Source organism: Coregonus clupeaformis, unplaced genomic scaffold (genome assembly GCF_020615455.1).
Source record: "Coregonus clupeaformis isolate EN_2021a unplaced genomic scaffold, ASM2061545v1 scaf0530, whole genome shotgun sequence".
NCBI classification, from domain to species: Eukaryota; Metazoa; Chordata; class Actinopteri; order Salmoniformes; family Salmonidae; genus Coregonus; species Coregonus clupeaformis.
The window spans coordinates 106,548-178,636 of record NW_025533985.1 but is presented as its reverse complement, the minus strand read 5'-3'; the positions used below and the strand labels follow the sequence as shown (position 1 = coordinate 178,636).

The following is a 72,089-nucleotide window of genomic DNA, read 5'->3' as shown; positions in this document are numbered from 1 at the left end:
ATAGTACAGATAGATAGCAATAAAAACTGGACCAAAGAGGCTCAGGATAAGTTAGAGGAAAAACAAAAAGAAATGGAGGAACTTACTCAAGAAAGATCCAGTGTAATATATTATTAAAATAAAATGAACTGGATGGAATATGGGGAAAAATGCATCAAATTATTTTGCCATCGTCAACATAGAAATGCTACCAAAAAGGATTGACTGAAACTTGTTACAAATGATGGAGTCACCCATGATTCACCAAACGATATTTTGAAAGAGGAAGCAAAGTACTTTAAGCATATGTTTTCGTTTCAGTCTCCTCCATCTGCACTAACCAAAGCTAATTGTATGGATTTCTTTTCTATTAATAATGTAAAATTAACAGCCACACAGAAAGACTCATGTGAAGCCAAATTACAGAGGAGGAACTTCTGGATGCAATTAAAGCCTTTAAGTCCGGGAAAACTCCTGGGCTGGATGGCATACCAGTGGAGGTATACCAAACCTTTTTTGATATACTCAGAGGACCGTTATTAGCATGTTTTAACCACTCCTATATAAATGGTAGATTATCGGACACTCAACAAGAAGGTCTGATTTCATTATTACTGAAACAGGACACAAATAGTAAATATAAAGGTCCATTAAAAAAATTGGAGGCCTTTTACACTTCAGTGTTGTGATGCAAAAAATTCTAGCAAAATGCTTAGCGCATAGAATTAAAAAGGTATTGTCGGCTATTATTCATCCTAATCAGACAGGTTTTTTACATGGACGATACATTGGAGATAATATAAGACAAGTACTGGAAACAATAGAAGACTCTGAAAAATCAGGGAAACCAGCCCTGGTATTCATAGCTGACTTTGAAAAGGCCTTTGATAAAGTACGACTGGAGTTTATATATAAATGCCCGGAATATTTCAATTTTGGAGAATCTCTTATAAAATGGGTTAAAGTTATGTATAGTAACCCTAGGTGTAAAATAGTCAATAATGTTTACTTCTCAGAAAGTATTAAACTGTCAAGAGGAGTAAAACAAGGTTGTCCATTATCGGCATATCTATTTATTATGCCCATTGAAATGTTAGCTGTTAAAATCAGATCCAACAATAATATTAAGGGATTAGAAATCCAGGGCTTAAAAACAAAGGTGTCATTGTACGCTGATGATTTTAATGTTTTCTTTAAAATCCACAAATTAGGATAAATCCACAGCCTCATAGAGGATCTAGACATTTTTTCTAACCAAATTATGATAAGTGACTATATTACGTATTGGATCACTAAAAAATACAACTTTTACATTACCTTGTAGTTTACCAATAAAATGGTAAAAAATTATATGAGCAAAAAATATTCAATTTTATTTGGAATGGCAAGACAGACAAAATTAAAAAGGGCCTATTTATATAATGAATTTGAATTCAGAGGGCAGAAATGATTAAATAATAAATCATTAGACCTCTCACTAAAGGCGTCAGTCATACAAAATGTATTCTTAAATCCGAACTGGTTCTCTAGCAGTTTAGTAAGAATGTCTCACCCTATGTTCAATAATGGCCTTTTTCCCTTTATTCAGAAAAAGGCCATTATTTGAAAAACGAAATCATCTCCAAAATATAGTTATTTTTAAAACAAGCCATAGAAAGTTGGTTGCAATTTCAGTTTAATCTACCAGAAAAGACTGAACAAATAATACAACAAATATTGTGGTAAAACTCAAATATACTAATTGATAAAAAAACTGTATTTTTCGATAAAAATTTAAAAAAGGTATAATCTTTGTAAATTACATCATAAATAGGACTGGTGGAGTTACAGTGAGTGAAAAAAGTATTTGATCCCCTGCTGATTTTGTACGTTTGCCCGCTGACAAAGACATGATCAGTCTATAATTTTAATGGTAGGTTTATTTGAACAGTGAGAGACAGAATAACAACAACAAAAATCCAGAAGAACGCATGTCAAAAATGTTATAGATTGATTTGCATTTTAATGAGGGAAATAAGTATTTGACCCCTCTGCAAAACATGACTTAGTACTTGGTGGCAAAACCCATGTTGGCAATCACAGAGGTCAGACGTTTCTTGTAGTTGGACACCAAGTTTGCACACATCTCAGGAGTGATTTTGTTCCACTACTCTTTGCAGATCTTCTCCAAGTCATTAAGGTTTCGAGGCTGACGTTTGGCAACTCAAACCTTCAGCTCCCTCCACAGATTTTCTATGGGATTAAGGTCTGGAGACTGACTAGGCCACTCCAGGACCTTAATGTGCTTCTTCTTGAGCCACTCCTTTGTTGCCTTGGCCGTGTGTTTTGGGTCATTGTCATGCTGGAATACCCATCCACGACCCATTTTCAATGCCCTGGCTGAGGGAAGGAGGTTCTCACCCAAGATTTGACGGTACATGGCCCCGTCCATCGTCCCTTTGATGCGGTGAAGTTGTCCTGTCCCCTTAGTAGAAAAACACCCCCAAAGCATAATGTTTCCACCTCCATGTTTGACGGTGGGGATGGTGTTCTTGGGGTCATAGGCAGCATTCCTCCTCCTCCAAACACGGCGAGTTGAGTTGATGCCAAAGAGCTCGATTTTGGTCTCATCTGACCACAACACTTTCACCCAGTTCTCCTCTGAATCATTCAGATGTTCATTGGCAAACTTCAGACCGCCCTGTATATGTGCTTTCTTGAGCAGGGGGACCTTGCGGGCGCTGCAGGATTTCAGTCCTTCACGGCGTAGTGTGTTACCAATTGTTTTCTTGGTGACTATGGTCCCAGCTGCCTTGAGATCATTGACAAGATCCTCCCATGTAGTTCTGGGCTGATTCCTCACTGTTCTCATGATCATTGCAACTCCACGAGGTGAGATCTTGCATGGAGCCCCAGGCCGAGGGAGATTGACAGTTATTTTGTGTTTCTTCCATTTGCGAATAATCGCACCAACTGTTGTCACCTTCTCACCAAGCTGCTTGGCGATGGTCTTGTAGCCCATTCCAGCCTTGTGTAGGTCTCCAATCTTGTCCCTGACATCCTTGGAGAGCTCTTTGGTCTTAGCCATGGTGGATAGTTTGGAATCTGATTGATTGATTGCTTCTGTGGACAGGTGTCTTTTATACAGGTAACAAACTGAGATTAGGAGCACTCCCTTTAAGAGTGTGCTTCTAATCTCAGCTCCTTACCTGTATAAAAGACACCTGGGAGCTAGAAATCTTTCTGATTGAGAGGGGGTCAAATACTTCTTTCCCTCATTAAAATGCAAATCAATTTATAACATTTTTGACATCCGTTTTTCTGGATTTTTTTGTTGTTATTCTGTGTCTCACTGTTTCAAATAAGCCTACCATTAAAATTATAGACTGATCATTTCTTTGTCAGTGGGCAAACGTACAAAATCAGTAGGGGATCAAATACATTTTTTCCCTCACTGTATGTCACACATGCAGCTAACAAAAATATATGGAAATGTCTGCTCTACCCACAATTACAACCAACTAATTGCAGCATTACCGCAAAAATGGAAGGGGATAAAGTTAGGAACTTGTCTGTCGGCCCTGCATTAAAGACCAAAATTGGTTAAAGTAATGTTGATTAAAAAAAATTGACCGGTTTCAAGGACATAACAATTGACAGCTGTGCTGTATAGATTGCAAAATAGTTGGGAAGACATTTTCGATTCCATGGCACATGATGTATGAACTGACATGCAAAACGACACCGGATTCAAAACGTAGAATTGTTCAATTTAAATTATTATATCTTGCAACCAATAGAATGTTATATATATGGGGGATACAACCTTCCCAGCTCTGCAGATTTTGCTGCGACGTGGCAGAGTCATTAGATCATTTATTTCGGTACTGTCCATATGTAGCTAGTATTGCAACATTTACCTGGAGCTAACCCTGCAGATAGCAATACTAGGTGATTTGAAGTCATAGTCAATCGATCAATAATATAATAATACTTTTAGCAAAAATGTTTCTTTAATTTACAATCTGTAGAAACTATGAGAATAGAAAGGTTCAGAGCTTTTTGTGAAACATCACAGCACAGTTGAAAAATATATGGCAAATAGAAATCCAGTAGTGATGGTGTTAAGAGATAGATGGGGGGTGTTGAATGGAGCTGAAAGGTGGGACTAATAACAACAAGATAACTCATGTAAAATACACTGTGTCTGTAAAATGTATATCGGTTCAGAGCTTTTGTGAGACAGTGCTGTAAAAAATATAATGCAAATAGAAATCAATTTTTTGAGAAGATCAGGACTTCTGCAATGAAAAGGTTTATTTATCTGGAGCTTGGTTGTTGTTGTGGACACTCGGAACCAGGTTTCAGCTGCTGTGCAATGTTGACGTCCTTCCTCCCAGAGAGGTGAAAGCAACCCGGCAAACATATATTTTAGGAGATCAGGACTTTTGAAATGAAAAAGGCCATGGACATTAAATGTCCAGCCCCAAAGGGGTTAATTTGTTCAACCAAAAGTTCCTCAGAGGATCTGATGATATAGGCCCTAGGTCTAGATATTGGTTTTGTCTTTGGGTTTTAGGTTTTCCCTAATTGTAATCTACTACCTTTAGTACTTGAAGTTAATAAAATATTTAATAGCAACAGTAGACAATGTAATACTGTTAATGGTTTGCCTAATCAGGTAACCTGGTGAGATAATGTTCAGAGAATCCATTTTCGCAATTTGGTGAAAGTATTCCTTTTCTAAATATATGTAACTACATGAGACTGAAAAGGGACGGTGGGTCACATATTTGGTTGTGATAGTTGCAAAATATGTATTTTGGATGCAGCACTTGTTAGCTTGAATGCTAAAGCTCATTAACAGGCTGGTAGCAAATAAAGTATAAAGCAGTTGATTTGAGACGATGGCACAAACATTATATTAAGCAGGACATTCAAACGAGCCTTACAATTATAATCCAAAAGTAGTGTGAAATGCACTCTGTAAATGGAGGCTATTTTTGCTGGCAGCCTCTGAGAACTCCTTGAGTTTACCCCACGGTGGTGAAATTGTGAATACCGACACAGATCTTAATGCTGCAATTCTTGCAATCACAGAAATGGGCCTATATTGGTGATCAAAAGTCATCTGGCAAAGTGCTTAGGGTTTCAGAAACTTTAATAACTCATTTCTAGCCTATCATCAGAATCATTCACTATACCAGTGAAAAAATAAAACAGAATATGGCTGTTGTTGCTCACTTGATGTCTTATTAAGACAATTGTCAAATAAGTTTGTAAAAGCATTTAAAAATGAATTACAGACGTAAATTGATGTACAGCATCATGGACATCACCTTTTAGCTCAAATAAACAGTGGATTTCTGCTGTTGTGGGACATTAACCATCTGTCTGACTTTGTTGTTCACACAGGAGAGAGACGTGACTATTGTGGATCCTCTGGGGAGCCTCAACAACATCATGAAGCTGACAAGGCAGAGAAGAGTCTTTCCACATCAGAACATCTCAAGAAACACCAGCGGAAACCCACGGGGAAGAAATCTCACCACTGCTCTGACTGTGGGAAGAGTTACTCAAGCTCAGATTCACTAAAAGTACACACGAGAATTCACACTGGAGAGAAACCTTATAGCTGTGATCAATGTGGGAAGAGTTTTACTACATCTAGCCAGCTGACTATACACCAGAGAACACACACAGGAGAGAAACCTTACCACTGCTCTGACTGTGGGAAGAGATGCAGCTCTTTAGCAACCCTTAAAATACATCAGAGAATCCATACAGGAGAGAAATCTTACCACTGCTCTGACTGTGGGAAGAGTTTTTGTTCATCAGGACAGTTAAAATCACACCACATAACACACACAGGAGAGAAACCTTACAGCTGTTATCAATGTGGGAAGAGTTTTAGTCACTCAAGCAGCCTGGTAGTACATCAGAGAATCCATACAGGAGCGAAGCCTTATAGCTGTGATCAATGTGAGAAGAGTTTTAGTCACTCAAGCAGCCTGGTAGTACATCAGAGAATCCATACAGGAGAGAAACCTTACAGCTGTGATCAATGTGGGAAGAGTTTTTTTACAACTAGCTGTCTTACTATACACAAGAGAACACACACAGGAGAGAAACCTTACCACTGCTCTTACTGTGGAAAGAGTTTTATTTCCTCAGGATATTTAAAATCACACCAGAGAATTCACACTGGAGAGAAGCCTTATAGCTGTAATCAATGTGGGAAGCGTTTTGTTACATTTAGCCAGCTGACTATACACCAGAGAACACACACAGGAGAGAAACCTTATAGCTGTAACCAATGTGGGAATAGTTTTGTTACATCTGGAAGCCTGAAAACACACCAGAGAACACACACAGGAGAGAAACCTTTTAGCTGTAATCAATGTGGGAATAGTTTTGTTGCATCTAGCCAGCTGACTGTACACCAGAGAACACACACTGGAGAGAAGCCTTATAGCTGTAATCAATGTGGGAAGCGTTTTGTTACATTTAGCCAGCTGACTATACACCAGAGAACACACACAGGAGAGAAACCTTATAGCTGTAATCAATGTGGGAAGCGTTTTGTTGCAGCTACCTGTTGTACTATACACCAGAGAACACACACACAATCTCATAGCTGTGATCAATGTGACAAGAGATACTCTGATAAAAGATGTCTGATTAAACATCAGACAATTCATACATGAAGGAGGTGTTCCATGATATCAATGAAATAATGTCACAATGTAGAATGTTTTAACATTGTAGAAGGAGTATTTTAATGAATAATGTCACGATTTAGAATGTGTGCAACACTTCAAAATGTAGCTAGATGTTTTCTACAAATGTTCCTCTACACATTATTCCCAGATTCCGTGTGGTTTTTTGAGCTGTTAGTTTTAACAGGACCAGCAACCTCATCTCCCCACTCCCCAATTGATTTTGTGATATCGATATGAGTGATGACAAATAAGTATTGAATTTGTCTTTGTTTTGGGGACCCCTGAATTTAAATGCATCACTTAAAATGTAGCTGACTGTATTCTGCAGGTTGTCCTCCAACCAGTGAGGTAAAATATATCTCCCATTTCCATGTGACTTTTTAGTTAGTTTCAACAGCACGTACAACCTGATTTAATCGATATCAGTGATTTATTGCCACAAAACAACATTGTTGTTTTAAGATGCTCGTTTAAAAAAATACAAGTAATATGATTATTGAACACAATAAAACTGTGTTTTGAAATTGGGCTACCCCACCTAGCAAAATGTTGTTGAAAAGATGTTGAAAAGAAGACTATACCCGACATCCAATCTGCATTTGGTTGAAAGTGAAAGTTGAACATATGTATTTTTCTTGCAGCCTTGGCATTCAGGCCATAGAGTCTTGGTCACCTCCTGACCAAGGCCCTTCTCCCCGATTGCTCTAGTTTGGCCGGGCGGCCATCTCTAGGAAGCGTCTTGGTGGTTCCAAACTTCTTCCATTTAAGAATGATGGAGGCCACTGTGTTCTTGGGGACCTTCAATGCTGCAGACATTTTTTTGGTACCCTTCCCCAGATCTGTGCCTCGACACAATCCTGTCCGACAATTCCTTCGACCTCATGGCTTGGTGTATTTCTGTTTATTTTATTTTATAAATTTTCTAACATTTCTAAAAACCTTTTTTCGCTTTGTCATTATGGGGTATTGTGTGTAGATTGATGAGGGGGAAAACAATGTACTCCTTTTATTTAATCCATTTTAGAATAAGGCTGAAACGTAACAAAATGTGGAAAAGGAAAGGGGTCTGAATACTTTCCGAATGCACTGTAACTCATAAACTAAGGACTTATTAACCTACTCTGTTGTTTATGATTTTGTTGTCATGGAGGACTGATTCGCTCATTGCTTCTAGTTGAAAAAAATGCTGCTCTCGGAAAGGCATGCTTTGAGCCTATGAAAGGGATATTTGCAGGGCTGCAACTTTCACTGGAGACAGGGGGGTCGTCCACCCACATTCAGAAATTGCACTTTTGTCCCCCAGTTTTATCATTGCAATATGATAAAAAGTGGCAACTGTGTGTGCTTTAGGACCTTGCGGACGGCACAGAGCGGTCGGGTAGGCTGTGTGAAAGGGAAAGCTTCTGGAAGGCTGGCTGGACACAACATAGCAGGCGGCACGGGAGAGTTGAACAGAGGAGTCTGTGTGTTGCTCTTTTTCCCAGTTGTAAAAGCAAGCAGAGCAGAAACTGGCTACTCTTTAGTTGATTGATGTAGCTGGCAAGGTAACTGCTGTTTTAACTTAACAGAAAAAAACTAAAGTAGTGTTTATTCCCGGTGCTGAGCTGTTAGCTAGTGTAACTGACATGTAACGACATGCAATGGGGAGAATTATATTGTCCCCGTCAGGAGCCCAGGCTCTTGCCATAGGTAGTAGAGTTCTCTTCTCTGGACCACACAAGCTTTAGATTTGATTCTGCTAAGGCACTTGTCTCTCTACATCGGTCAGCTACATTGGTGACCAGGGTGGCATCTTTTCCATACACCTTTGGGGACTGGGCACACAAATGCTCCTAGAGAGAAGGGGGAATACTGAAGCATATGTTTGACAGTTCTACAGCCTCCATCAGATGCCCAGACTTTGGCATAGAGGGTAAAGCTCTCTTTTCTGGACTGCAACATTGTAAGATTGTGCCCTCCATGGCACTTGATATACATTGATTGGTAGGTTGCACTATATTTAGATACTTCACATACTGCCTGAGACACCTTTGCTATTTCTCTCCGTACTCAATAAAAGTGGTGAAACACTATTTGTGATGGTGTTCGTATGTATATGCATGAAACGTACATTCTGGAAAACATGTCTCACACTCAGTCATAGTTAGTAGAATAATGAATGCATTGGCAAGATTTTGGCACCGTCAACTTTTAGAAGGTTAGCAGGAAAGTTAATAATTTAAACCACCTAAATATACTCCCATTCACTGAACATTTAGTATTTGAAAGTCAAACATTCATTTCCCAACAGTTTTTTATATAATCCTACAGGCTCTTTATCAGTTTCCATACCTTATATTCCAATGCATCCAACATGATGCCCACCATGGTATTGGTCAGCTGCTATTTGAGAACTCATCTGGTTTAGAAATCAAACTCTGGGTATCTTATTGCACAGCACATTGTACAACTGTTTTTAGAGTAGATTGTACTGCAAGGTATGCTATATGTGTAGGCTATGCTATATGTACTGGTTAATATGCTGCTGTCGTTTTTAAACCTCCATTCTAGCAGACATGACACACACACTTCTTTCTATATACATGCTTTTATTTGGGTTTCTGTGCAAAGTATATGATTGGAATGTTTCTTTAAGCCTGCAGCTAGTTACTTGAAATGAGAAATATTTTTACGCTAAAACATGATTGAAAATGTCAATTAACTGAGAGAGAGCACTAGATAATGAAACACACATTGACATTTACAGTAGCTGGCTAGGCTATTCAAACTGTAACATTGACTAGCTTTCAATACATTTGATAAAAGGTCCATGGAGTTACCTCTTCATTCTATCAAGACAATTCGTATTGCATGGTGAATATTTCAAGTACACTCGAAACATTATATTTATCTTATTTCAGTCTTCGGGAGCTAGATATATCTGTTTCTCTTCATCAAACAGCAGTTTTCACAAGAGGCTGTCGTTACATCGTAGATAGAAGCAGGCCATTGGCTGCCTTCATCACGAGGGATATGTACGGGACCTCTGATTGGTTCCGAGTTTAGGAGTTCGGAAAATACATACTTTTTAAGGAAATGTGCAAGAATTGAAGGTGACAACAAATGTTATAGTCATCATAATATTTTACTGTGATATTTTACCCACTCCAGTCAGCAGATGGCGATGTGGGACTTTAAGGCTATGCTGCTAGTGTGACGTATAATCTAGTGGACGGGACGCTTCTTTCAACAGCAGCAACAGTTAGTCAGACACCTCGGTAGCTTGCTAGACAAAATAGCCCAACCAATAAAGCTCTTTAGACGCTTTCGTGTATATTAGCCACTGTGTTTTAAACCCACTCCTGTCGTCTAGTTAGTTATCCCATTTAATTTCATATTTACGGTGTTGTTGTTATTGGTCAGCTAGCTGGCTGGTTAAGTTAGCACTAGCCTAGCTAGCTAACATCCCCGACCATGAGCTCACTAAGCTACTCTCCTCCTGCTAAAGAAGAGGAGGTCTGCTGGACGGAGAAAGAAGCTCTAGTGAAAGAGGAGGAGGAAGAGGAGGATGTTACAATACAAAAACAAATAGAGGGTGAGGTTGTTACCGTGAAAGAAGAAGAGAAAGACGTTACAGTGAAAGAAGAGGAAGACGCGTTCAGAGTGAAAGAGGAGGAGGATTTTACAGTGAAAGAAGAGGAAGACGCGTTCAGAGTGAAAGAGGAGGAGGATGTTACAGTGAAAGAAGAGGAGGCTCCGTTTTTGAAGTGAAAGAGGAGGGGGAGATGACTGTCACATCGAAAAAGAGGAGGAAACTGGATATCTGGTTCCGGTTTCCCAAAGGCATCTTAAGGCATCCAATGGTTCTAATGATGAACTTAGCAGTACAGATCACTTTTGAGAAACCGAGCCCTGATTAACACTAGTAAGTACTGTCTTAAAAACAGAGGCACAAACTCTGCAGTTGTTGATCTGATGTGTGGTGTCCTAAAGGGGGAATCTGCAGTTTATATATAGCCATTGATTCTTGAAGAATACAACACATGCCTCATGAGCTTAGTTCAACTGTCGTACCCCATCAGATCCTACAATAAGCTTTTTTTACTCCAATGTTTAGAAACAATGTAAATGTAAACCAACACTGTATCGCCTCAACATGCTTAAAACTATAATGTTGATATCATGGATGGTCAGTCCTTGCATCCATAGGTCTGTCTATGATTTTGAGAGTAGTTACATTTCTCCAGTCCCATCCATCATCTTATTACCAAAACAGAGGCGGAATGACAGCTTTGTTATTGTTTGAACTGCAGATTGGTTGATTGATTGATGTGGCTTTTTTAAAAGGACAACCTAGGATTTAAACAGCAACAAAATGGCTGCCCTTAGACTTGGTTTGGTAAACAGCGGAGGGAATGGGGGCTGGAGAAATGTAACCACTCTCAAATTCATAGAGAAACGCTATTGTAGCAACCTTAACCCAAAACCTAGCGACCTCATCAACAAGTTCAGACATCTTGGTACAACAGTTATAAGGTGTTGGCTTGACAGTCTCTGGACCCAGGTTTGAGTCCAGCTCAGGGCTACCCCCTGGAATTCACTACACTATGAATACAAGGACTGGCCGTCCATAAGGTCAAAATCACAGTTTTAACCAAATTGAGGCTATACAGTGTTTGTTTACAAACAGTGGCGTTATATGAGCTTATGTTTTGGTTTCTGATGGGGTAAGACAGTTGAAACATTTGAGGCATTTAAAAGTTATATTCTTAAAGAATCAATGACTATCCAGTTTATGGGTCTTTCTATATCTGCCAGTGAGGCTTTCCTGTGGGGGTCAAATTGTTGGAGCTGTTGATAAGTCATTGTATAATATTCTGCAAATGTATTTTCATTTTTTTTAGGGCTGACTCTAGTCGACTGGTCGATTGTTTGGTCGATAGGCTGTTTTGTCGACAGAGATGCTAGGAGCAACAACGGCTGAAGCGCCGAGTGGTAGGCCACACAAGCTCACAGAACGGGTCCGCCGAGTGCTGAAGCGTGTTCCAAACTGCCTCTGGAAGCAACGTCAGCAGAATAACTGTTAGTCGGGAGCTTCATGAAATGGGTTTCCATTTCCGATAAATCTACAATAATCGAGAATTTCAACAAGCATTTTGCTACGGCTGGCCATGCTTTCCACCTGGCTACCTCTACCCTGGCCACCAGCTCTGCACCCTCCGCTGCAACTTGCCCATGCCCCCCGCTTCTCCTTCACACAAATCCAGACAGCTGATGTTCTAAAAGAGCTGCAAAATCTGGACCCCTACAAATCAGCTGGGCTAGACAATCTGGACCCTTTCTTTCTAAAACTAGCTGCTGAAATTGTCGCAACCCCCTATTACTAGCCTGTTCAACCTCTCTTCGTAACGTCTGAGATCCCCAGAGATTGAAAGCTGCCGCGGTCATCCCCCCTTTTCAAAGGGGGTGACACTCTAGATCCAAACTGTTACAGACCCATATCCATCCTGCCCTGCCTTTCAAAAGTTTTTGAAAGCCAAGTCAACAAACAGATCACCGACCATTTCGAATCCCACCGTACCTTCTCCGCTATGCAATCCGGTTTCCGAGCTGGTCATGGGTGCACTTCAGCCACGCTCAAGGTCCTAAACGATATTATAACCGCAAACGATAATAGACAGTACTGTGCAGCCGTTTTCATTGACCTGGCCAAGGCTTTCGACTCTGTCAACCACCGCATTCTTATTGGCAGACTAAATAGCCTTGGTTTCTCAAATGACTGCCTCGCCTGGTTCACCAACTACTTCTCAGATAGAGTTCAATGTGTCAAATCGGAGGGCTTGTTGTCTGGACCTATGACAGTCTCTATGGGGGTGCCACAGGGTTCAATTCTTGGGCTGACTCTTTTCTCTGTGTATATCAATGACGTCGCTCTCTGCTGCTGGTGACTCTCAGATCCACCTCTACGCAGACAACACCATTTTGTATACATCTGGCCCTTCATTGGACACTGTGTTAACAAACCTCCAAACGAGCTTCAATTCCATACAACACTCCTTCAGTAGCCTCCAACTGCTCTTAAACACTAGTAAAACTAAATGCATGCTCTTCAACCGAACGCTGCTTGCACCCGCACACCCGACTAAAAATCACTACTCTACGGGTCTGACCTAGAGTATGTGGACAACTACAAATATCTAGGTGTCTGGTTAGACTGTAAACTCTCCTTCCAGACTCACATTAAGAATCTCCAATCCAAAGTTAAATCTAGAATCGGTTTCCTATTTCGCAACAAAGCCTCCTTCACTCATGCTGCCAAACATGCCCTCGTAAAACTGACTATCCTACCGATCCTTGACTTCGGTGATGTCATTTACAAAATTGCCTCCAACACTCTACTCAGCAAATTGGATGTAGTCTATCACAGTGCCATCCGTTTTGTCTCCAAAGCCCCATATACTACCCACCACTGTGACCTGTACGCTCTTGTTGGCTGGTCCTCACTACATATTCGTCGCCTAACCCACTGGCTCCAGGCCATCTATAAATCACTGCTAGGCAAATCCCCGCCTTATCTTAGCTCATTGGTCACCATAGCAACACCCACCCGTAGTCTGCGCTCCAGCGGGTATATCTCACTGGTCATCCCCAAAGCCAACACCTCCTTTGGCCGCAATTCCTTCCAGTTCTCTGCTGCCAATGACTGGAACAAATTGCAAAAATCTCTGAAGCTGGAGACACTTATCTCCCTCACTAACTTTAAGCATCAGTTGTCAGAGCACCTTACCGATCACTGCACCTGTACACAGCCCATCTGAAATTAGCCCGCCCAACTACCTCATTCCTATATTGTTATTTATTTTGCTCTTTGCACCCCAGTATCTCTATTTGCACATCATCTCTTGCACATCTATCAGTCCAATGTTAATACTAATTGTAATTTTTTTTTGCACTATAGCCTATTTTATTTCCTTACCTCCATAACTTGCTAAATTTGCACACACTGTATATTATATGTATTTCTGTTGTATTTTTTGACTTTGTTTGTTTTGCCCCATATGTAACTCTGTATTCTTGTTTTTATCGCACTGCTTTGCTTTATCTTGGCCAGGTCGCAGTTGTAAATGAGAACTTGTTCTCAACTGGTTTACCTGGTTAAATAAAGGTGAAATAAAATAAAATAAAATGGCCGAGCAGCCGCACACAAGCCCCAGATCACCATGCGCAATGCCAAGGGAAATCTTAACGCTACAGCATACAGTGACATTCTAGACGATTCTGTGCTTCCAACTTTTTGGCAACAGCTTGGGGAAGGCCCTTTCCTGTTTCAGCATGACAATGCCCCTGTGCGTAAAGCAAAGTCCAAACAGAAATGGTTTGTCAAGATCGGTGTGGAAGAACTTGACTTGCCTGCACAGAGCTCTGACCTCAACCCCATCGAACACCTTTGGGATGAATTGGAAGGTCGACTGCGAGCCAGGCCTAATCGCCCAACGTCAGTGCCCGACCTCATTAAAGCTCTTGTGGCTGAATGGAAGCAAGTCCCCGCAGCAATGTTCCAACATCTAGTGGAAAGCCTTCCTAGAAGAGAGGAGGCTGTTATAGCAGCAAAGGGGGACCAACTCCATATTAATGGCTCTGCTTGAAACATGTAGGTATTACAGACGCGGTCAGGGAGACGTTTAAAAATGTCAGTGAAGACTTGCCAGCTGGTCAGTGCATGCTCTGAGTACGCGTCCTGGTAATCTGTCTGTGAAGATTAACCTGTTTAACCCCTTGGAGTCAATTGACGCAAATTTGCTTCAATCTAAGTAATTGAAGTAATCCATAGTACGACCATCTTAAAACAATTCCATATGTCCGTTTAGCCCCCCTCCCCCAACGGCTTAGATTTACAGGGGTTAAAGGTCTTACTCACATCGGCTAAGGAGAGAGTGATCATACAGTCGTCCGGAACAGCTGGTGCACAAGACTTTGTGGAGGCCACGGAGATGGCACAGTCCATCGCTCTAAGACATGTGATACATAAATTGTATATGGTTATATTATGTTAAAAAAATAATGATGCAACACTAATAAATCTAATATTATTTTATAACAAATGTACTTTCTCCCGCTTTGGATACTGTCGCTGTCCGCGGTTCTGAATGTAATTATATGCACAAGCACAAAACACCACATCTGTAATTTTAGTCCCGTCTGAATCTGCCATGTCAGTCATTTTTACATGGCAGGAGAGGAACAATTCAAGCCAGAATAACCTACTGTTTTTTGGCGAACTCCAAGGTCCTCTGGTAATACTAGTCCCGTGGGAATCGACATCCCTGTGTTTTGAGAGAAATGAGTTTGACAGGTGTTGCTCACGGTTTGATCAAGAAAACAATAACTGATTTGATCAATTTAACGAAGTGCTGCTCATAGCCTACATATGAAGGGCCTGCAAGTATCAACTTTCACAGTGGATGATTTTGTTCATATGTTTTGTGTGTATTCATATTTCTGGCCTACAATCATCGATGTTACTACTAATGTGAAAACAAGACAAGATATTACTATTATTGCTCACTTGACTGTCTTAAGACAATTGTCAAATAATTTAACAGATGTCAATTGTTGTACAGCTTCATGGGTACGCTCTGGGCATCACCTTTTACCACAAATAAACAGTATTTCTGCTGTTGTGGGCCTTTAACCATCTGTCTGACTTTGTCGTTCACACAGAAGAGAGACGTGACTATCGTGGATCCTCTGGGGAGCCTCAACAACATCATGAAGCTGAGGAGGCAGAGAAGGGTCCCTCCAGATCAGATTATCTCAAGAAACACCAGCGGAAACCCACAGGGAAGAAATGACACTGCTGCTCTGACTGTGGGAAGATATTCAACTCTTCAACAGCCCTTAAAAGACATATGAGAATCCATACAGGAGAGAAACCGTATAGCTGTAATCAATGTGGGAAGAGTTTTACTTACGCAAGCTGCCTGAAGGTACATTTGAGAACACACACAGGAGAGAAACCGTATAGCTGTGATCAATGTGGGAAGAATTTTACTTCATCTACCAGTCTGACTATCCACCAGAGAACACACACAGGAGAGAAACCTTATAGCTGTGATCAATGTGGGAAGAGTTTTAGTCGATCAAGCACCCTGATGGCACATTTGAGAACGCACACTAGAGAGAAACCTTATAGCTGTGATCAATGTGGGAAGAGTTTTACTAAATCAAGCACCCTGATGGCACATTTGAGAACGCACACTAGAGAGAAACCTTATAGCTGTGATCAATGTGGGAAGAGTTTTAGTCGATCAAGCAACCTGATGGCACATTTGAGAACACACACTAGAGAGAAACCTTATAGCTGTGATCAATGTGGGAAGAGTTTTAGTGATTCAAGCAACCTGAAGGTACATTTGAGAACACACACTGGAGAGAAACCTTTTAGCTGTGATCAATGTGGCAAGAGATACGCTGGTAAAAGAACTCTGATTAACCATCAGAAAGTACATACATGAAGGAGTTGTTTCATGATATCAATTAAATAATGTCACAATGTTTTAACATTGTTGTATAAGTATTTTAATGAATTTTACAATGTAGAACCATTTACATTTTACATTTTTAGTCATTTAGCAGACGCTCTTATCCAGAGCAACTTACAGTTAGTGAGTGCATACATTATTTTTTTTCTTTTTCATACTGGCCCCCCGTGGGAATCGAACCCACAACCCTGGCGTTGCAAACGCCATGCTCTACCAACTGAGCTACATCCCTGCTGGCCATTCCCTCCCCTACCCTGGACGACGCTGGGCCAATTGTGCGCCGCCCAACCGTTTTCCCCCTGTTCTATTGATTTCAGCGTGATATGGATATTAGCCTCATCAGGGGGAAAATCCAGGCTCTGAAATGAGTTGTGTTACACTTACCACGTTGGCGACCCACTTGAATCAAAATGCAACACTTCTAAATGTAGCTAGCTGTTTTCTACAAATTGTCCTCTGACCAGTGATGTACACATTATTCCCAGATTCCGTGTGGTTTTTGAGCTGTTAGTTTTAACAGGACGTGCAACCTCATCTCCCCCTCGCGCAATTGATTTCAACGTGATATCAATATGAGTGATGACAAATAAGTGTTGCGTTTCTCTTCGTTTTGGGGACCCATACATTTAAATGCATCACTCCAAAATGTAGCTGACTGTCTTCTGCAGGTTGTCCCTCTAACCAGTGAAGTAAAAGATATCGCCCGTTTCCATGTGTATTTTTTTGTTGTGTTAGTTTCAACAGCACGTACAATCTGATTTTCCCCCTAATCGATATTAGTGATTTATTGCCACTTGTCAAAACAACAGTGTTTTTGGTGCTTGTGCAGTTAATAAGGTGGTTGTTTAAATAAATACAAGTATTATGATTACTATTGTGGAAGATGTTTGTGTCGATAGTACATGTTATGTTTAGGTCTTCCATTTATCACAAACTATTTCTGCATATTGGTTATTGATTTGGACACGTTAAAACTGTGTTTTGACATTGGGCAGTATCCCACCTTGCAAAATGTTGTTGAAAAGACGTTGAAAAGAAGACTATGCTCGAGGTCCAATCTACGTTTGGTTTTGGTTGAAAGTTAAAGTTAAAAATATGTATTTTTTAGGTCGTTGTTTCAACGACTTGAAAACAACTTAATTTCAATTTACTTGCAGCCTATAAACATTGACGCAGGATAACAAATGCGTCTATGAACTGTTTTATTAACAATCTTACATCACTCCAGTATTTCTTTACAACATTCAAGTGCTAATTGTCTTTATTCCACTACTGAAGAAGCATGACTCAAATCACCTACTCATACAGTGGGGAAAAAAAGTATTTAGTCAGCCACCAATTGTGCAAGTTCTCCCACTTAAAAAAGATGAGAGAGGCCTGTAATTTTCATCATAGGTAAACGTCAACAATGACAGACAAAATGAGGGAAAAAAATCCAGAAAATCACATTGTAGGATTTTTAATGAATTTATTTGCAAATTATGGTGGAAAATAAGTATTTGGTCAATAACAAAAGTTTCTCAATACTTTGTTATCTACCCTTTGTTGGCAATGACACAGGTCAAACGTTTTCTGTAAGTCTTCACAAGGTTTTCACACACTGTTGCTGGTATTTTGGCCCATTCCTCCATGCAGATCTCCTCTAGAGCAGTGATGTTTTGGGGCTGTCGCTGGGCAACATGGACTTTCAACTCCCCTCCAAAGATTTTTATGGGGGTTGAGATCTGGAGACTGGCTAGGCCACTCCAGGATCTTGAAATGCTTCTTACGAAGCCATTCCTTCGTTGCCCGGGCGGTGTGTTTGGGATCATTGTCATGCTGAAAGACCCAGCCACGTTTCATCTTCAATGCCCTTGCTGATGGAAGGAGGTTTTAATTCAAAATCTCACGAAACATGGCCCCATTCATTCTTTCCTTTACACGGATCAGTCGTCCTGGTCCCTTTGCAGAAAAACAGCCCCAAAGCATGATGTTTCCACCCCCATGCTTCACAGTAGGTATGGTGTTCTTTGGATGAAACTCAGCATTCTTTGTCCTCCAAACACAACGAGTTGAGTTTTTACCAAAAAGTTATATTTTGGTTTCATTTGACCATATGACATTCTCCCAATCCTCTTCTGGATCATCCAAATGCACTCTAGCAAACTTCAGACGGGCCTGGACATGTACTGGCTTAAGCAGGGGACACGTCTGGCACTGCAGGATTTTCAGTCCCTGGCGGCATAGTGTGTTACTGATGGTAGGCTTTGTTACTTTGGTCCCAGCTCTCTGCAGGTCATTCACTAGGTCCCCCCCGTGTGGTTCTGGGATTTTGCTCACCGTTCTTGTGATCATTTTGACCCCACGGGGTGAGATCTTGCGTGGAGCCCCAGATCGAGGGAGATTATCAGTGGTCTTGTATGTCTTCCATTTCCTAATAATTGCTCCCACAGTTGATTTCTTCAAAACAAGCTGCTTACCTATTGCAGATTCAGTCTTCCCAGCCTGGTGCAGGTCTACAATTTTGTTTCTAGTGTCCTTTGACAGCTCTTTGGTCTTGGCCATAGTGGAGTTTGGAGTGTGACTGTTTGAGGTTGTGGACAGGTGTCTTTTATACTGATAACAAGTTCAAACAGGTGCCATTAATACAGGTAACGAGTGGAGGACAGAGTAGCCTCTTAAAGAAGAAGTTACAGGTCTGTAAGAGCCAGAAATCTTGCTTGTTTGTAGGTGACCAAATACTTATTTTCCACCATAATTTGCAAATAAATTCATTAAAAATCCTACAATGTGATTTTCTGGATATTTTTTTCTCAATTTGTCTGTCATAGTTGACGTGTACATATGATGAAAATTACAGGCCTCTCTCATCTTTTTAAGTGGGAGAACTTGCCCAATTGGTGGCTGACTAAATACTTTTTTCCCCACTGTATTTCAAACATCCAGCCTGACGAAATATACATGTTTAATTATTCCATGCCTTTGATGTTAAAACGTTCATAGATGACCAGCAGGGTCAAATAATAATCCCAGTGGTTGTAGAGGGTGCAACAGGTCAGTACCTCAGGAGTATATGAAGAATTATGACTTTGATAAGGTTTTAAGTGGAACCTGAGAGGATGTTTATTTAGCAGAAAGGGAGCCATTTTGTAGTGACACCCCTGTTCGTTGGACACAGGTGATTGGACAGTAGAGGGAGCCACCCATATTTTTGTATATCTTATAAGGCTAGAGACAAAAACGTTAGAGCAGACATTGTAATTTGGAGGACACTGCTCTCTGGGTGATCATAACATCTGTAAACTTATGCTGAAATCTTGTGATATGAATAAAACTTATGATCAAAGTTCAGTATGGGCGGACTCCTTTGTTTAACAGCAATAATTAGCAACATTGACTCGACACTACATTGGCTTTTCATAGCTGAGCATTCTGAGGTCAACAACAGCAGGTGCGGTGGAGAGAGGGTTGAAATCAGCAGGTCCGGGGACAAAGGATCACGTCTGGTGAACAGGTCAGGGTTCCATAGCCGCAGGCAGAAGAGTTGAAACTGGAGCGGCAGCACGACCAGGTGGACTGGGGACAGCAAGGAGTCATCAGGCCAGGTAGTCCTGAGGCATGGTCCTAGGGCTCAGGTCCTCCGAAAGAGAGAGAGAGAGAGAGGAGAATTAGAGGGATTATACTTAAATTCACACAGGACACCAGATAATACCCCTCTCTGACTGTAGAAGTGTTCTTCCTAACCAGTCCCTCAACACCTCTCTGGCTGTAGAAGTGTTCTTCCTAACCAGCCCCTCAACACCTCTCTGGCTGTAGAAGTGTTCTTCCTAACCAGTCCCTCAACAGCTCTCTGGCTGTAGAAGTGTTCTTCCTAACCAGCCCCTCAACACCTCTCTGGCTGTAGAAGTGTTCTTCCTAACCAGTCCCTCAACAGCTCTCTGGCTGTAGAAGTGTTCTTCCTAACCAGTCCCTCAACAGCTCTCTGACTGTAGAAGTGTTCTTGCTATCTTTTACCTATCCAGCTCTGAGTCTGGTTTGATTATGTTTATCTCTTACCTATCCAGCTCTGAGTCTGGTTTGATTATGTTCCTGCTATCTCTTACCTATCCAGCGCTGAGTCTGGTTTGATTATGTTCCTGCTATCTCTTACCTATCCAGCTCTGAGTCTGGTTTGATTATGTTCCTGCTATCTCTTACCTATCCAGCGCTGAGTCTGGTTTGATTATGTTCCTGCTATCTCTTACCTATCCAGCGCTGAGTCTGGTTTGATTATGTTCCTGCTATCTCTTACCTATCCAGCTCTGAGTCTGGTTTGATTATGTTCCTGCTATCTCTTACCTATCCAGCTCTGAGTCTGGTTTGATTATGTTCCTGCTATCTCTTACCTATCCAGCGCTGAGTCTGGTTTGATTATGTTCCTGCTATCTCTTACCTATCCAGCGCTGAGTCTGGTTTGATTATGTTCCTGCTATCTCTTACCTATCCAGCTCTGAGTCTGGTTTGATTATGTTCCTGCTATCTCTTACCTATCCAGCTCTGAGTCTGGTTTGATTATGTTCCTGCTATCTCTTACCTATCCAGCTCTGAGTCTGGTTTGATTATGTTCCTGCTATCTCTTACCTATCCAGCGCTGAGTCTGGTTTGATTATGTTCCTGCTATCTCTTACCTATCCATCTCTGAGTCTGGTTTGATTATGTTCCTGCTATCTCTTACCTATCCAGCTCTGAGTCTGGTTTGATTATGTTCCTGCTATCTCTTACCTATCCAGCGCTGAGTCTGGTTTGATTATGTTCCTGCTATCTCTTACCTATCCATCTCTGAGTCTGGTTTGATTATGTTCCTGCTATCTCTTACTTATCCAGCGCTGAGTCTGGTTTGATTATGTTCCTGCTATCTCTTACCTATCCAGCTCTGAGTCTGGTTTGATTATGTTCCTGCTATCTCTTACCTATCCAGTGCTGAGTCTGGTTTGATTATGTTCCTGCTATCTCTTACTTATCCAGCGCTGAGTCTGGTTTGATTATGTTCCTGCTATCTCTTACCTATCCAGCTCTGAGTCTGGTTTGATTATGTTCCTGCTATCTCTTACCTATCCAGCGCTGAGTCTGGTTTGATTATGTTCCTGCTATCTCTTACCTATCCATCTCTGAGTCTGGTTTGATTATGTTCCTGCTATCTCTTACCTATCCAGCTCTGAGTCTGGTTTGATTATGTTCCTGCTATCTCTTACCTATCCAGCTCTGAGTCTGGTTTGATTATGTTCCTGCTATCTCTCTCTATCCAAGAGGTCAACTCCTGATTTCTGGGTCACTGAAGCAGCCTGGGATGGTGCAGTCTGCCCTTTGACCTCTTGAGGAAGATCCAATCTGTCAACAAGCGGCTCTGTTTCTTCACCAGACAGTGGAGTCATCAGTGACAGCAGCTCCATGGTCTCCTCATCCTGAGGGAGAGTAACACTGAACACACCCTTCCCTGTGTCCTACACAGGACTCATAACAAGTTAGTCTACTGTAGGGGGGCATCTCAATAGTCTACAGTGGCTTCCTCTATCTCCTTTTCTTTCATTGTCATTGATCTCAACAGCAGACAGGTGAAAGCGTTATGGTTTCTGTTTTCACCCGTCCGGTTCTTTCAGATCAGTATGAGCAGAGAACAGAAAACAGTGACAGTGAGTCACTTCAGACTATTGAGATGCAACCATAACATTGGGTTCAGACTATTGAGATGTATCCATAACCTTGGGTTCAGACTATTGAGATGCACCCATAACCTTGGGTTCAGACTATTGAGATGCACCCATAACCTTGGGTTCAGACTATTGAGATGCACCCATAACCTTGGGTTCAGACTATTGAGATGCATCCATAACCTTGGGTTCAGACTATTGAGATGCACCCATAACCTTGGGTTCAGACTATTGAGATGCACCCATAACCTTGGGTTTAGACTATTGAGATGCACCCATAACCTTGGGTTCAGACTATTGAGATGCATCCATAACCTTGGGTTCAGACTATTGAGATGCACCCATAACCTTGGGTTCAGACTATTGAGATGCACCCATAACCTTGGGTTCAGACTATTGAGATGCATCCATAACCTTGGGTTCAGACTATTGAGATGCATCCATAACCTTGGGTTCAGACTATTGAGATGCATCCATAACCTTGGGTTCAGACTATTGAGATGCACCCATAACCTTGGGTTCAGACTATTGAGATGCACCCATAACCTTGGGTTCAGACTATTGAGATGCATCCATAACCTTGGGTTCAGACTATTGAGATGCATCCATAACCTTGGGTTTAGACTATTGAGATGCATCCATAACCTTGGGTTCAGGCTATTGAGATGCATCCATAACCTTGGGTTCAGACTATTGAGATGCATCCATAACCTTGGGTTCAGACTATTGAGATGCATCCATAACCTTGTGTAAGCTTCTGTACTGTACCTTGAATTTGAGCTTGGCTCTGAGGAGCCCTATGGGTTCTGGGAGAGGTATGGTCCAGAGGAGCCTATGGGTCCTGGGAGGGGTATGTTCCAGAGGAGCCTATGGGTCCTGGGAGGGGTATGTTCCAGAGGAGCCTATGGGTTCTGGGAGAGGTACGGTCCAGAGGAGCCTATGGGTTCTGGGAGAGGTATGGTCCAGAGGAGCCTATGGGTTCTGGGAGAGGTACGGTCCAGAGGAGCCTATGGGTTCTGGGAGAGGTACGGTCCAGAGGAGCCTATGGGTTCTGGGAGAGGTATGGTCCAGAGGAGCCTATGGGTTCTGGGAGAGGTACGGTCCAGAGGAGCCTATGGGTTCTGGGAGGGGTACGGTCCAGAGGAGCCTATGGGTTCTGGGAGGGGTACGGTCCAGAGGAGCCTATGGGTTCTGGGAGGGTTTACGGTCCAGAGGAGCCTATGGGTTCTGGGAGAGGTACGGTCCAGAGGAGCCTATGGGTTCTGGGAGAGGTACGGTCCAGAGGATCCTATGGGTTCTGGGAGGGTTTACGGTCCAGAGGAGCCTATGGGTTCTGGGAGAGGTACGGTCCAGAGGAGCCTATGGGGTTCTGGGAGAGGTACGGTCCAGAGGATCCTATGGGTTCTGGGAGGGTTTACGGTCCAGAGGAGCCTATGGGTTCTGGGAGAGGTACGGTCCAGAGGAGCCTATGGGTTCTGGGAGAGGTACGGTCCAGAGGAGCCTATGGGTTCTGGGAGAGGTATGGTCCAGAGGAGCCTATGGGTTCTGGGAGAGGTATGGTCCAGAGGAGCCTATGGGTTCTGGGAGAGGTATGGTCCAGAGGAGCCTATGGGTTCTGGGAGAGGTATGGTCCAGAGGAGCCTATGTGGATCTTGGCACCCAAATGCTCCTAGAGAGAAGGGAGAATACTGAAGCATGTTGATGACAGTTCTACAGCCTCCACCAGAGGCCCAGGCTTTTGGCAGAGATGGTAAATCTCTCTTTTCTGGACTGCAACATTGTAATATTGTGCCCTCCATGGCACTTCATATACAGTGCAGTCGGAAAGTATTCAGACCCCTTCACTTTTCCACATTGTTACGTTACAGCCTTGTTCTAAAATGGATTAAATCGTTTTTTATCCCTCATCAATAAACACACACACACACACACACACACACACAATACCCCATAAACGACAAAGCAAAAACTGGTTTTTAGAATTTTTGGCAAATGTATAAAAAAATACAAACTGAAATATGAAATGTACATAAGCATTCAGACCCTTTACTCAGTACTTTGTTGAAGCACCTTTGGCAGCGATTACAGCCTCAACTCTTCTTGGGTATGACGCTACAAGCTTGGAACACCTGCATTTGGGGAGTTTCTCCCATTCTTCTATGCAGATCCTCTCAAGCTCTGTTAGGTTGGATGGGGAGCGTCGCTGCACAGCTATTTTCAGGTCTCTCCAGAGATGTTTGATCGGATTCAAGTCCGGACTCTGGCTGGGCTACTCAAGGACATTCAGAGACTTGTCCCGAAGCCGCTCCTGCGTTGTCTTGGCTGTGTGCTTAGGGTCGTTGTCCGGTTGGAAGGTGAACCTTCGCCCTCCAGTCTGAGGTCCTGAGTGCTCTGGAGCAGGTTTTCATCAAGGATCTCTCTGTACTTTGCTCCGTTCATCTTTCCTTCGATCCTGACTAGTCTCCCAGTCCCTGTCGCTGAAAAATATCCCCACAGCATGATGCTGCCACCACCATGCATCACTGTAGGGATGGTGCCTTGTTTCCCCCAGACGTGTCATTTCGCATTCAGGCCAAAGAGTTCAATCTTGGTTTCATCAGACCAGATAATCTTGTTTCTCGTGGTCTGAGAGTCCTTTAGGTGCCATTTGGCAAACTCCAAGTGGGCTGTCATGTGCCTTTTACTGAGGAGTGGCTTCCGTCTGGCCACTCTACCATAAAGGCCTGATTGGTGGAGTACTGCAGAGATGGTTGTCCTTCTGGAAGGTTCTCCCATCTCCACAGAGGAACTCTGGAGCTCTCTCAGAGTGACCATTGTTTTCTTGGTCACCTCCCTGACCAAGGCCCTTCTCCCCGACTTCGTTTAACACTTTTTGGTTACTACATTATTCCATATGTGTTATTTCATAGTTTTGACATCTTCACTATTATTCTACAATGTAAATAAAATAGTAAAAATAAAGGAAAACCCTTGAATGAATAGGTGTCCAAACTTTAGACTGGTACTGTACATTCTGGAAAACATGTCTCACACTCAGTCATAGTTAGTAGAATAATGAATGCATTGGCAAGATTTTGGCACCGTCAACTTTTAGAAGGTTAGCAGGAAAGTTAATGATTTAAACCACCTAAATATACTCACATTCACTGTATCACGTTTCAGGAGAAGACCCAGATGTTGACAGTGTCGAAGTAACAAAAGGTTATTACAAAATCAGGGGCAGGTAAACAACAGGTCAAGGGGCAGGCAGAGATCAGTAATCCAGATCAGAGTCCAAAAAGTACAGAACGGCAGGCTGTCTCAGGGCAGGCAGAGATCAGTAATCCAGATCAGAGTCCAAAAAGTACAGAACGGCAGGCTGTCTCAGGGCAGGCAGAGATCAGTAATCCAGATCAGAGTCCAAAACGACAGAACGGCAGGCTGTCTCAGGGGCAGGCAGAGATCAGTAATCCAGATCAGAGTCCAAAAAGTACAGAAAGGCAGGCAGTGTTAGGGCAGGCAGAGGTCAATAATCCAGATCAGAGTCCAAAAAGTACAGAACGGCAGGCAATTCGCCCTTTTTTTTTTTTTTTACAGTGGCTAAGGGTAAAGTCTACAAAACCTAGACCACTGTGTTTATTATAGATTCAGGTTTTGGAAACATAAAACTGTATTGAGATTAAATGTTTAATCGAGGAGAAAATGTGCAGAATGTCTCACTCGATCTCCATCTTCTCCCGCCACTGGGCTTCCTCTCATCACCATATTTGGTAGTGAGTGGAAACGTCAACCGGATGCTTCACATTTATACATCAGGTGAAATATCTGGCTCATTGTTCTATCTGTGGTGTGGTTGTGTTATTAGGTGGTGGGCAGAAGCTGAAAATAGTGAAGTTAATCGAGGAGGAGCAGATTTGTTTGTATTATGACAGCAAAATACTCTTATGATGACTATAACATTTGTTGGCACCTTCAATTCTTGCACATTTTCTCATAAAAAGTATACTGAACAAAAATATAAATGCAACATGCAACAATTTCAAAGATTTTACTGAGTTACAGTTCATATATATATATAAGGAAATCAGTCAATGGAAATAAATGAATAAGGCCCTAATCTATGGATTTCACATGACTGGGGAGGGGTGCAGCTATGGGTGGGCCTGGGAGGGCATAGGTCCACCCACTGGGGAGGGGTGCAGCTATGGGTGGGCCTGGGAGGGCATAGGTCCACCCACTGGGGAGGGGGTGCAGCTATGGGTGGGCCTGGGAGGGCATAGGTCCACCCACTGGGGGAGTCAGGTCCAGCCAATCAGAATGAGTTTTTTCCACACAAAAGGACTTTATTACAGACAGAAATACTCCTCAGTTTCATCAGCTGTTCGGGCGGCTGATCTCAGACGATCCCTTAAGTGAACAAGCCGGATGTGGATGTCCTGGGCTGGTGTGGTTACACGTGGTCTGTGGGATCGGCTTATGGTAGAGAAATTGACATTAAATTCTCTGGCAACAGCTCTGGTGGACATTCCTGCAGTCAGCATGCCAATTGCACACTCCCTCAAGTAAGTACTGTTTCCTTCTCCTCTTCCAACATGACAGATATCTCTCCCTCCTCCTTCACTCCAAGAACGGCATCCTCCTCTCTCTCTTCTTCTTCTTCTTTCACTGTAACTTCCTCATCTTCTTTCTTTACTGTGACATCCTCCTCTTCCTTCTCCTCTTTCACAACAATGTTCAGCCACAGACCCTCTTTCTCCATCCAGCAGACCTCCTCTTCTTTAGCAGGAGGAGAGTAGCTTAGTGAGCTCATGGTCGGGATGTTAGCTAGCTAGTTAGCATTAGCCTAGTGTTACTTAGCCAGATAGGAGGATGTTTGCTAGCTTGTTAGCATTAGCCTAGTGTTACTTAGCCAGATAGGAGGATGTTAGCTAGCTAGTTAGCATTAGCCTAGTGTTACTTAGCCAGATAGGAGGATGTTTGCTAGCTTGTTAGCATTAGCCTAGTGTTACTTAGCCAGATAGGAGGATGTTAGTGTGGTATTATTTTATGTATCATGAAGGCAAATGTAGGGAAAGGTCAAAGGTAAAATAATAATATTAGTAATAAGCATGGATATGTTGTAAAATTGAAAATCTATATGCCTTGGAGTGTTTATGGATTGAGAGCCAGTTGAATATAGAGCAGAGATAATTATGTGTTTTTCATAAAAACTCCCTGCAGCTGGGTTGGGAATGTCAATGACGTGATGGCTGTGTGGAGATTGAAGTAACAATGGAACTAGTGTTAGCATTTCTTTATGCTTATGACCTTATGACCTGACACATGGCCACATTCACATCATCTCAGGAGCTGGGGAGGATGATGAATGATAAATGTTTTATAATGTGTTATGAAATGATAATGGTGGAAACAGAATGAACATGTTTGATATTTTATAATCCAGATATATGTTTAAATAATGAATATAGACATTAAGTATATGATGTGTTCTTTCACAGGGGGCTTTTAAACTGTGGCCATGGGGTTGTTATAGACATCTGGTTTGCATTTACATTAGTTTTTTTAAGAAGGGGCTTTTGAGAAGGGGCCTAGGCACGCAGCCAATAGAATGATCGAATGAGAGGGGTGGTACCGAACTAAAAAAGTTAGGAATGTACGAATGTTTTTTCATGTGGCTATATAATTGAGCTCTTGGCCAAAAAGGGACAGTCTTTGTCTCTTTGGAGAAAGGCTCGGCTTTGTTTGTTAATAAAGTCTAAATTCTTAAATTCACAGGCTCTGATGTCTTGAGAGATATTTTTGAGTTGATTATCTAGTCAAATGTTTCTACAACATAATCTAGCTTGTTAGCATTAGCCTAGTGTTACTTAGCCAGATATGAGGATGTTCGCTAGCATTAGCCTAGTGTTACTTAGCCAGATAGGGAGGATGTTAGCTAGCTTGCTAGCATTAGCCTAGTGTTACTTAGCCAGATAGGAGGATGTTAGCTAGCTTGTTAGCATTAGCCTAGTGTTACTTAGCCAGATAGGAGGATGTTAGCTAGCTTGTTAGCATTAGCCTAGTGTTACTTAGCCAGATAGGAGGATGTTAGCTAGCTTGTTAGCATTAGCCTAGTGTTACTTAGCCAGATAGGAGGATGTTAGCTAGCTTGTTAGCGTTAGCCTAGTGTTACTTAGCCAGATAGGAGGATGTTAGCTAGCTTGTTAGCGTTAGCCTAGTGTTACTTAGCCAGATAGGAGGATGTTAGCTAGCTTGTTAGCATTAGCCTAGTGTTACTTAGCCAGATAGGAGGATGTTAGCTAGTTAAGATGAGCTACTAGCCTAGTGGTAGGCTATTCTAGCTATTCAGCCAGCTGATTAGTAACTTACATATGAAATAAATGGGGTAACTATCTATACAACATATATTTTCTTAAACACAGTGAGTAATATACACCGAAATAATCCCAAGAGCTATAATGTTTTGGCTATGTTGTCTAGCAAGCTTCCAAAGTCAAAAACATAAATCAGAACACAGCCTCTCTATTCTCTCATGGGATTTCAGGTCCTCTGACTGGGAAAATGTCTTTCCACAATGAGAGCAGTGGTATGTCTTCTCCTCCTGTGTTTTAGTATGTTGGTAGGGCTTTTCTCCTGTGTGTGTTCTCTCATGCATTTTCAGGCCCCATGATCGGGTAAAACTCTTTTCACACTGGGAACATTGGTAGGGCTTTTCTCCTGTGTGTATTCTTCCATGCACCTTCAGGCTCCCTAAATGAGTAAAACTCTTTCCACAGTGGGAACAGTGATAAGGCTTTTCTCCTGTGTGTGTTCTCTCATGCATTTTCAGGCACCATGATCGGGTAAAACTTTTTCCACAGTTGGAGCACGGATGTCGTCTCTCTGGTTTGGGCGTCTCTGGGTCTGGTTCCCCTGAAGGACTCTTCCCGCTGTCAGAGTGAGAGTCTGGTCTCTCTCCTGCCAAAGACAGACATATAATTTAGCTAAACAGCGACCTGAATGAAACCTCCACATGATAAAACCGTCTTCCTATGAGGTTTAATCCAGACTATATCCCACAATAGCCTGAGGTCAGTCTTCACAACACAATAAAAAATAAACTTGAGATGTAGAGCTTCAAATCTAATCTTGCTCTCATGGAATGTCATGTTTTAGGCTGATCAGAGCTCTATAATAATAGATAATGTCATGTTTATAGGCTGATCAGAGCTCTATAATAATAGATAATGTAATGTTTATAGGCTGAGCAGAGCTCTTTAATAATAGATAATGTCATGTTTATAGGCTGATCAGAGCTCTATAATAATAGATAATGTCATGTTTATAGGCTGATCAGAGCTCTATAATAATAGATAATGTAATGTTTATAGGCTGATCAGAGCTCTATAATAATAGATAATGTTTATAGGCTGAGCAGAGCTCTTTAATAATAGATAATGTCATGTTTATAGGCTGAGCAGAGCTCTTTAATAATAGATAATGTCATGTTTATAGGCTGATCAGAGCTCTATAATAATAGATCATGTCATGTTTATAGGCTGATCAGAGCTCTATAATAATAGATCATGTTTATAGGCTGAGCAGAGCTCTATAATAATAGATAATGTCATGTTTATAGGCTGATCAGAGCTCTTTAATAATAGATCACGTCATGTTTATAGGCTGATTAGAGCTCTATAATAATAGATAATGTCATGTTTATAGGCTGATCAGAGCTCTATAATAATAGATCATGTTTATAGGCTGATCAGAGCTCTATAATAATAGATAATGTCATGTTTATAGGCTGAGCAGAGCTCTATAATAATAGATAATGTCATGTTTATAGGCTGATCAGAGCTCTATAATAATAGATAATGCCATGTTTTAGGCTGATCAGAGCTCTAAAATAATAGATCATGTTTATAGGCTGATCAGAGCTCTATAATAATAGATAATGTTTATAGGCTGAGCAGAGCTCTAATAATAGATAATGTCATGTTTATAGGCTGATCAGAGCTCTATAATAATAGATCATGTTTATAGGCTGATCAGAGCTCTATAATAATAGATAATGTCATGTTTATAGGCTGATCAGAGCTCTATAATAATAGATAATGTCATGTTTATAGGCTGATCAGAGCTCTATAATAATAGATCATGTTTATAGGCTGATCAGAGCTCTATAATAATAGATAATGTCATGTTTATAGGCTGATTAGAGCTCTATAATAATAGATAATGTCATGTTTATAGGCTGATCAGAGCTCTATAATAATATATCATGTTTATAGGCTGATCAGAGCTCTATAATAATAGATAATGTCATGTTTATAGGCTGAGCAGAGCTCTATAATAATAGATAATGTCATGTTTATAAGCTGATCAGAGCTCTATAATAATAGATAATGCCATGTTTTAGGCTGATCAGAGCTCTATAATAATAGATAATGTTTATAGGCTGAGCAGAGCTTTATAATAATAGATAATGTCATGTTTATAGGCTGATCAGAGCTCTATAATAATAGATCATGTTTATAGGCTGATCAGAGCTCTATAATAATAGATCATGTCATGTTTATAGGCTGATCAGAGCTCTATAATAATAGATAATGTCATGTTTATAGGCTGATCAGAGCTCTATAATAATAGATCATGTCATGTTTATAGGCTGAGCAGAGCTCTATAATAATAGATCATGTTTATAGGCTGATCAGAGCTCTATAATAATAGATAATGTCATGTTTATAGGCTGATCAGAGCTCTATAATAATAGATAATGTCATGTTTATAGGCTGATCAGAGCTCTATAATAATATATCATGTCATGTTTATAGGCTGATCAGAGCTCTATAATAATAGATGATGTCATGTTTTAGGCTGATCAGAGCTCTTTAATAATAGATAATATCATTTTTATAGGCTGATCAGAGCTCTATAATAATAGATAATGTCATGTTTTAGGCTGATAAGAGCTCTATAATAATAGATAATGTCATGTTTTTTAGGCTGAGCAGAGCTCTATAATAATAGATAATGTCACGTTTATAGGCTGATCAGAGCTCTATAATAATAGATAATGTCATGTTATAGGCTGACAATAATACAGTGCATTCGGAAAGTATTCAGACCCCTTGCCTTTTTCCACATTTTGTTACAGCATTATTCTAAAATGCATGTTTTGATTTGTTTATTCTGATAAATCTAAACCCAACATCCCATAATGACAAAGCAAAAACAGGTTGTTAGAAGGTTTTGCAAATTTATTTTAAAAAAATAAAATAAAATAAAAATACCTTATTTACATAAGTATTCAGACCTTTCTATGAGACTCGAAATTGAGCTCAGGTGCATCCTGCTTCCATTGATTATCCTTGGTCCTACAACTTGATTGGAGTCCACCTGTGGTAAATTCCATTGATTTGACATGATTTGGAAAGGCACACATCCTGTCTAAGGCTGAACGATTTTGGAAAATAATCTAATTGCGATTTTTTGCCCCCAATATTGCGATTGCGATTTAATATGCGATTTAATTTATTTATCCTTTTTCCCCCTACAAAACATAATGAATGATTTAAATATGACCAACACAATAGTATATACATTTAGTGTGAAATGTTCTTTCCCATAGGCTGGGTCTATTTGTTAGAATTAAATTCAAACATGTATGACTTGAAATAAATGACATTTTTATTGAACTGCTCATTACAGAAACATCTGTGGCTTTGCCACTGTGCATTTAAATAATTTAAACAAAGGCATGAACTTTGTAAACACTGTGTGCAAAAGGTACAGTCTTAAGAAAAAAATAATTTTAAATTGTATGTATCTTACTGCTCCCAAGTCAGTAACATTTCACACAACTGAAACAAGGAATTTGCTTTGAAAATATTTTGTAAAATCAAAGTAAATAAAGTTATAAATAAAAAATGAGAAATGCACTTTTAATTTAGACAAACTATTTTTTATAAACGATTTGAATATTATAATATAAAATAGATGAGCCTCACTTATCTCAAGTACACAACAATAACACACCACACAGACTAAAGTTCACTACGAGTATGGCACTGCCAGCCATACTTATCCAACAGTTCTGTTCTCAGTGGCTCACAGGTTTTTTGCTAAGAAAACCAGAATATTGACTTTTTCTGGCTTCAAGGATGAGCGAGTGCAAGTCACAATATTCCCTCCTGTGCTAAAAAAGACGCTCTGAGGGAGCGCTTTGTAGCAGGTACACAAAGATACTTGCGTGCCATGGTGCACAACTGTGGGTAGCTGATCTTGTGCACCCTCCACCAAGCCAATGGATCATCTTCTCCATCAATGGTAGGAGTCATCAGGTAATTGTTTATCTCTGCCTCTGCGACATCTTCAAGATTTACAGGCAAAGAAGGAGAGGCTGAACTGGTCTTGAAAAAAACTGCCAAGAGACCTCTTCGTCTTTTCCCCAAGGACTGTGCACTTTGAGGCATCTGAACAGTTTCAGTACGAGACCTCTTCTCCTATTAGATGAAAACAACAGCCATTAGTTTTCCAGTTAGATTTTACAGAAAATTTTTGTTTTTGTGAAATACATAATTATTTACCCAATGATATGTACGTTGTGCCAAGTCTACTATCTCTGTCTTCAGACGAGTCTTGATAGCAGGGATGTTGTCTGTACTGATGTACTGTATTTTGAACCTAGGGTCCAGGAAACAGGCAACATCCAAAAGCTCCTGGATGTTTGGGTCTCCATATTTGTTATTGAGGTATGCTAGGACTTTGGTTTTTATTGATTTAGTCAGGTCAGTGTCCTCAGCATCTTCAGCCAGGACTGATGTGGCAAAAAGGTGGAGAACTGGCTTGAGGTAGGAGATGCTTACATACTCCTCTCCAGAAAGAGCATCAGTAAACTCCAGTAGAGGATGCAGTGCCTTGTGAATCGACTCCAACACGTCAATATCCTGCCAGGTTGGGATAAGGGAGCGTGCATATCGATCTCCAGACAATACCTGAGAAATGGCTTTGGCCTGTTCAAGCACTCTGGCAATCATCATTTCTTTAGAACCCCATCTTGTTGGGCACTCGCTATGAGGTTGTGCTCAGGGAGTTTGAGCTCTCTCTGTGCCTCCGTCAGGGCTGCTTTCTTCTTCCAACTGTGGGAAAAGTGCCCCACCAGCTTCCTGCACAGTGCTGTTGCCCTTGACACTCTGTCATCTTTGAGTGCATTTTCTAAAAGAAATAAAAAGTAGTGTATTACACACAATTTGAGTTTTGATACAAGGCTCTCACTATTACACACTCAAATTAGCTGTAATTCTGAAATACACACATCCACAACACATCCTCTCTCTCTCTCTCAATTCAAAGGGTCTTTATTTGCATGTCAATTCTCTCTCTCTTTCTCTCTCTCTCTCTCATAAACACTAAAAAAACATGTAAAAAACAAAAACAAGAAAAGAAAAAAAATGCAGGTGGGCATTCCACCACAGACAGACATATGATATAAGCAAGTAAAATGAATTTACATATTAGAAAAGGAGTGGAAGTATGAATTTATTTAATCCCATCCGATTTATATAATATCATTTATATATATTTGTATATTCAGCTTTACTAATCGACGCATCTCTCTCTCTCGCACTCGCGCACACACACACACACACACACACACACACACACACACACACACACACACACACACACACACACACACACACACACACACACACACACGATAACTTACCAATGGCAAGATGTAATCTGTGGCCAAAACATTGGAGCCTCGTCCATTCATTAAGCCGCGCAGCAAGCACCATATTCGACGCGTTGTCCGTCGTGATGCAGACGTGATTCTCCTCGTGGAGATCCCAGCTGACAAGCCCTTCTCTCAGGCCGGCTGCAATATTTTCCCCTGTGTGATCGTCTGGGAAGTAGGTAGTTTGTAGGCAGCGAGCTCGGAGGTTGAAATCTTCATCAATAAAATGGACTGTAAGACTCTGGTACGGCTCAGCTGTGCGGCTTGACCACATATCAGTAGTGCTAGCAAAAACTCCACCGTTTTAAGTTCCGCGGCTGACTTTCTCTTTGCACTTTTTGTACAGCTCCGGTATGGCAGTCTGACTGAAGTATGTGCGGGAGGGTATACTGTAACGTTTATCAAGCGTATGTATTAATGCCATGAACCCAGGCTTGGTCACCGTGCTGAGAGGCATCATATCTTTGGCTATGAACTCGGTTATTGTCCGAGTGATTTCTCCGTGCCGTTTTGAATTACGCTCATACGGAGTGACACTTTCGAACATTTCTGTCAGTGATCCCTGTCTTGAGGTATTTGGCTTGTCTCGCGCACTGATGCTCGGCATTTTGGTCATACAACTGTCATGCATTGATTTGTGGTATTTTTTAAAGTGCTGAAACAGGTTTGTAGTGTTACCCCGTGAAGTAGCAATCGGAGCACGGCATGCTCTGCACAACACCTGACGCTGCTCAGCATCTTCTTTTTTAAAACCAAAATAGTTCCACACCACCGACGTGCTGTTCCTCTTCGATATTAAAGTATCAGCTGTGTCAGTTTCTGACTGTTCCGTCGAGCAAGAGGCCATTGCACTGGACAGCATGAAAAGTCGCGTCACGTGACCACCTCAAATCGCGCACGTTGCGATTAGAAAATCGCGTTCAGTCAAATCGCGATATTATCGCGAATGCAATTAATCGTTCAGCCCTAATCCTGTCTATAAGATCTCACAGTTGACAGTGCATGTCAGAGCGAAAACCAAGCCATGAGGTCAAAGGAATTGTCCGTAGAGCTCCGAGACAGGATTGTGTCAAGGCACAGATCTGGGGAAGGTTACCAAAAAATGTCTGCAGCATTTAAGGTCCCAAAGAACAGAGTGGCCTCCATCATTCTTAAATGGAAGAAGTTTGGAACCACCAAGATTCTTCCTAGAGCTGGCCGCCCGGCCAAACTGAGCAATCGGGGAAGAAGGGCCTTGGTCAGGGAGGTGACCAAGAACCCGATGGTCACTCTGACTGAGCTCCTCTGTGGAGATGGGAGATCCTTCCAGAAGGACAACCATCTCTGCAGCATTCCACCAATCAGGCCTTTGCGGTAGAGTGGCCAGACAGAAGCCACTCCTCAGTCAAAGGCACATGACAGCCCGCTTGGAGTTTGCCAAAAGGCACCTTAAGGACTCTCAGACCATGAGAAACAAGATTGAACTCTTTGGCCTGAATGCCAAGCGTCATGTCTGGAGGAAACCTGGCACCATTCCTACGGTGAAGCATGGTGGTGGCAGCATCATGCTGTGGGGATGTTTTTCAGCGGCAGGGACTGGGAGACTATCAGGATCGAGGGAAAGATGAACAGAGCAAAGTACAGAGAGATCCTTGATGAAAACCTTCTCTAGAGCGCTCATGACCTCAGACTGGGGCAAAGGTTCACCTTCCAGCAGGACAACGACCCTAAGCACACAGCCAAGACAACGCAGGAGTGGCTTTGGGACAAGTCTCTGAATGTCCTTGAGTGGCCCAGCCAGAGCCCGGACTTGAACCCGATCTAATATCTCTGTAGAGACCTGAAAATAGCTGTGCAGCGACGCTCCCCATCCAACCTGACAGAGCTTGAGAGGATCTGCAGAGAAGAATGGAGAAACTTCCCAAATACAGGTGTGCCAAGCTTGTAGCGTCATACCCAAGAAGACTTGAGGCTGTAATCGCTGCCAAAGGTGCTTCAACAAAGTACTGAGTAAAGGGTCCACCAGGCTTTCACCTCATCAGCCTGGAAGCAGAGGCTACATACAGGGAAGATCTCAATTGTATCCTCCTGGGTGCAGAAGAGGTGGATTTGGGGCTCAAAAACAACACTTATTTCCAGACAAGATATTTAAGGTATTATTTTGGTTGCTTGTAACTTTTTATTTAAACCTTTTTTGGGAGTACATACCGGTGGGACAGCAGTACTGATCATAGTTGCTCAGCGAAACTCCATTCTTTGCTTAGTCCAGAACGCATTTTGACATTATTAAGCTTGAAAAGGAGGATCTCCATATTGAACGTCTCCTGTAAGCCCAGATTCTGGTTCAAACGGCTCCTTCAGTCCATTATTAGGCTACTTAATATAGTTTTTACAATTTCTACATTAAAAAAGAACAGAATCACATGTAGCACTTCAGTTGAATGCCGTTTTAAAACCACGTCTCAGTTCAACAACAGTTAGTGATACTATTTTTAAGACAACACTTACTGGTGTTAATTAGACCTTCAGTCTCTTCCTCCTCCTCCTTCAATGTGACAGTTATCTCTCCCTCCCTCTTCACTCCAAAAACGGCATCCTCTTCTTTCACGGTAATATTCTCTTCTCTTTTCACTCTTAACGCTTCTTCCTCTTCTTTCACTGTAACGTCTTTCACTTCTTCTTTCACGGTAACAGCCTCACCCTCTACTTCTTGTTTTACTGTGACATCTTCCTCTTCCTTCTCCTCTTTCACGACAATGTTCAGCCAACTAACTGTTGCTGTTGTTGAAGAAGCGTTCCGTCCACTAGATTATACGTCACACTCTGACAGCATCTCCTGAAAGACGCACATCGCCATCTGCTGGCTGGAGTGGGTAACGCAGTTGAGTTTATTTATTATTGTTTATGTCCAATACTTATAAATATATTATTCTCTCCTTTTGGAACCAATGGAATGGTACCTTTAAAAGGGGCAATCAGCAGCAAAAACAAGTTCCCCGCCACTGTTTCGGTGAAAAGCTCAGGGACAACCCTGGAGAAATGTAACCACTCAAATTCATAGACAGATGCAAGGATTGACCATCCATGATATCACAATGATTGGTTTTAACCATGTTTTAAGGTTTTACAGTGTTTGTTTACATTTACTTTGTTTACAAACATTGGTATAAAACAAGCTTATATTTTGGGTGCTGACGGGGTACGACAGTTGGACTAAGCTCATGAGGCATTTATAAATTATATTCTTCAAGAATCAAATGGGTATATATCATTCATTTATAAGTCCACTGCAGATTGCCTCTTTTGGTATGAAGCTCACCTCAGATATTTGTAAGTATTGTATATTTTCCATAATGTGTGAGACCCAGGTGGGAACTGTAGAGTCTCCTGTGTTTTCTATGTCTGTGATGCAGGTTTTATGTGTATATGAAGCAATTGGGGCAATAAATCATTCAGGCACTTGTGAGTGCCAGTTGGTGTGTGTGTGTGTGTGTGTGAGTGCCAGTGTGTGTGTGTGTGTGTGTGTGTGTGTGTGTGTGTGTGTGAGTGATGTTGGGCTGAAGCTACTGACCCGGAAGTTGATGGAAAAGTTATTAATTTCCGGTGCAGCGTTGTAAGGCACTGCATCGCAGTGCTTGAGGCGTCACTACAGACCCGGGTTCGATCCCGGGGCTGTGTCGCAGCCGGCCGCGACCGGGAGACCCATGACGCGGCGCACAATTGGCCCAGCGTCGTCCGGATTAGGCCGGCCGGGATGTCCTTGTCCCACCGCGCTCTAGCGACTCCTGTGGCGGGCCAGGGCGCATGCATGCTGACATGGTCGCCAGTTGTATGGCGTTTCCTCTGAAACATTGGTGCGGCTGGCTTCCGGGTTAAGCGAGCAGTGTGTCAAGAAGCAGTGTCGGCTTGGCGGGGGTCGTGTTTCAGAGGATGCATGGCTCTCGACCTTCGCCTCTCCCGAGTCCGTATGGGAGTTGCAGCGATGGGACAATACTGTTTAGTTTTTTTCTCCATTTAACTAAGTAATAATATTATATTGAGATGTATAAAGAGAAGCATGTGTTGATAAATGAACATTTTTAATGAGTGAGAATTTAAAACAAACTTAACATCTACTACACATCTGTATTTAGGCCATTTCTGATTCATTCAGTCAAACAGACAGATAATAACTAAGGTCTAACACGTACAGTGCCTTGCAAAATTATTCATCCCCGTTGGCGTTTTTCCTATTTTGTTGAATTACAACCTGCAATTTAAATGGATTTTTATTTGGATTTCATGTAATGGACATACACAAAATAGTCCAAATTGGTGAAGTGGAATGAAAAAAATTACTTGTTTCAAAAAAATTCTAAAAAAATAAATAACGGAAAAGTTGTGCGTGCATATGTATTCACCCCCTTTGTTATGAAGCCCCTAAATAAGATCTGGTGCAACCAATTACCTTCAGAAGTCACATAATTAGTTAGATTGCACACAGGTGGACTTTATTTAAGTGTCACATGATCTGTCACATGATCTCAGTATATATACACCTGTTCTGAAAGGGCCCAGAGTCTGCAACACCACTAAGCAAGGGGCACCCCCTAGCGAGCGGCACCATGAAGACCAAGGAGCTCTCCAAACAGGTCAGGGACAAAGTTGTGGAGAAGTACAGATCAGGGTTGGGTTATAAAAAATTTCCGAAACTTTGAACATCCCACGAAGCACCATTAAATCCATTATAAAAAAATTGAAAGAATATGGCACCACAACAAACCTGCCAAGAGAGGGCCGCCCACCAAAACTCACGGACCAGGCAAGGAGGGCATTAATCAGAGAGGCAACAAAGAGACCAAAGATAACCCTGAAGGAGCTGCAAAGCTCCACAGCGGAGATTGAAGTATTTGTCCATAGGACCACTTTAAGCCGTACACTCCAAGAGCTGGGCTTTACGGAAGAGTGGCCAGAAAAAAGCCATTGCTTAAAGAAGAAAATAAGCAAACACGTTTGGTATTCGCCAAAAGACATGTGGGAGACTCCCCAAACATATGGAAGAAGGTACTCTGGTCAGATGAGACTAAAATTTGAGGTTTTTGTCCATCAAGGAAAACGCTATGTCTGGCGCAAACCCAACACCTCTCATCACCCCGAGAACACCATCTATTCATTTTTTTCATTGGCAGGGACTGGGAAACAGGTCAGAATTGAAGGAATGATTAATGGCGCTAAATACAGGGACATTCTTGAGGGAAACCTGTTTCAGTCTTCCAGAGATTTGAGACTGGGACGAAGGTTCACCTTCCAGCAGGACAATGACCCTAAGCATACTGCTAAAGCAACACTCGAGTGGTTTAAGGGGAAACATTTAAATGTCTTGGAATGGCCTAGTCAAAGCCCAGACCTCAATCCAATCGAGAATCTTTTGTCTTATTTCTTGTTTGTTTCACCCCAAAACTTATTTTGCATCTTCAAAGTGGTAGGCATGTTGTGTAAGTCAAATGATACAACCCCCCAAAAAATCTATTTGTATTCCAGGTTGTAAGGCAAAAAAAATAGGAAAAATGCCAGGGGGGAGGGGGGGGGTGAATACTTTCGCAAGCCACTGTAACAATACATAGATGTATATAATATACTAATATATAATATATATATATATATATATATATATAATGAACATTCACTAATGGCGTTAAACATGCTATTTATTTTCAGATTTATATTAAAAAATAAGTTGCATTAATAAAATGCTTTATACAATCAGCACCTCTGACATGATGGAATAATACTTTTGGGAACATTCATGAGGTAGTGAGTGTTCTTCAGAACAACGTAATCAAATTTTCATACACCTTTAGCTTGAAGAGAAGACTACACAAATTAACTCAATGAAACACAACTACTACATTCATGAGATTAAGGTTAAAATCAAGAAATACACATTCCACTAATCTATTGTATTATTTAAATTTTTTAATATCAAAATCATATAATGACCATCTGACGGTTCATACAGTACTTGTATTCTATCAATCCAAATTATTAATAAAAATAGTAAATTGATTTTAGACATTCTTGAGAGGAAACTAAAACAAAAGTAAAAGCCTATTTTTCATATAAACATGATTTCATTACTAAAAATAAACATAAAAACATAAGTCAGAACACAGTAGTTTCCATCCATCTTTAGCTTGAAAACTAGAACACACAATAACTAACTTAAAGAGGTTTCAAGGTTAAAATCAAGAAATACACATTGGATTCATCAATTTAATCATTTACATGTTTTAAATATCCAAATCATATAATGAACATCTGACGGTTCATTCAGTACTTGCATTCCATCAATCCAAATTAAACTTTTTAAAATTGTAATTTGATTTTAGACGTGATCATGTCTCGAGAGGAAAAAATCCAAACAAAAGTAAGCCTATTTCTGAGTAGGATTTCATATTTTTTACATTTTAGTCATTTTGGCAGATGCTCTTATCCAGAGCCTTACAGTTAGTGAGTCAATACATTTTCATACTGGCCCCCCCGTGGGAAAATAACCCACAACCCTGGCGTTGCAAGCGCCATGCTCTACCAACTGAGCTACAGGGGACAATATCATAAACAATGTGATTTCATTTAAAAATAAATAAATAAGTCAGAACACAGCCTCTCTATTCTGTCATGTGATTTAAGGTCTTCTGTCCAGGAAAGTATGTTAAGATTTCTCTCCAGAGTGTATTCTCTTCTTATGTTTGTTCAGGCTTCCTAACTGGGTAAAACTCTTTTCACAATGGGAGCAGTGGTGCGGTTTCTCCCCGTGTGCGTCCTCTCATGTGATTTTAGTTCCTGTAAACCTGAAAATCTTTTTCCCCACACTGGGAGCAGTGGTGTGGTTTCTCTCCAGTGTGTGTCCTACCATGTGATTTTAGGTGCTCTGATCGTGAAAATCTCTTACCACACTGGGAACATTGGAAAGGCTTTTCTCCTGTGTGTATTCCTTTATGCTTTTTCAGGTTCCCTAACAGGGTAAATCTCTTTCCACACTGGGAACATTGGAAAGGCTTTTCTTCTGTGTGTATTATTTTATGGTTGTTCAGGTTCCCTAACTGGGTAAAACGCTTTCCACACTGGGCGCAGTGGTAAGGCTTTTCTCCAGAGTGTATTCTCTTGTGTTTGTTCAGGTTCCCTAATTGGGTAAAACCCTTTCCACAATGGGAGCAGTGGTGTGGTTTATCCCCCGTGTGTGTCCTCTCATGTGATTTTAGTTCCTGTGATCGTGAAAATCTTTTTCCACACTGGGAACATTGGAAAGGCTTTTCGCCTGTGTGTTTCATCTCATGCGTTTTTAGGTTCCCTAACTGGGTAAAATCCTTTCCACACAGGGCACAATGGTGTGGTTTCTCCCCTGTGTGCGTCCTCTCATGTGATTTTAGGTGCTGTAAACCTGAAAATCTCTTTCCACACTGGGAACATTGGAAAGGCTTTTCTCCTGTGTGTATTCCTTTATGCTTTTTCAGGCTCCCTAACTGGGTAAATCTCTTTCCACACTGGGAGCAGTGGTGTGGTTTCTCCCCAGTGTGTGTCCTACCATGCGATTTTAGGTGCCCTGATCGTGGGTAAAATCCATTCCACACAGGGAACATTGGAAAGGCTTTTCTCCTGTGTGTATTCCTTTATGCTTTTTCAGGTTCCCTAACAGGGTAAATCTCTTTCCACACTGGGAGCAGTGGTGTGGTTTCTCCCATGTGTGTGTCCCCTCATGCTGTATAAGCTTCCATAACCACTTAAAACTCAAACTACACTGGGAGCAGTGGTGTCGTCTCACTGGTTTGGCCGTCTCTGGGTCTGGTTCCCCCGAAGAACTCTTCTTGCGTCTGTCAGAATGAGAGTCTGGTCTCTCTCCTGCCAAAGACAGAGTATTTAGTTAAACAGAGAGACCTAAATGAAATCTCCTGCTCTTCTTCCTATGAAGTTTAATCCAGACTAGATCCCTCATTATAAAACCGTAAATGTGGATCCTGGATGCTGATTTGTTGATAGTCATGATTCATGGGTAATCCCTGTAAAATGGGTCTAGAATGGTACATAAGGGGTTAAGTTAAGATGGGTCTAGAATGGTACATAAGGGGTTAAGTTAAGATGGGGCTAGAATGGTACATAAGGGGTTAAGTTAAGATGGGGCTAGAATGGTACATAAGGGGGTTAATTTAAGATGGGTCTAGAATGGTACATAAGGGGTTAAGTTAAGATGGGGCTAGAATGGTACATAAGGGGTTAAGTTAAGATGGGGCTAGAATGGTACATAAGGGGTTAAGTTAAGATGGGTCTAGAATGGTACATAAGGGGTTAAGTTAAGATGGGGCTAGAATGGTACATAAGGGGGTTAATTTAAGATGGGTCTAGAATGGTACATAAGGGGTTAAGTTAAGATGGGGCTAGAATGGTACATAAGGGGTTAAGTTAAGATGGGGCTAGAATGGTACATAAGGGGTTAAGTTAAGATGGGTCTAGAATGGTACATAAGGGGTTAAGTTAAGATGGGGCTAGAATGGTACATAAGGGGTTAAGTTAAGATGGGTCTAGAATGGTACATAAGGGGTTAAGTTAAGATGGGGCTAGAATGGTACATAAGGGGTTAAGTTAAGATGGGGCTAGAATGGTACATAAGGGGTTAAGTTAAGATGGGGCTAGAATGGTACATAAGGGGTTAAGTTAAGATGGGTCTAGAATGGTACATACAGGGGTTAAGTTAAGATGGGGCTAGAATGGTACATAAGGGGTTAAGTTAAGATGGGGCTAGAATGGTACATAAGGGGTTAAGTTAAGATGGGGCTAGAATGGTACATAAGGGGTTAAGTTAAGATGGGGCTAGAATGGTACATAAGGGGTTAAGTTAAGATGGGGCTAGAATGGTACATAAGGGGTTAATTTAAGATGGGGCTAGAATGGTACATAAGGGGTTAAGTTAAGATGGGGCTAGAATGGTACATAAGGGGTTAAGTTAAGATGGGTCTAGAATGGTACATAAGGGGTTAAGTTAAGATGGGTCTAGAATGGTACATAAGGGGTTAAGTTAAGATGGGGCTAGAATGGTACATAAGGGGTTAAGTTAAGGTGGGGCTAGAATGGTACATAAGGGGTTAAGTTAAGATGGGTCTAGAATGGTACATAAGGGGTTAATTTAAGATGGGGCTAGAATGGTACATAAGGGGTTAAGTTAAGATTGGTCTAGAATGGTACATAAGGGGTTAAGTTAAGATGGGTCTAGAATGGTACATAAGGGGTTAAGATGGGTCTAGAATGGTACATAAGGGGTTAAGTTAAGATGGGTCTAGAATGGTACATAAGGGGTTAAGTTAAGATGGGTCTAGAATGGTACATAAGGGGTTAAGTTAAGATGGGGCTAGAATGGTACATAAGGGGTTAAGTTAAGATGGGTCTTCAGTTGAACAGTGATTAGAACAGGTGATAGATCCAGTGATGTATTTGATCATGTGATCCAGCACCAGCCAAGCGAGCCTCCCTGTTTAGCGTGAATGAAGTGAGTTGGGAACAACAATGTAAATTGTCTTAGAAGTCAATTTCACATAAAAACGTTATTTACATTGTAGTCACTGGCCCCCCGTGGGAATCGAACCCACAACCCTGGCGTTGCAAACGCCATGCTCTACCAACTGAGCTATGTCTGAACTCAGAATAAAATATGCTTCACAAAAATAACATGCTCGCTGTGGTAGAGGTTTTATTTTGAAAAGGCAATTTTCTGCATTTATCAGAATCAGCCATCAGTCCGTAAACAGGATTACTAGAAACATTTTATATAAATGCTTATTGTGTATAACGTTGGACGGAAACTGTTTATTTGTATACGGAATGTCCCTTTATTTGTCATGACTGATTTCAAGATTTTTATAATTTTCATAATATTTGTACCTTTATACCATCAATATCAATGGCGGAGACGCATAGAGATGGCAGCCCTCTGCACTTACCACTAATTCCTTTTTTTGCTAAGTTGGCCGTATTGTACATTCCTCCACGTTACTCCTTTTTTAGTGTCGTCATTAACTATTTTAGCTTCAAGACGCCCCAAAAATAAAGAAGTTAAAAAAGTTTATTGTGCTGATTTATTGGCACATTGAATTGTAGTTTACAAACTCAGTGGAAAAAAACAATGACGTCATATCTGAATTCTGCCATCTTTATGTTTGCCATTGGAATCTGTCAATGCTTACCTGGATAAATGCTTGCTTTACCATTAAACAGTTAAGGAACTGTGTGACAAACCCTTGACATTTTTAGTATAATAAATTGAAATGTTTGTTTTTTTGGAGACTTCAGAAATAAGTTGAAACAGTCCACGTGTTGAATTTCATTTGATATAATTCCCCAGAATCTAAATAGTTCCAGAATCTGAATAGTTCCAGAATCTGTATAGTTCCAGAATCTAAATAGTTCCAGAATCTAAATAGTTCCAGAATCTGTATAGTTCCAGAATCTGTATAGTTCCAGACTCTAAATAGTTCCAGAATCTAAATAGTTCCAGAATCTAAATAGTTCCAGAATCTAAATAGTTCCAGAATCGAAATAGTTCCAGAATCTAAATAGTTCCAGAATCTAAATAGTTCCAGAATCTGAATAGTTCCAGAATCGAAATAGTTCCAGAATCTAAATAGTTCCAGAATCTAAATAGTTCCAGAATCTAAATAGTTCCAGAATCTGAATAGTTCCAGAATCTGTATAGTTCCAGAATCTAAATAGTTCCAGAATCTGTATAGTTCCAGAATCTGTATAGTTCCAGAATCTGAATAGTTCCAGAATCTGTATAGGTCCAGAATCTGTATAGTTCCAGAATCTAAATAGTTCCAGAATCTGTATAGTTCCAGAATCTGTATAGTTCCAGAATCTGAATAGTTCCAGAATCTGTATAGTTCCAGAATCTGTATAGATCCAGAATCTGAATAGTTCCAGAATCTGTATAGTTCCAGAATCTGTATAGATCCAGAATCTGAATAGTTCCAGAATCTGAATAGTTCCAGAATCTAAATAGTTCCAGAATCTGAATAGTTCCAGAATCTGAATAGTTCCAGAATCTGAATAGTTCCAGAATCTGAATAGTTCCAGAATCTGTATAGTTCCAGAATCTAAATAGTTCCAGAATCTGTATAGGTCTAGAATCTGAATAGTTCCAGAATCTGTATAGATCCAGAATCTGTATAGTTCCAGAATCTGTATAGTTCCAGAATCTGTATAGATCCAGAATCTGAATAGTTCCAGAATCTGTATAGATCCAGAATCTGTATAGTTCCAGAATCTGTATAGTTCCAGAATCTGTATAGTTCCAGAATCTAAATAGTTCCAGAATCTGAATAGTTCCAGAATCTGAATAGTTCCAGAATCTGAATAGATCCAGAATCTGAATAGTTCCAGAATCTGTATAGTTCCAGAATCTGTATAGTTCCAGAATCTAAATAGTTCCAGAATCTAAATAGTTCCAGAATCTAAATAGTTCCAGAATCTAAATAGTTCCAGAATCTGTATAGTTCCAGAATCTGTATAGTTCCAGAATCTAAATAGTTCCAGAATCTAAATAGTTCCAGAATCTAAATAGTTCCAGAATCTGTATAGTTCCAGAATCTGTATAGTTCCAGAATCTGTATAGTTCCAGAATCTGTATAGTTCCAGAATCTGTATAGATCCAGAATCTGAATAGTTCCAGAATCTAAATAGTTCCAGAATCTGTAGATTTCCAGAATCTAAATAGTTCCAGAATCTGTATAGTTCCAGAATCTGTATAGTTCCAGAATCTAAATAATTCCAGAATCTAAATAGTTCCAGAATCTGTATAGTTCCAGAATCTAAATAGTTCCAGAATCTGAATAGTTCCAGAATCTGAATAGTTCCATTCCTGATATTACTGCCAGTGTTTTATAATGGTTTCCCACCATGATATTGTGATATGTATTCCTGTCAGTCATTAACTTTGTATCTGTTGATTTGTGAATGCTGTACATGCTAGCTAGTGGCTGTACTTTTCTCTGCACACGTCGTCATTGGGCTAGCATGGCTATTCATGTCCCCTTTTATTGTTCATTTGTACTTTACAGAGGAGTTGGTGCTAGAGGTCTGCATAGGTCTAACAGACCCGGAATTCCTAGATCCGACCCGGGATCCGGGTCCTAAATTCTGACTTTTGTCTTGGATCTGATATAATTGCCACGAGTCTGGGGTATGTGCAATTAAAATGTATTTACCGACTGGACCCCTCCTGATGACCGCGTGGAGCTTGTTATCTGTGTCAGACCATTGCAACACAATAAAACGTACAGCTTATGTCCAGCTGAAACTGGTTCCGGCTGCTCACGTCACGTGCGCCTGCTCCTGAGGAGAGAGAGGGAGCGAGTGAACGGAGCCTTGGCCTAGGTTACTGTTCATTGCGAAGATGGAGGCCTTTTTCATTTAACTAAACGACAGTTAGAGGAGGAGTGAAAAGAAGTCTACAAGGGGAATGTTTTATTTTTTGTATTATTATTTTTTTAGTCATTTAGCAGACGCTCTTATCCAGAGCGACTTACAGGAGCAATTAGGGTTAAGTGCCTTGCTCAAGGGCACATCGACAGATTTTTCAATTCTTAGAAAACGTTTTAGCTGATTATAGATGAGAAAACTTTGTTCAACTCGCTATTCAGATTTGATGCAATTTCTCAAATTCGTATGATTTATTTTCGTATTTATGATTCGTTTTATTATTATTATTGTTATTGTAGGTCTATTTAAGAATCTAAACCAGTTCTTTATGTATGTTTTGTTTCATTTTGTAGAAATTCTTTCGTTGGCTAAATTAATTTCGAACTGTCTTTTGGACCCGTGAATATCTCTCTATTTTTTTAAAATATATACTGTTTGTTTTTGAAAGATTGTCTTTTTCTTACTACAACGACATACTTAGACAAAGACAATTGACAACTAAACATTTACTACAAACATTGACATCCCACCTGCTCAGACCCACATGTTCCCACCATATCCACCCATCCTGTTTGTCTCACAATCTGATTTTCTCTCCTTCCTCATCCTTTGAATATCTCCAGTGCTTGTAATATTTTATGCCATATGGCTTCAAATTGAACAATTATTTTTCTCTCTGTAGCCCACATTTTGTTCAATATTTAGATAATAATGCATTTGATTCATCCACTGTCTTAACGATGGAGGGTCATTTGATTCATCCACTGTCTTAACGATGGAGGGTCATTTGATTCATCCACTGTCTTAACGATGGAGGGTCATTTGATTCATCCACTGTCTTAACGATGGAGGGTCATTTGATTCATCCACTGTCTTAACGATGGAGGGTCATTTGATTCATCCACTGTCTTAACGATGGAGGGTCATTTGATTCATCCACTGTCTTAACGATGGAGGGTCATTTGATTCATCCACTGTCTTAACGATGGAGGGTCATTTGATTCATCCACTGTCTTAACGATGGAGGGTCATTTGATTCATCCACTGTCTTAACGATGGAGGGTCATTTGACTCATCCACTGTCTTAACGATGGAGATATAAGAAAACTCAGGAAATATTTTTTCGACATATTTAACCCCTTACTTCCAACATAGGCAGATGTGGTGGATTAAGACTCAGCCCATGCTACGTCTCAATATCTCTAGCTTCAACTGACGGATTTTGATGGAGTTTATTTTTCATTATGTTACTTAGATTGACGCACGGGTGGGTCAATAAGCTCTTAAGGATTTTAAATAACCTGTAGTAATTATTTTTTAAATACATTTAATCCAGATCAAAATGATCCTTCTTTGTCTTGACACGAGTCACACACGAGTTGTTTTATGCTTTTATGTGATGTCAAGCACAGACACTGAGTAAAGCACTACAGAAAGAGATATTCAGATGTTTACAAAGGTAGTGAAATATATAATGTGAAGCATTTGATCCATTAACGTTTTGTTGGCCGCCCCCACTCTTTGTAGATTTAACAATTCCTACAGAACAACATATTAAAGTGTAGACCTTCATTAGAATGGCCCTTTAAAACCACACATCGGTTCAACAACTGCAGAGTTTGTGCTCCTGTTTTTAATATATTACTCACTGTTGTTAATCAGATCTCCAGTCTCTTCTTCTTCTTCCAATGTGACAGTAATCTCCCCCTCTTCCTTTATTCCAAAAATGTCTTCCTCTTCTTTCACTGCGACAGTCATCTCCTCCTCCTCCTCCTCTTTCACTCTGAACGCGTCTCCCTCTTCTTTCACTGTAACATCCTCCTCCTCTTTCAATCTAAAAGCTTCTTCATCTTCCGGTCAATTTAACGTCTTTCTCTTCTTCTTTCACGGTAACAGCCTCAACCTCTACTTCTTTTTTTACTGTGACATCCTCCTCTTCAAATCAAATCAAATCAAATCAAATCAAATTTTATTGGTCACATGCTACCGAATACAACAAGTGCAGACATTACAGTGAAATGCTTACTTACAGCCCCTTAACCAACAGTGCGTTTATTTTAAACAAAAAAGTAAGAATAAAACAACAACAAAAAAAAAAGTGTTGAGAAAAACAAAGAGCAGAAGTAAAATAAAGTGACAGTAGGGGAGGCTATATATACAGGGGGGTAACGGTGCAGAGTCAATGTGCGGGGGGCACCGGCTAGTTGAGGTAGTTGAGGTAATATGTACATGTGGGTAGAGTTAAAGTGACTATGCATAAATACGTAACAGAGTAGCAGCAGCGTAAAAGGATGGGGTGGGGGGCAGTGCAAATAGTCCGGGTAGCCACGATTAGCTGTTCAGAGTCTTATGGCTTGTGGGTAGAAGCTGTTGAGAAGTCTTTTGGACCTAGACTTGGCACTCCGGTACCGCTTGCCGTGCGGTAGCAGAGAGAACAGTCTATGACTAGGGTGGCTGGAGTCTTTGACAATTTTGAGGGCCTTCCTCTGACACCCGCCTGGTATAGAGGTCTTGGATGGCAGGGAGCTTTGCCCCAGTGATGTACTGGGCCGTACGCACTACCCTCTGTAGTGCCTTGCGGTCAGAGGCCAAGCAGTTGCCATACCAGGCGGTGATGCAACCAGTCAGGATGCTCTCGATGGTGCAGCTGTAGAATTTTTTTGAGGATCTGAGGACCCATGCCAAATCTTTTTAGTCTCCTGAGGGGGAATAGGCTTTGTCGTGCCCTCTTCACGACTGTCTTGGTGTGCTTGGACCATGATAGTTCGTGGTGATGTGGACACCAAGGAACTGAAGCTCTCAACCTGTTCCACTACAGCCCCTGTCGATGAGAATGGGGGTGAATGGGGTGAAAGAAGCTCTTTCACTAGAGCTTCTTTCTCCGTCCAGCAGACCTCCTCTTCTTTAGAAGGAGGAGAGTAGCTTAGTGAGCTCATGGTTGGGATGTTAGCTAGATAGCTAGTTAGCATTAGTGACTAGGCTGGTGCTAATTTACCCAGCCAGCTAGCTAGCTGACTAACAACAACGTAAATATTAAATAGGGTAACTAGCAAGTAGATACGACAAGTGTGTTTAAAACACAGTGGCTAATATACACCGAAAGAGTTTAAAGAGCTTCAATGTTTTTTTTGGCTATGAAGCTACGGAGGTGATTGACTAGCTGTTGTTGTTGAAGAAGCGTCCCGTCCACTAGATTATACGTCACACTGGCAGCATCGCCTGAAACAGGCACATCGCCATCTGCTGGGTGGGAAGGGTAACACAGTCAAGGGAAATGTTCATTTTATTTTGAGACAAAAAGTTGATTTTTCATTTATTTCATTAAATAATATTATATTGAGACGTACAAAGAGAAGCATGTGTTGATCATGGGCGGTGTGTTCAATAGGGCGATATGGGCGACGCACTGCCAAACGGGAAAAGGAAGGGATTTTTTTTCTAATCAATTATATCACGGCAACAGCAGTTATCAGTGTTCACGTCGATCTGCCAGCCACTAAATGTCAAATCAGGCTAAAGTCGTGCTTCAAATGGCCTCGCCCGTTTTTGGGGCGATTTCAGTCAAGTTGAAAATACGCCTAGAAGTCTCTCATAGCCTGTCATGTAAAATCTATTTTTTTCAAATTTCAAAGCTTTCAATACATTCTCTATGGGTGTCTGTGGGCATGCACTTACGCGCTTTCGTCATACGTGACGTAACCATGAACGTAACTAAGACAATGGCGGCTAGCAGCGTCTCTGTTGCGACCTGCAGTGTGGCGTTATTTTATGTTTTTAATTTGTAGACTTAGTTTACAAACATTCTGCAAACATCTGCTTTGAACTGAATCTTTCGGTTTTGGACTGATCTTGTTGATCGTGTACATACCCGCTACGAACGGACTAAATAATGAAAACGCTGCAGGCAGCTCGTAATCCCAATACAGCTGGGAGACTTGGCTGGATGACAGAGTCCCGGACAGAGAAGTGGAGCCGGCCACCTTCACCCTGGTCAGAGCGGACCGCGATCCTGGTAAGAGAGCGACTCTGTACCCCGACATTGAACTGCTTTCTGTGCATTGCGACCTTACTATCAATTCAATTCAATTTAAGGGCTTTATTGGCATGGGAAACGTGGTGTTAACATTGCCAAAGCAAGGGAAGTAGATAGTAAAACAAAAGTGAAATAAACAATAAATATTAACAGTAAACATTACACTCCAGAAGTTTCAAAAGAATAAAGACATTTCAAATGTCATATTATGTATATATACAGTGTTGTTACAATGTGCAAATAGTTAAAGTACAAATGGGAAAATAAATAAACATAAATATGGGTTGTATTTACAATGGTGTTTGTTCTTCACTGGTTGCCCTTTTCTTGTGGCAACAGGTCACAAATCTTGCAGCTGTGATGGCACACTGTGGTTTTTCACCCAGTAGATAAGGGAGTTTATCAAAATTGGGTTTGTTTTCGAATTCTTTGTGGATCGCTGTAAATCTGAGGGAAATATGTGTCTCTAATATGGTCATCATTTGGCAGGAGGTTAGGAAGTGCAGCTCAGTTTCCACCTCATTTTGTGGGCAGTGTGCACATAGCCTGTCTTCTCTGAGAGCCAGGTCTGCCTCACGGCGGCCTTTCTCAATAGCAAGGCTATGGTCACTGAGTCTGCACATAGTCAAAGCTTTCCTTAAGTTTGGGTCAGTCACAGTGGTCAGGTATTCTGCCACTGTGTACTCTCTGTTTAGGGCCAAATAGCATTCTAGTTTGCTCTGTTTTTTTGTTTGTTCTTTCCAATGTGTCAAGTAATTCTCTTTTTGTTTTCTCATGATTTGGTTGGGTCTAATTGTGTTGTTGTTGTTGTTGTTGTTGTTGTTGTCCTGGGGCTGTGTGGGGTCTGTTTGTGTTTGTGAACAGAGGCCCAGGACAAGCTTACTTAGGGACTCTTCTCCAAGTTCATCTCTCTGTAGGTGATGGCTTTGTTATGGAAGGTTTGGGAATCGCTTCCTTTTAAGTGGTTACTATCTGCCCCGTGAGTTCCCAATTGTTTGTTACCGTTGTGTACTGTTGATAATCACAAGTTTACTGGAGAACTGAGACCAAGTAGAGACTTTGGACAGGGTGGATATGGTATAATAAAGGCAGTTTATTCAGAGGTAAAGATATCTGGGAATCGCGTGCACGGACTCGTTCGTGCACGCGAGTAAGCAAAAGTGTCCTGTCTTAGGTCAGCTAGGATCACCACTCCTTGGCCACCCGCTGACAAGGCTGACAAGATAGGACTCTTTTTGTCCATTGTTATAGGATAGGAACAGAAACAAACGCCCAACACAAAATGGGTCATGCACAAGATTTTAGTCAGACCAAGCTATAACATTATATATTTACTACGACAGTACATTCAACCAAAAGCTAATATAACAAAGGCATCAGAGATTATTTATAATCTGTCACAGAAACTGGAATCCATCTCCCCAGATCAGTCAATAAATGCTTCTGGTATTGACTTATATGCTGCCCCTGTCTTCATGTTGTTGCTGGACATATCTTTTTTAAAATGTGTGTAGGTCACCTAAATCATCAGAAAAATTGCCCCTCCTGAGAATTTTTTCAGGAGCCGCCACTGGTGTTGATTAGTGAATATCTTTAATGAGTGAGAATTTAAAACAACCTACCATACTACTGCACATCTGCATTTAGGAAATCAGTCAAACGAACAGATAATATCCCAATAAGGCAACTAGGTCCAAACTGCTCCTACATGGTGTACCAGTACTGAGTAGGTCCAAACTGCTCCTACACGGTGTAACAGTACTGAGTAGGTCCAAACTGCTCCTACATGGTGTAACAGTACTGTGTAGGTCCAAACTGTTTTGGACAAGTCTCTGAATGTCTTTGAATGGCCCAGCCAGAGCCCAGAAATGAACCCGATCGAACATCTCTGGAGAGACCTGAAAACAGCTGTGCAGCGACTCTCCCCATCCAACCTGACAGAGCTTGAGAGGATCTGCAGAGAAGAATGTGAGAAACTCCCCAAATACAGGTGTGCCAAGCTTGTAACGTCATACCCAAGAAGACTCGAGGCTGTAATCGTTGCCAAAGGTGCTTCAACAAAGATCTCTCCAGAGATGTTCGATCAGGTTCAAGTCCAGGCTCTGGCTGGGCCACTCAAGGACATTCAGAGACCTGTCCTGAAGCCACTACTGCATTGTCTTGGCTGTGTGCTTAGGGTCATTGTCCTGTTGGAAGGTGAACCTTCGCCCCAGTCTGAGATCCTAAGCGCTCTGGAGCAGGTTTTCATCAAGGATCTCTGTACTTTGCTCCGTTCATCTTTGCCTCGATCCTGACTAGTCTCTCAGTCCCTGCCGCTGAAAAACATCCCCACGCTATGATGCTGCCACCACCATGCTTCACCGTAGGGATGGTGCCTGGTTTCCTCCAGACGTGACGCTTGTCATTCAGGCCAAATAGTTAAATCTTGGTTTCATCAGACCAGAGAATCTTGTTTCTCATGGTCTAAGAGTCCTTTAGGTGCCTTTTGGCAAACTCCAAGCGGGCTGTCATGTGCCTTTTACTGAGGAGTGGCTTCCGTCTGGCCACTCTACCATAAAGGCCTGATTGGTGGAGTGCTGCAGAGATTGTTCTACCATAAACCAAATTTTGCGAGTCACAACTTTCCAAAACCAGTCAACCGTATCCTCTCCAGAGGCAACAGAGCCGTTCTCATTGTGGACAAACTCTTTATAAATGGAGACACAACTCCATAACACCATGGCTCTACTAAATTTAACGTTACGGAAAAAACTACTGTCAATATCTGAACACTATGGAGTTGATAAGCGCACACACGCTTGATCTCTCTCTTTCTCTCTCTTCACTCCGTCTCTCTCTCCTCTCCCTCTCTCTCTTCTCTCTCTCTCTCTCCCTCTCTCTCTTCTCTCCCTCTCTCTCTCTCCGTCTCTCTCTTCTCTCCGTCTCTCTCTCTCCCTCTCCCTCTTTCTTTTCTCTCTCTCTCCTCTCCCTCTCTCCTCTCCCCCTCTCTCCTCTCTATTGTTGAGAACTTTTCTATAATTTCATATATTTTCTGTTTGTCTATCTTTTGTATGTCTGTCTACACGTTTATCTATGTTTAGATATCAGAACAGGGACGCTGGGGAATAATAACATCTTGCACGGGATACATTGGTACTGTAGTGAATACGTCTCTATAGTAATGCAATGTCTCTTTCATGATCACGTGAAACGTCAATTACTATGGAAATGCTTGGATGTGGGGTTTTTTCTTCTATGAAAATGATGTTTAATGTAGCTATACATTTACATTTTAGTCATTTAGCAGATGCTCTTATCCAGAGCGACTTACAGTTAGTGAATACATATTTTTTTATACTGGCCCCCCGTGGGAATCAAACCCACAACCCTGGCGTTGCAAACGCAATGCTCTATCAACTGAGCTACATCCCTGCCGGCCATTCCCTCCCTACCCGGCCATTGTGCGCGCCCATGAGTCTCCCGGTCGCGGCCGGCTGCGACAGAGCCTGGATTTGAACCAGGATCTCTAGTGGCACAGTTAGCACTGCTATGCAGTGCCTTAGACCACTGCGCCACTCAGGAGCTATGGTGCAACTACGATGTCGATACGATATGGATTACAGTTATCATCAGGCTATACTAACTCCATGCTTCACACATAGACACTCAACCATGCAAATTGTCCGGGTTATTTATTTATTTTGGACACAGTCTCACCCAGACATCACTAAATCACATCCAATATAACACACATCAACCTACTCAGATCCATAGGTCCTCTGTATATTATCATACACCCCCTCACTAAATCACATCCAATATAACACACATCAACCTACTCAGATCCATAGGTCCTCTGTATATTATCATACACACCCTCACTAAATCCCATCCAATATCACACACATCAACCTACTCAGATCCATAGGTCCTCTGTATATTATCATACACACCCTCACTAAATCACATCCAATATAACACACATCAACCTACTCAGATCCATAGGTCCTCGTATATTACATACACACCCTCACTAAATCACATCCAATATAACACACATCAACCTACTCAGATCCATAGGTCCTCTGTATATTATCATACACACCCTCACTAAATCACATCCAATATCCCACACATCAACCTACTCAGATCCATAGGTCCTCTGTATATTATCATACACACCCTCACTAAATCACATCCAATATCAACACACATCAACCTACTCAGATCCATAGGTCCTCTGTATATTATCAGACACACCCTCATTAAATCACATCCAATATAACACACATCAACCTACTCAGATCCATAGGTCCTCTGTATATTATCATACACACCCTCACTAAATCACATCCAATATCCCACACATCAACCTACTCAGATCCATAGGTCCTCTGTATATTATCATACACACCCTCACTAAATCACATCCAATATAACACACATCAACCTACTCAGATCCATAGGTCCTCTGTATATTATCATACACACCCTCACTAAATCACATCCAATATCACACACATCAACCTACTCAGATCTACTGCACATATAATATCTTGACTCCATTTTCTACCATCTGTGGCATTGGGCTCACAGGCAAACGGGCAAACGGGGAATCAAACAAAATGTTGCTAGGAGCTGTTTCTTGAATTCTAAACATCAGACATTTTGGAAATCTCTATTTTTCTGACCATCATAATACATCTTACGGCAGTAACTTTACAAGCACAAATTGTGGTAGATTTAGACTGAGAATAGTATCTAGTTATAGTAAGGGGTGAAATAAGTATAGCCAGGTATAATTGTAACGGTTTAGCAGATTACAAGAAAAGAAGATCAGTCTTTATGTAGCTAAAAGAAAAGGAATATGACATATAGTGTTTACAGGAAACTCACTCTACTGTTTACAGGAAACTCACTCTACTGTTTACAGGAAACTCACTCTACTGTTTACAGGAAACTCACTCTACTGTTTACAGGAAACTCACTCTACTGTTTACAGGAAACTCACTCTACTGTTTACAGGAAACTCACTCTACTGTTTACAGGAAACTCACTCTACTGTTTACAGGAAACTCACTCTACATCCTTAGATGAAGTTGGGTTGTTTACAGGAAACTCACTCTACGTCCTTAGATGAAGTTGCGTTGTTTACAGGAAACTCACTCTACATCCTTAGATGAAGTTGCGTTGTTTACAGGAAACTCACTCTACATCCTTAGATGAAGTTGCGTTGTTTACAGGAAACTCACTCTACATCCTTAGATGAAGTTGCGTTGTTTACAGGAAACTCACTCTAAATCCTTAGATGAAGTTGCGTTGTTTACAGGAAACTCACTCTACTGTTTACAGGAAACTCACTCTACATCCTTAGATGAAGTTGGGTTGTTTACAGGAAACTCACTCTACATCCTTAGATGAAGTTGCGTTGTTTACAGGAAACTCACTCTACTGTTTACAGGAAACTCACTCTACATCCTTAGATGAAGTTGCGTGGAAAAAGGAATGGGGTGGTGAAATAATGTTCTGTCATGGACAAAGGAACTCAAAAGGTCTGATGATATTAATTATCACCTAACTCTTACAGAACGTCCACGTGGACGATGATATTGGAAATCTGATAAAAGTCTACTGGAGGACAATTTATTCTTAACTAAGAGAAATTAATTTATAACTGAATTTTTCCAGTACAATATAGGTTCAGCAAATCCCCCTTATTGTTTGGGATACCTTCAAATGTACCTTCAGAGGTCATTCAATTCAATATTCATCAATAATAAATAAAAAGCAGTTTCTGTCTAAAGACTAACAAGGGAAAACACATGAACTAATAGTACAGGTAGACAGCAATAAAAAAACAATGCTACAGAGACACAGAATAGGTTAGAGGAAAAACCAAAAAGAACTGGAGGAACTTATTCCGGAACTATCTGATGTAATCTATTAGACAGAGATAAAGCAAACTGGACGGAATATGGAGAAAAATGCACCAAACTCTCCCTGAATCTCCAACACAGAAAAAAACGCTACCAAAAAGAATGAGCAGAAACTCGTTACTAAAGAATCTACGATTCTCCGAATGATATTTTAAGAGGAAACTAAATATTTTATTTTAAATATCTTTTATATTTTTCAGCAGATGTTTTTATTTTCCGCCTCATCCTCTGAACGACGATTACGGTAAAGGAATTTCTTTCCAAATAATTTAAAAAAGGAAAATTAACAAATGCATAAAATGATCAGTGCGAAGCCAAATGAGGAGGAATAACGTTTAGAGGCTATTAAATCCTATCAGTCTGGGAAAGCCCCAGGGCTTGATGGCACCAGGGCTAGATGGCACCAGGGCTAGATGGCACCAGGGCTTGATGGCACCAGGGCTAGATGGCACCAGGGCTAGATGGCACCAGGGCTTGATGGCCCCAGGGCTAGATGGCACCAGGGCTAGATGGCACCAGGGCTGATGGCACCAGGGCTAGATGGCACCAGGGGCTTGATGGCACCAGGGCTAGATGGCACCAGGGCTAGATGGCACCAGGGCTAGATGGCACCAGGGCTAGATGGCACCAGGGCTAGATGGCACCAGGGCTTGATGGCACCAGGGCTTGATGGCACCAGGGCTAGATGGCACCAGGGCTAGATGGCACCAGGGCTTGATGGCACCAGGGCTTGATGGCACCAGGGCTAGATGGCACCAGGGCTAGATGGCACCAGGGCTAGATGGCACCAGGGCTAGATGGCACCAGGGCTAGATGGCACCAGGGCTAGATGGCACCAGGGCTAGATGGCACCAGGGCTAGATGGCACCAGGGCTAGATGGCACCAGGGCTTGATGGCACCAGGGCTTGATGGCACCAGGGCTAGATGGCACCAGGGCTTGATGGCACCAGGGCTAGATGGCACCAGGGCTAGATGGCACCAGGGCTAGATGGCACCAGGGCTAGATGGCACCAGGGCTTGATGGCACCAGGGCTAGATGGCACCAGGGCTAGATGGCACCAGGGCTAGATGGCACCAGGGCTAGATGGCACCAGGGCTTGATGGCATACCGGTAGAGGTATATCAAGCCTTTTTATATACTCAAAGCTCCTTTATTAGCTTGTTTTAACTCCTATAGAAATGGTAGTCTGACAGGTACTCAGCAGGAAGGTCTGATTTCACTATTAATAAAACAAGATCCAGATGGCAAAAATAAAGATCCAGTCCACCGAAAAAAAAACTGGAGGCCTCTTACACTTCAATGTTGTGATGCAAGAATACTAGCGAAATGCACATAGCACTCAGAATTAAAAAGGTTTTTACCCAGGTATTGTTCATCCCGATCAGACAGGTTTTTTACATGGATGATACATTGGAGATAATATACGACAACTACTAGAAATAATAGAACATCATGAAACATCTAAGAAGCCAGGCCTGGTATTCATAGCGGATTCTGAAAAGGCCTTTGATAAAGTAAAAACTGGATTTTATATATAAATGCCTGGATTTTTTCAATTTCAGTGAGTATCTTATAAAATGGGTAAAAGTAATGTATAGGAACCCCAGGTGTAAAATAGTAAATAGTAGCTACTTCGTTTTGTACTGTCAAGAGGAGTTAAACAAGGGTGTCCTCTGTCACCATATCTTAAAGCGTACCTATTTATATAATGAAAAAAAAAAATATTATGCACTCACTAACTGTAAGTCGCTCTGGATAAGAGCGTCTGCTAAATGACTAAAATGTTAAATGTAAAATCTATTCGTTATGGCCATCGAAATGCTAGCTATTAAAAATTAGATCAAATAACAACATTAGAGTATTAGAAATCCAATGCTTAAAAACAAAAGATGTCCATGTATGCCAATGATTCAGGTTTTATATTAAGTCCTCAAGCTAGATCCCTGCTACGTCTCGTTGAAGATAACTTTTCTGACCCCTCTGGACTAAACCCTGATGATGATGTGTACCATATTACATTTATATTTACATTTTTAGTCATTTAGCAGACGCTCTTATCCAGAGCGACTTACAGTTAGTGAGTGCATACAATGTTTTATTTTAACATTTAAAAAAATTATACTGGCCCCCCGTGGAAAACGAACCCACAACCCTGGCGTTCCAAACGCCATGCTCTACCAACTGAGCTACATCCCTGCCGGCCATTCCCTCCCCTATCCTGGACGACGCTGGGCCAATTGTGCGCCGCCCCATGGGTCTCCCGGTCGCGGCCGGCTACGACAGAGATCCTGGATTCAAACCAGGATCTCTAGTGGCACAGCTAGCACTGCGATGCAGTGCCTTAGACCACTGCGCCACTCGGGAGACATAACGTATTGGATCTTTAAAAAATACAACTTTTACATTACCCTGCAGTTTACCTATAAAATGGGCTGACGGTGAATAAGACATACTTGGTATTCATAACACAGAATATGTAAATGAGTTTCTCCACAATGAATTTCAATAGAAAACTAGTAAAAATAGACAAAGATCCTGCAACCATGGAGAAGTAAATACCTGTCTATTTATGGAACAATTACACTGATTACCTCCTTAGTCATATCTCAGTTTACTCACTTACTGATGGCTACTCCTGATGTTGCATTTTTTTCAAATCATATGAGCAAAAAATATTTTGCTTTATCTGGGATGCTAAACCAGACAAGCGTACCTATCTATATAATGAATATCAACTGGGTGAGTTGAGATGATTAAATATAAAAGCACTAAACCTCTCTCTAAAATCTTCACTTATACAAACCCTAAATGGTTCTCAAGCAGATTACTAAGAAAAGCTCATCCATTGTTTACAAAATGGAATTTTTGCCTTTGTGTGTAGATTGCAATGTCTAATTTTCGATTAATTGAAAATGAAACCTTGTTCAAAGTATCTCTCTTTTTCAAACAAGCATTGCTGATCTGGTTACAATTTAAATTTCATCCCCCAGAAAAGATGGAACAAACGTAAAAAAAAAAAAATTGGGCTTGAACTCAAATGTGCTTGTTGATAAAAGACCTGTATGGAAAATATGTTTGAAAAGGGTATTTTGTTTTTAAATGATATTGTAAATTGGAATGGTAGAGTTATGTCTTTCATGGAGTTATCAGAATTGTATGGGATGGTCTGCTCAATCCAAGATTACAACCAATTGATTACAGCATTACCCCAAAAATGGAAGAGGCAGGTGGCAGCAGGAGGAAGTAGGGAACTGGTCTGAGGCAGGTGGCAGCAGGAGGAGGTAGGGAACTGGTCTGAGGCAGGTGGCAGCAGGAGGAGGTAGGGACCTGGTCTGTCTGCCCAATATAAAAATAAACAAAACTAAAAGTAGGTTTGAATGACACTGAGGGGCAACGGTTGGTTGTTGGTGCATTGTGGGACGGTGGCTTGGAGGGATGGTTGAGGGGCAGCTCTCGGGGAACTGTGGGGGGGATCTTGGAGGGTTGGTGGCCTGGCGGTTGGGAGCTTGGGCCGGTGGCCGATAGGTTGCTGGTTCGGGTCCCCGATTTGACTTGGTGGGAGATCTGTCGACGTGCCCTTGGACGGGGCTTGACCCTAGTTGCTCCTGTGGGTTGCTCTGGATGGGAGTGTCTGCTAGATGACTGAATGTAATGTAAATGTTGAGCGGCTTTACTGCAGATAGATTGTATGTTTTAATATTCCATAAAATAAAATAATAGAAAAATTCAGACGTCATCAGAGCGTGCAACAGAACAGTGTACTGTCTACACTTGTTGTTTTTATGAGATAGTTTTTAATCATAGCTAAAGTTTGTTTTGCTAGCTGGCTCCGCGACACGGTCAGCCTTTATGGCTGGGACCGCACGTTTGTGTCCCGGATTCCTGTTAAATAGCAATTAGCTGCTAGCCGTCATTAACATTGAGCAGGCAAACGCTAGCAGTGCTAGCCCACCGTTATTTTAATCCCCAGCTGGGCACAAATGCTTCAGGTGTGAGATGATTTCCACACAATCACAAGATGAAGAGAAGGTGGAACTGGAAAATGGACAGAGATGTCTGCCCTAAATGCACCACTATCAAGCATCTTAGGGAAGAGATCCTCCGGCTGTTAGCTCAGCTGCGAGAAAAGGGAAGCATGCTTTCTAAGTACACCGACCTTAGAGCCAACACAGATGGCAAACAGCTCTCTGTCCTTTTACTGTTGGATTTAAGTGCTGCATTCGACACTGTTGACCATGATGTCCTTCTGGACAGACTGGAGAGGTGGTTGGCCTCTGTTGACCATGATGTCCTTCTGGACAGACTGGAGAGGTGGTTGGCCTCTGTTGACCATGATGTCCTTCTGGACAGACTGGAGAGGTGGTTGGCCTCTGTTGACCATGATGTCCTTCTGGACAGACTGGAGAGGTGGTTGGCCTCTGTTGACCATGATGTCCTTCTGGACAGACTGGAGAGGTGGTTGACCATGATGTCCTTCTGGACAGACTGGAGAGGTGGGTTGGCCTCTCCAGTCCAGTTCTAAATTGGTTTAGGACCTATTTAACCAGTCGATAGTTTTTTGTCACCCCTTGGTGAACATGGCTCAGAGAAAATACATATCACATGTGGTGTTCCACAAGGTTCGATTTTGGGTCCGGTACTGTTCAGTTTATATATGTTACCCCTTGGCAGCATTATCAGAAAGCACAGCATTGATTTTCACTGCTACTCAGACGATACACAACTTTACATTTCTGTGTCTCCAGAGGATTTTAGCTCCACAGATAAATTATTAGACTGTATGACTGATTTAAATACTTGGATGGTTCACAACTTCCTCCAGCTAAATCAAGACAAGACTGAGGTAATTATTGTTGGAGCCAAAGCACAGAGAATCTAGTCACATGTTAATTCACAGGCATAAAAACACCAGGTTATTTTAGTTTCTGAACTCAATTTTTTGAATCACACATTAGGAATGTGACCAAAATAGATTTTTACCACCTGAGGAACATTGCCAAGGTGCGGCCGTTTCTCTCTCAGGCTGATACAGAGAGACTCATCCATGCTTTTATTACAAGCAGGCTTGACTACTGTAATGCTCTCCTGTCTGGTCTACCCAAGAAAGCCATTGGTCAACTGCAAAACATCCAGAATGCTGCAGCACGGGTACTGACCAAGACCAGACGGAGAGCACACATTACACCGGTTTTAAGGTCTCTGCACTGGCTGCCTGTGAGTTTTAGAATTAATTTAAAGATGATTCTATTGGTTTTTAAATCAATCCACGATTGTGCACCCCAATACACGTCAGAAATGCTTTTGAGTTATGTACCCAGTAGGTCCCACAGGTCCTCTGGCACTGGCCTTTTTAACTATCCCAAAGCCCAGGACCAAGAGGCATGGAGAGGCAGCCTTTAGTTACTATGCCTCCCAGCCTCTGGAATAGCCAGAGAACCTGAGGGGGAACGAAACTGTGGACATATTTAAAAGAGATTTTAAGACACACCATTTTAGCTTTGCTTTTCCTCAGGGAGCTTTTTAGTCCTTCATTTTCTTTAGTTATTCTTTAGTTTTTTATCTTATGTTTGTGTAGTAAATATTTAATTTTAAAAAAAAATTGTTCATTTTTTTTCTTCTGTAAAGCACATTGATTGAAATGTGCTGTATAAATACATATTGATTTGATGTGAATTTAGGTAATGTGATCCTGAAAATTTATTTCCACAATGGCAACAGGTTCTCTAACTGGGTAAAATTATTTCCACACTGGGAGCAATTGTGTGGTTTTTCCCCTGTGTGTGTAATTGTGTGGTTTTTTCCCCTGTGTGGGTCCTTTTATGTGATTTTAGGTCATATGATCGTGCATATCTCTTTCCACACAGGGTGCAATGGTAACGTTTCTCCCCTGTGTGCGTCCTCTCATGCGCCTTCATGTTATCTAACAACCTAAAGAATTTTCCACAATGGGAACAGGGGTAAGGCTTCTCTCCAGAGTGTATTTTCTTATGTTTGTTCAGGTTCCCTAAATGCAAAAACACTTTCCACACTGGGAGCAACTGTGTGGTTTTTTCCCCTGTGTCGTCCTCTCATGTGATTTTAGGTCATGTGATCGTAAAAACTAATTCCACACTGTGAGCAATGGTAAGATTTCTCCCCTGTATGTGTCTGCTCATGCTTTATTAGGTCCGATGATGTTGAAAATCTCTTTCCACACTTGGAGCAGTGGTAAGGCTTTTCTCCTGTGTGTTTCTTCTCATGATCTTTCAGGTTCCCCTAACTTGGTAAAATCCTTTCCACACAGGGAGCAATGGTAAGGTTTCTCCCCTGTGTGCGTCCTCTCATGCGACTTCAGGTTATCTGACAACCTAAAATTCTTTCCACAATGGGAACAGGGAGTAAGGCTTCTCTCCAGAGTGTATTCTCTTATGTTTGTTCAGGTTATCTAAACGGGAAAAAAGCTTTCCACACTGGGAGCAATTGTGTGGTTTTTTCCCCTGTGTGCGTCCTCTCATGTGATTTTAGGTCATGTGATCGTGAGAATCTATTTCCACACTGGGAGCATTGGAAGGGCTTTTCTCCTGTGTGTTTCCTTTCATGCTCTTTTTTAGCTTCCCATAACCACTTAAAACCCATATTACACTGGGAGCAGTGGTGTGGCATCGCTGGTTAAGGCGTCTCTGGGTCTGGTTCCCTGAAGGACTCTTTCTGCTGTCAGAGGGAGAGTCTGGTCTCTCTCCTGCCAAAGACAAAAACAGAGTATTTAGTTAAACAGAGACCTGAATGAAACCTCCATGATAAAACTGTTTTCCTATGAGGTTGAATCCAGACTAGATCCCTCATTATTTAACAAAATGTGGATCCTGGATGCTGATTGGTTGATAGCTGTTAGTTATTCACGTTAATCCCGGGTAATGCCTGTTAACAGTTCCATTTGAATTATTCCTACACATCCACTGTCCCACAGCCCTGCCAGGCAATTCATAAACTAATCTCCACTAGAAAGAATCATCTAGACATTATCACCCCATGCTTCCAGCCTAGCATTTTGGTTTGTATGTAAAATAAAATATGTATAGAACTTATTTTGGTGATTTACGACTGAATATAAATATATGGAACATGTTTATTTATATGGAATCGCTTTAATTACTATAATGACACCTAGTGGCCAATTGTTGGTTTGCTACTAGAATGTGACATAAGGGGGTTAAGTTAAGATGGAGCTAGAATGGTACATAAGGGGTTAAGTTAAGATGGAGCTAGAATGGTACATAATGCGGCTAGAATGGTACATAAGGGGTTAAGTTAAGATGGGGCTAGAATGGTACATAAGGGGTTAAGTTAAGATGGGTCTAGAATGGTACATAAGGGGTTAAGTTAAGATGGGGCTAGAATGGTACATAAGGGGTTAAGGTTAAGATGGGTCTAGAATGGTACATAAGGGGGTTAAGTTAAGATGGGTCTAGAATGGTACATAAGGGGTTAAGTTAAGATGGGTCTAGAATGGTACATAAGGGGTTAAGTTAAGATGGGGCTAGAATGGTACATAAGGGGTTAGGGTTAAGATGGGGCTAGAATGGTACATAAGGGGTTAAGTTAAGATGGGTCTAGAATGGTACATAAGGGGGTTAAGTTAAGATGGGTCTAGAATGGTACATAAGGGGTTAAGGTTAAGATGGGGCTAGAATGGTACATAAGGGGTTAAGTTAAGATGGGTCTAGAATGGTACATAAGGGGGTTAAGTTAAGATGGGGCTAGAATGGTACATAAGGGGTTAATTTAAGATGGGTCTAGAATGGTACATAAGGGGTTAAGTTAAGATGGGGCTAGAATGGTACATAGGGTTAAGTTAAGATGGGTCTAGAATGGTACATAAGGGTTAAGTTAAGATGGGGCTAGAATGGTACATAAGGGGTTAAGTTAAGATGGGTCTAGAATGGTACATAAGGGGTTAAGTTAAGATGGGGCTAGAATGGTACATAAGGGGGTTAAGTTAAGATGGGGCTTCAGTTGAACAGTGATTAGAACAGGTGATAGCAGTCTGCTATTGGAAGATGACTAAAAAAATACAGTTTTCAACAGTTCTTCATAGCTGATTTATACCTCTTCACTTCTGGATTTATACCTCTCCACTTGTTCCACATGTTGTTGTGTTCCAGCCTGAATTTAATATGGATTATAGTGAGATGTTGTGTCACTGGCCTTCACACAATATCCCATAATGGCAAAGTGGATCTATGTTTTTTGTGTGTGTTTTTTTAAACAAATCAGTACAAAATGAAAAGCTGAAATGTCTTGAGTCAATTAAGTATTCAACCCCTTTGTTAAGGCAAGCCAAATAAGTTCAGGAGTACAAATTTGCTTAACAAGTCACATAATAAATTTCAGCCACAACCAGCAAGCTAGGCTGCAGGGCTACGCCCACACCTAAGGCCACTCAGCCTCGTTCAGCTGCAACACGCCTGGGGAATTTAAGGGGATGCTTTAGTTCAGTACGGGGGGAGCTCCTGGCTGGACGCCGGAGGCTGAGCTCTACAGACATTTGTTTGAAGTCCTGGACATTGTGTTCTCGACAGGAAGAAGTGACCGGACCGCAAGTGAAGCTGGTAATCTGGGTAGCAGCCCAGCTAGTAAGGATAACTCTGGGTTCAGTTAAGGAGAGAGAGTGGGGAGAGTGTTTTGTTTTCAGTTACTGTTTGAGAAGCAGCTTTGTGAACCTTTTTATTTTTAATAAATCCGCCAGGCTGGTTTAAACTGTGCCCCTTCTGTCATTGTTCCTCTTCGTGGCCTTCCTACCAGCCACACCTAGCGACTCGTTACAAGCGTCAGGACTACCTCATCTCTGTACCCCACACAATACAATTATCTGTAAGGTCCCTCGGTCGAGCAGTGAATTTCAAACACAGATTCAACCACATAGACCAGGGAGGTTTTCCAATGCCTCCCAAAGAAGGGCGCCTATAGGTTGATGGGTTTTTAAAAAAACATTTAAAAATACATTGAATATCCCTTTGAGCATGGTGAAGTTATTAATTACACTTTGGACGGTGTATCAATACACCCAGTCACTACAAAGATACAAACTTCCTAACTCAGTTGTCTGGAGAGGAAGGAAATCGCTCAGGGTGACATTTTGACATTGATTTCAAGATTTTTATTATTTTCATAATATTTGTACCTTTATACCATCAATATCAATGGCGGAGACGCATAAAGATGGCAGCCGTCTGCACTTACCACTAATTCCTTTTTTTGCTAAGTTGGCCGTATTGTACATTCCTCCACGTTACTCCTTTTTTTGTATCATCATTAACAATTTTAGCTTCAAGACGCCCCAAAAATAAAGAAATAAAAAAAGTTTATTGTGCTGATTTATTGGCACATTGAATTGTAGTTTACAAACTCTGTGGAAAAAAACAATGACGTCATATCTGAATTCTGCCATCTTTATGTTTGCCATTGGAATCTGTCAATGCTTACCTGGATACATGCTTGCTTTACCATTCAACAGTTAAGGAACTGTGTGACAAACCTTTGACATTTTGAGTATAATAATGTTATAATGAAATGTTAGTTTTTTGGAGACTTCAGAAATACGTTGAAACAGTCCACGTGTTGAATTTCATTTGATATAATTCCCCAGAATCTAAATAGTTCCAGAATCGGTATAGTTCCAGAATCTGTATAGTTCCAGAATCTGTATAGTTCCAGAATCTGAATAGTTCCAGAATCTGAATAGTTCCAGAATCTAAATAGTTCCAGAATCTGAATAGTTCCAGAATCTAAATAGTTCCAGAATCTAAATAGTTCCAGAATCTAAATAGTTCCAGAATCTGCATAGTTCCAGAATCTAAATAGTTCCAGAATCTGTATAGTTCCAGAATCTGTATAGTTCCAGAATCGGAATAGTTCCAGAATCGGAATAGTTCCAGAATCGGAATAGTTCCAGAATCTGTATAGTTCCATAATCTGTATAGTTCCATAATCTGTATAGTTCCATAATCTGAATAGTTCCAGAATCTGTATAGTTCCAGAATCGGTATAGTTCCAGAATCTGAATAGTTCCAGAATCTAAATAGTTCCAGAATCTAAATAGTTCCAGAATCTGTATATTTCCAGAATCTAAATAGTTCCAGAATCTAAATAGTTCCAGAATCTGTATAGTTCCAGAATCGGAATAGTTCCAGAATCTGAATAGTTCCAGAATCTGTATAGTTCCAGAATCTGTATAGTTCCAGAATCTGAATAGTTCCAGAATCTGTATAGTTCCAGAATCTGAATAGTTCCAGAATCTGTATAGTTCCAGAATCTGTATAGTTCCAGAATCTGTATAGTTCCAGAATCTGTATAGTTCCAGAATCTGAATAGTTCCAGAATCTGAATAGTTCCAGAATCTGTATAGATCCAGAATCTGTATAGTTCCAGAATCTAAATAGTTCCAGAATCTGTATAGTTCCAGAATCTGTATAGTTCCAGAATCTGTATAGTTCCAGAATCTGAATAGTTCCAGAATCTGTATAGTTCCAGAATCTGAATAGTTCCAGAATCTGTATAGATCCAGAATCTGTATAGTTCCAGAATCTGTATAGTTCCAGAATCTGTATAGTTCCAGAATCTGAATAGTTCCAGAATCTGAATAGTTCCAGAATCTGTATAGATCCAGAATCTGAATAGTTCCAGAATCTGAATAGTTCCAGAATCTGTATAGATCCAGAATCTGTATAGTTCCAGAATCTAAATAGTTCCAGAATCTGAATAGTTCCAGAATCTGAATAGTTCCAGAATCTGAATAGTTCCAGAATCTGTATAGTTCCAGAATCTGTATAGTTCCAGAATCTGTATAGTTCCAGAATCTGTATAGTTCCATAATCTGAATAGTTCCATAATCTGAATAGGTCCAGAATCTGTATAGTTCCAGAATCTAAATAGTTCCAGAATCTGAATAGTTCCAGAATCTGAATAGTTCCAGAATCTGTATAGTTCCAGAATCTGAATAGTTCCAGAATCTGAATAGTTCCAGAATCTGAATAGTTCCAGAATCTGAATAGTTCCATTCCTGATATTACTACCAGTGTTTTATAATGGTTTCCCCACCATGATATTGTGATATGTATTCCTGTCAGTCATTAACTTTGTATGTGTTGATTTGTGAATGCTGTACATGCTAGCTAGTGGCTGTACTTTTCTCTCTACATGTCGTCATTGGGCTAGCATGGCTATTCATGTCCCCTTTTATTGTTCATTTGTACTTTACAGAGGAGTTGGTGCTAGAGTTCTGCACGGGTCTAACAGACCCGGAATTCCTAGATCCGACCCGGGATCTGGGTCCCAAATTCTGACTTTTGTCTTGGATCTGATATAATTGCCACGAGTCTGGGGTATGTGCAATTAAAATGTCTTTACCGACTGGACCCCTCCTGATGACCGCGTGGAGCTTGCTATCTGCTGAGGAGAGAGAGGGAGCGAGTGAACGGAGCCTTGGCCTAGGTTACTGTTCATTGCGAAGATGGAGGCCTTTTTCCTTATACTAAAACGACAGGTAGAGGAGAAAGATTACAGTGAAAAGAAGCCGACAAGGGGAATGGTTTATTTTTGTTATTATTATTTTTGTAGTCATTTTAGCAGATGCTCTTATCCAGAGCGACTTACAGAGGAAGGCCCTCAAAATTGTCAAAGACTCCAGCCACCCTAGTCATAGACTGTTCTCTCTGCTACCGCACGGCAAGCGGTACCGGGAGTGTACCAAGTCTAGGTCCAAAAGGCTTCTCAACAGCTTCTACCCCCAAGCCATAAGACTCCTGAACAGCTAATCATGGCTACCCGGGCTATTTGCACTGCCCCCACCCCCATCTTTTTACGCTGCTGCTACTCTGTTAATTATTTATGCATAGTCACTTTAACTCTACCCACATGTACATATTACTTCAACTACCTCAACTAGCCGGTGCCCCCGCACATTGACTCTGCACCGTACCCCCCTGTATATATTGCCTCCCTACTGTTATTTTATTTTACTTCTGCTCTTTTTTTCTCAACACTTTTTTGTTGTTTTATTCTACTTTTTTATTAAAAATAAATGCACTGTTGGTTAAGGGCTGTAGTAAGCATTTCAATGTAATGTCTGCACCTGTTGTATTCGGCATGTGGCCAATAACATTTGATTTGATTTGATGATTTGATTTGATTAGGGTTAAGTGCCTTGCTCAAGGGCACATCGACAGATTTTTCAATTCTTAGAAACGTTTTAGCTGAACAAGATGAGAACTTTGTTCAACTCGCTATTCAGGTTTGATGCAATTTCTCAAATTTGTACTTATTTATTTTCGTATTTATGATTAGTTTTATTATTATTATTGTTATTGTAGGTCTATTGTAGGGCGGCAGGTAGCTTAGTGGGTAAGAGCGTTGTGCCAGTAACCGAAAGGTCGCTGGTTCTAATCCCGAGCCGACTAGGTGAAAAATCTGTCGATGTGCCCCTAAGCAAGGCACTTAACCCTAATTGCTGATGTAAGTCGCTCTGGATAAGAGCGTCTGCTAAATGACTAAAATGTCAAATGTAAATGTCTATTTAAGAATCTCAACCAGTTCTTTATGTATGTTTTGTTTCATTTTGTAGAAATTATTTCGTTGGCTAAATTAATTTCGAACTGTCTTTTGGACCCGTAAATATCTCTACTTGGGATATTTATTTTTAAATAGATAACTGTATGTTTTTGCAAGATTATATTGTATTTTTCTGACTACAATGACACTTAGACAAAGACAATTGACAACTAAACATTTACTACAAAACATTGACATCCCACCTGCTCAGACCCACATGTTCCCACCATATCCACCCATCCTGTGTCTCAATCTGATTTTCTCTCCTTCCTCAGCCTTTGAATATCTCCAGTGCTTGTAATATTTTATGCCATATGGCTTCAAATTGAACTATTCTGTTTCTCTCTGTAGCCCACATTTTTGTTCAATATTTAGATAATAACGCATTTGATTCATCCACTGTCTTAACGATGGAGGGTCATTTGATTAATCAACTGTCTTAACGATGGAGGGTCATTTGATTAATCCACTGTCTTAACGATGGACGGTCATTTGATTCATCCACTGTCTTAACGATGGAGGGTCATTTGATTCATCCACTGTTTTAACAATGGAGGGTCATTTTGATTCATCCACTGTCTGTCCCATATCTAGGATATATAAGAAAACTCAGGAAATATTTTTGGACAAATATTTAACCCCTTACTTCCATTTGTTTGTACGGGTTACCTTCAGACGAGGGGGTTGTGGAGCAAAACGGAAGAAAATAGTCCATAAGTATTTTCCATAATAGTTTTTTAGGCCAAACCGTTCGGACGCTACAGACGTTTCCGTGAGAAGATCGATTTTCGGGATGTATCATGGTCTGATAAACACCGCTGTAGCTCGGGCACCTTCCACCGCAGTTGCGGAAGGCCGACATAGGCAGATGGGGTGGATTAAGACTCAGCCCATGCTGCGTCTCAATATCTCTAGCTTCAACTGACGGATTTTGATGGAGATTATTTTTTATTATGTTACTTAGATTGACGCACGGGTGCGTCAATAAACTCTTCAGGATTTTAAATAACCTGTAGTAATTCTTTTTTTAATAAATGTAATCCAGATCAAAATGATCCTTCTTTGTCTTGATTCTGTCCACTTCATCATTTGAAGTCACACACGAGTTGTTTTATGCTTTTATGTGATGTCAAGCACAGACACTGAGTAAAGCACTACAGAAAGAGATATTCAGATGTTTACAAAGGTAGTGAAATATATAATGTGAAGCATTTGACCATTAACGTTTTGTTGGCCGCCCCACACTCTTTGTAGATTTAACAATTCCTACAGAACAACATATTAAAGGGTAGACCTTAATTAGAATGGCCCTTTAAAACCACACATCGGTTCAACAACTGCAGAATTTGTGCCCCTGATTTTAAAGATATTACTCACTGTTGTTAATCAGATCTCCAGTCTCCTCTTCTTCTTCCAATGTGACAGTAATCTCCCCCTCTTCCTTTATTCCAAAAATGTCTTCCTCATCTTTCACTGCGACAGTCATCTCCCCCTCCTCCTCTTTCACTCTGAACGCGTCTCCCTCTTCCTTCACTGTGACATCCTCCTCCTCTTTCAATCTAAAAGCTTCTTCATCTTCGGTCAATTTAACGTCTTTCTCTTCTTCTTTCACGGTAACAGCCTCACCACCCTCTACTTCTTGTTTTACTGTGACATCCTCCTCTTCCTTCTCCTCTTTCACGACAATGTTCAGCCCCAGAGCTTCTTTCTCCGTCCAGCAGACCTCTTCTTTAGAAGGAGGAGAGTAGCTTAGTGAGCTCATGGTTGGGATGTTAGCTAGATAGCCAGTTAGCATTAGTGACTAGGCTACTGCTAATTTACCCAGCCAGCTAGCTAGCTGACTAACAACAACGTAAATATTAAATAGGGTAACTAGCAAGTAGATACGACAAGTGTGTTTAAAACACAGTGGCTAATATACACCGACAGAGTTTAAAGAGCTTCAATGTTTTTTTGGCAATGAAGCTACGGAGGTGATTGACTAGCTGTTGTTGTTGCAGAAGCGTCCCGTCCACTAGATTATACGTCACACTGGCAGCATCGCCTGAAACAGGCACATCGCCATCTGCTGGGCGGGAAGGGTAACACAGTCAAGGGAAATGTTCATTTTATTTTGAGACAAAAAGTTGATTTTTCATTTATTTCATTAAATAATATTATATTGAGACGTACAGAGAGAAGCATGTGTTGATTAATGAATATCTTTAATGAGTGAGAATTTAAAACAACCAACCATACTACTGCACATCTGCATTTAGGAAATCAGTCAAATGAACAGATAATATCCCAAGAAGGCAGCTAGGTCCAAACTGCTCCTACATGGTGTACCAGTACTGAGTAGGTCCAAACTGCTCCTACATGGTGTACCAGTACTGAGTAGGTCCAAACTGCTCCCTACACGGTGTACCAGTACTGAGTAGGTCCAAACTGCTCCTACATGGTGTACCAGTACTGAGTAGGTCCAAACTGCTCCTACATGGTGTAACAATGCTGAGTAGGTCCAAACTGCTTCTACATGGTGTAACAGTACTGTGTAGGTCCAAACTGCTCCTACATGGTGTAACAGTACTGTGTAGGTCCAAACTGCTCCTACATGGTGTAACAGTACTGTGTAGGTCCAAACTGTTTTGGACAAGTCTCTGAATGTCTTTGAATGGCCCAGCCAGAGCCCAGAAATGAACCCGATCGAACATCTCTGGAGAGACCTGAAAATAGCTGTGCAGCGACGGTCCCCATTCAACCTGACAGAGCTTGAGAGGATCTGCAGAGAAGAATGGGAGAAACTCCCCAAATGCAGGTGTTCCAAGCTTGTAGTGTCATACCCAGGAAGACTCAAGGCTGTAATCGCTGCCAAAGGTGCATCAACAAAGTACTGAGTAAAGGATCTGAGTACTTATGTAAATGTGATATTTCCTGGTCTAACAAGCCACCGTCTTTCTATTATCAATTTCCCTATAAGCTGAAAGTCTGTTGTTAATTTATTTACTGTAAAATAGCATTGTATCTGGTCAAATACAATTTTTTCCAAACGTTTACTAAGGTTTAGCAACAGGCTGATTGGTCGGCTATTTGAGCCAGTAAATGGGGCTTTACTATTTTTAGGTGGCGGAATGACTTTTGCTTCCCTCCAGGCCTGAGGGCACACACTTTTTTGTAAGCTTCGATTGAAGAGATGGCAAATAGGAGTGGCAGTACTGTGCGCTATTATCCCCAGTAGCTTGTGGAGGATTCCCCAGTAGCTGTGCCACTAGAGATCCTGGTTAGAATCCAGGCTCTGTCATAGCCGACCGTGACCGGGAGACCCATGGGGCGGCGCACAATTGGCCCAGCGTCTTCCAGGGTAGAGGAGGGAATGGCCGGCAGGGATGTAGCTCAGTTGATAGAGCATGGTGTTTGCAACAGGGGGTATGAAAAAATAAATAATGTATGCAATAACTGTAAGTCGCTCTGGATAAGAGCGTCTGCTAAATGACTAAAATGTAAATGTGTAAGTTTGCCACTTGTTTGCTAAGAGTAGCCACTTCGCCCCTGTAGTTCTCTGCAAGCAAACAGTTGCTACA

The 72,089-nt window shown here is 41.2% G+C and overlaps 5 protein-coding genes across 5 annotated transcripts; 2 read left to right on the top strand and 3 right to left on the bottom strand.

The window, feature by feature from the left end:
* Window positions 1–5,253: 5,253 nt before the first annotated feature.
* LOC123485003 (gastrula zinc finger protein XlCGF17.1-like) lies at window positions 5,254–7,349 on the top strand. The gene is made up of 3 exons (XM_045215839.1): window positions 5,254–5,266; window positions 5,428–6,149; window positions 6,234–7,349. Exons 1-3 carry the CDS (start codon window positions 5,254–5,256, stop codon window positions 6,663–6,665), a joined length of 1,167 nt encoding a protein of 388 aa, XP_045071774.1. The 3' UTR covers window positions 6,666–7,349.
* An 8,037-nt stretch (window positions 7,350–15,386) lies between these two features.
* On the top strand, window positions 15,387–16,235 carry LOC123485005 (zinc finger protein 2 homolog). The gene has a single exon (XM_045215841.1). It carries the CDS (start codon window positions 15,569–15,571, stop codon window positions 16,172–16,174), a length of 606 nt encoding a protein of 201 aa, XP_045071776.1. The 5' UTR covers window positions 15,387–15,568; the 3' UTR covers window positions 16,175–16,235.
* Window positions 16,236–32,006: 15,771 nt separating this feature from the next.
* LOC123485002 (E3 SUMO-protein ligase ZBED1-like) lies at window positions 32,007–32,894 on the bottom strand. Its single transcript, XM_045215838.1, has 2 exons — window positions 32,418–32,894; window positions 32,007–32,333 (listed from the first exon to the last, which is right to left on the bottom strand). Exons 1-2 carry the CDS (start codon window positions 32,868–32,870, stop codon window positions 32,007–32,009), a joined length of 780 nt encoding a protein of 259 aa, XP_045071773.1. The 5' UTR covers window positions 32,871–32,894.
* An 8,226-nt stretch (window positions 32,895–41,120) lies between these two features.
* LOC123485006 (zinc finger protein 154-like) lies at window positions 41,121–47,788 on the bottom strand. The gene is made up of 2 exons (XM_045215842.1): window positions 47,644–47,788; window positions 41,121–41,428 (listed from the first exon to the last, which is right to left on the bottom strand). The coding sequence occupies exons 1-2, from the start codon at window positions 47,750–47,752 to the stop codon at window positions 41,124–41,126; spliced, it is 414 nt and encodes a 137-aa protein (XP_045071777.1). The 5' UTR covers window positions 47,753–47,788; the 3' UTR covers window positions 41,121–41,123.
* Window positions 47,789–62,444: 14,656 nt separating this feature from the next.
* On the bottom strand, window positions 62,445–70,516 carry LOC121560538 (protein Ycf2-like). Its single transcript, XM_045215837.1, has 2 exons — window positions 69,907–70,516; window positions 62,445–62,662 (listed from the first exon to the last, which is right to left on the bottom strand). Exons 1-2 carry the CDS (start codon window positions 70,322–70,324, stop codon window positions 62,445–62,447), a joined length of 636 nt encoding a protein of 211 aa, XP_045071772.1. The 5' UTR covers window positions 70,325–70,516.
* Between the last annotated feature and the right edge of the window lie 1,573 nt (window positions 70,517–72,089).

Bases quoted from the DNA above. Each gene is read 5' to 3' on its own strand.
- LOC123485005 (XM_045215841.1), top strand. From the start codon at position 15,569: ATGAGAATCCATACAGGAGAGAAACCGTATAGCTGTAATCAATGTGGG.
- LOC123485002 (XM_045215838.1), bottom strand. From the start codon at position 32,870: ATGATGATTGCCAGAGTGCTTGAACAGGCCAAAGCCATTTCTCAGGTA. The intron at 32,334-32,417 runs GTAAATAATTAT...TTCATCTAATAG, and splicing joins CACAACGTACATATCATTGG to GAGAAGAGGTCTCGTACTGA.
- LOC121560538 (XM_045215837.1), bottom strand. From the start codon at position 70,324: ATGCTAACTGGCTATCTAGCTAACATCCCAACCATGAGCTCACTAAGC. The intron at 62,663-69,906 runs GTGAGTAATATC...TGTCTTTGGCAG, and splicing joins TGGAGATCTGATTAACAACA to GAGAGAGACCAGACTCTCCC.
- LOC123485006 (XM_045215842.1), bottom strand. From the start codon at position 47,752: ATGACTGTCGCAGTGAAAGAAGAGGAAGACATTTTTGGAATAAAGGAA. The intron at 41,429-47,643 runs GTGAGTAATATA...TGTCTTTGGCAG, and splicing joins TGGAGATCTGATTAACAACA to GAGAGAGACCAGACTCTCAT.
- LOC123485003 (XM_045215839.1), top strand. The intron at 6,150-6,233 runs CAGAGAATTCAC...CTGACTATACAC, and splicing joins CAGGATATTTAAAATCACAC to CAGAGAACACACACAGGAGA.